This window comes from Schistocerca americana, chromosome 4, assembly GCF_021461395.2.
Source record: "Schistocerca americana isolate TAMUIC-IGC-003095 chromosome 4, iqSchAmer2.1, whole genome shotgun sequence".
NCBI lineage: Eukaryota > Metazoa > Arthropoda > Insecta > Orthoptera > Acrididae > Schistocerca > Schistocerca americana.
Window position 1 is genome coordinate 582451437 of NC_060122.1, and position 72089 is coordinate 582523525.

Below are 72089 nucleotides of genomic sequence, written 5' to 3' on the forward strand. Positions count from 1 at the left end.
GTTGAACAGTACCCCAAATAAGGGCTTTTGTGACAGTTTCACAAGGTCGTATGAACGCTCTGTGTAATTTACTCAAGTGAAGAGAGGGAGGGGGTTAGGAGACGATGTAGCCCACCTAAAGTATTACAACAAGCTTCTTAACTTTTCTCTATTTTTTTGTCATTGATCTACTCTCGGTAGTTTTTGAACTGAGGCGATAGATACGAGTGTTACCTTGGATTGTTTCAGCTCACCAGTAACATTAATGAAAAACACGATCTGCATCGCTATCTTTTTTTTATTAATGATGACCGCTTACGATCTGACCAGGGGATCATCTTCATCTCCAGCGATGCAAGGTGCAGCGACTTAATAGTGGTAAAGATGTAATGTAGTTTTAAGTTAAATACTTACCACTACTGACGAACTGCACCTTGCAACATTAGATGTGAGATGATCTGCTAATCATATCAAAACAAGTCATCATTAATAAAAAATTCTAATCTGGACAGTGTTTCTCATTCGTTATACCAACGGAGATCACAGATTCCTGAGACATTTAGCCGCCACTAAAACAGAGATTTATCTTAATAGATTTGTATTGAATAGTATAATGCTTTCATTTTTAGTAAAGATTGAAATTTTTCAAGGTAAAAGAGGCCAGGAGTGGTAATCTGCCAGGCTGAAATTAAAGGATACATTTTGACAAAGATTTTATTACACTTATTTTCAAAATTAAGAAAGACTTTATCAAAACCAATGACCTGATCGTTCACGTCATTATCTTTACAAAGCAGAACTTGACCATTTATTCTGAAGTAATTTAAGTTTTAAGAAAGTAAATTTAAAGAAAATATTATTGTGTCCAAACACATGGTGGAACTTAACGCCACAGCATGCAAAACTAATGAATCATCAATACTTCCTCAGATTCACTTAAATATGTTTCTATGAAGCCGATCATAATGAACTATAATTGTAGTCATGTAAGATATCTATATTCTTCTGCTTTTGACAAAAGTCTGAACTAGTAATAATACAAGAGATAGTTCAACTCTACAAAATAAAATTTTTCACACATGGCTTAAAACTCAGTAAGATATACTGAGAGCAGCTCACAGTAATTTATTAAGTTATAGACAAATGTAATGTATTGCGAATACATAAAAAGAAGGATCCTTTATTGAATGATTATCTGATAGCAGAACAAACACTGGTAGTAGTTACTTCTGTAAAATATCTGGGAGTATGCGTACGGGACGGTTTGAAGTGGAATGATCATATAAAATTAATTGTGGGTAAGGCGGGTGCCAGGTTGAGATTCATTGGGAGAGTCCTTTGAAAATGTAGTCCATCAACAAAAGAGGTTACTTACAAAACACTCAATCAACCTATACTTGAGAGTTGCTCATCAATGTGGGATCAGTACCAGGTCGCGTTGACAGAGGAGATAGAGAAGATCCAAAGAAGAGCGGTGCGTTTCGTCACGGGGTTATTTGGTAACCGTGATAGCGTTACGGAGATGTTTAGCAAACGCAAGTGGCAGGCTCTGCAAGAGAGGCGCTCTGCATCGCGGTGTAGTTGTCTAGCTTTCGAGGGGGTGCGTTTCTGGATGAAGTATCGAACATATTGCTTCCCCCTACTTATACCTCCCGAGGAGATCAAGAGTGTAAAATTAGAGAGATTCGAGCGCGCACGGAGGCTTTCTGGCAGTCGTTATTCCCGCGAACCATACGCGACTGGAACAGGAAAGGGAGGTAATGACAGTGGCACGTAAAGTACCCTCCACCACACACATTTGAGTGGCTTGCGGAGTATAAATGTAGATGTAGATGTAGATGTAGATGTAGATAAAGTCAGTAACAATCGTTTGCTTCTAGAAGCCTAATCTTAGTGCTTGAAGATACTATCAAGATTCGAGCTTGCAGCAAACTGAAAACAGTTGATGCTCAGAATTACATAATTACAGGTGAGGCAACTCGCGAGTAGCAAATAAAGTTAACAACAAATTCCACAACTTATGTAAATGGTGTCGATTCAGCCGTTAAGTGTACGGGTTTCACCCCCGTCAAAGTGGCCACCGTCATGCAAGTCTGCCACTTCCTATAGCTCATGCGGTATTTACAAAATTCTGAAGAAACGGAAAGAAGTATACAGCAAATTAATGGGATATAAAGATGTCACTTCAAGCAGCTAACCGTACACAAAAACACGCAAGGTATATCACTTAAAAGTTTAAAAACGGGATCATCAGTTATACTTACTTCTGTATCCATAACAGTTCAGTTTATCCAGAACAACAAATAACGCGGCAGCCAGGACACTAATGTTAAGCACTGCGAGCTGTTTAAGTACTTAATTAAACTTTCTGAGGTTTCACATAAATTAAAATTCCTTAACCAGGCCACTAACAATCAGTTTATTAATATAGAACAATTTGTTACAGCTTTTTGGTGTATCCGATTCCGCAATACGATTTGAATATCACAGTTTCCTCTGTGATGGCTCTCGATCTTCCACCATAACCGAGTCCATCAGCATGAGGTGGAAAATATGAGGTAGCCAAGGAGGTGGAAACATGGGTTCTACTTTGCCAAGACTGTTTGGTAGCTACAACAGGAAAACACAATTAATTAACAGGAGTACAAAATAAGAAAGTATTTGTTACCTAACTTTGATGTAGGCCATGATCAGTTGGTTGACAATTATAGAAGACGCGACTAGACTAAGCGTCTGTAGATTGACATAATTTACAAGTCACAAATTTTGCAGTGACCAATCTCTCGTAATCTTGAATGCGAATCCGGTGAATTTGAAGACTATCTTGGAACGGAGCTACAAAGACTAGATGGCAGCAATGACTGAGCTGCAGACGATGACCAACATCGGCACTGGCTGACCACTGAGCGCGGCTACGAACTGTAGACTTGCACAACTGCACTACTCTCCTGCTGCACATGAAGCGGCCTAGCGGCACCTCGCGGCGAGCATAAGTACTGCGACTGACTGTGTACTCTTTGGCTAACACAGCCTTTTCTCTGTTCCGCTTATGGAGAGAATCGCATCTGGCGGATCGATCTCTCAGGCGGCGGTGTGGTCGTATCACTGCCAACATCACACTCTGTAACTACACTGAAGCGCCAAAGAAACTGGTGTATATATATGCTATTCAAGTACAGAGATATGTAAACAGACAGATTACGCCGCTGGGGTCGCCAGCGCCCATATAAGACAACAAGTATCTGGCGCAGTTGTTTGATCGGTTACTGCTGCTACAATAGCTGGTTATCAAGGTTTAAGTGAGTTTGAACGTGATGCTGTAATAGGCCCACGAGGGAAGGACACAGAGTCTCCCAGATAGCGATGAATGGGGGATTTTCTCGTACGACCATTCCACGCGCGTACCGTGAATATCAAGAATCCGGTAAAACATCAAATCACCTACATTACTGCGGTCGGAAAGAGATCCTGCAAGAACGGGTCCAACGACGACTGAAGAGAATCGTTCAACGTGATAGAAGTGCAACTCTTCAGCAAAATGCTGCATATTTCAATGCTGGTCTATCAACAACTGTCAACGTGCGAACCATACAACGAAACATCATGGATATGGGCTTTCGGAGCTGAACGCCCATTCGTGTATCCATGATGACTGCACGACACAAAGATTTACGCCTCGTCTGGGGCAATCAACAGTGACATTGGACTGTTGATGACTGGAAACATGTTGCCTAGTCGGTCGAGTCTCGTTTCAAACTGTATCGAGTGGATGAACGTGAATCCATGGACCCTGAATTTCAGCAGGGGACTGTTCAAGCTGGTGGAGGCCCTGTAATGGTGTGGGGCGTGTGCAGTTGGAGCGATGTGGGACCCCTGGTACGTCTATATACGACTCTAACAGATGACATGTAAGCAAGCATCCTGTCTGATCACCTGCATCCACTCATGTCCATTGTACGTTCCGACGGACTTGGGCAATTCCAGACTGACAATGCGACACCCTACACGTCCAGAGCTGCTACAGGATGGTTCCAGGAACGTTCTCCTGAGTTTGAAAACTTCCGCTGGCCATCAAACTCTCTATACATGAACGTTATTGAGAATATCTGGTGTGTCTTGCAACGAGGTGTTCAGAAGAGATCTCCAACCCGTCATACTCTTACGGATTACGGATTAAAAGGTAGAAACAATAGGCGTTCTGGCAGCTGCATCACTACGCCATCAGAGTGTGCGGAGGACTTTGAAACCATTGTCAGTACATCCACTACACCCCAGTTGGCATATGCTGTCATCGGATCAAAAGCGATGTCTTTCGAGGCGTACTAATTTTTTTTCTCCACCGTGTATCTTCTGCCACGTTCATAGCAAAAACTACGTCCACGTACCCCACAGGTCCACTCTCACAGGAACGATGTAGCAAATCTGATGTTGACGCGGACACTGGGAGAGACTCTCGATAAAACAAATATCTGGAGCAGTTGCGCGGCTAGCGGAGCTTTACGGGAGTCGTAGCGGCCAGCTGCCCTGGAGCTTGCGTCGCGCTGTTTCCTCGCATTTTATATTATGGCCGCCGCCGATCCGGTTTACAGTCTGGCCCGCTAAACGAGCGCCCTGGCGTTCTGTTTATGGTGCCATAACAATTCCCGCCTGTATCTTTTTACAGTCGTTGGCGCGGGTGTGAAGGAGGGGCGGAGAATTGGCACTGCCCCGGCATTGTCTTCGAATTGTTCCCCTTTAGAGGGATTGCATCCACTAGCCAACCAAACAGCATTGCAGTCTACGAAGATTTTACCCTCTTGGATTGAAAAGTTCATTTCAGTATTTCGGATATACTATTGCTGGTAAGGTGAAAACAAGGTTATAAATAAAAAAATCAAATGAGGGTAATGCAGGAGTAGGTTTAATAATGAATAAAAAAAATAGGAATGCGGGTAAGCTACTATAAAGAGCATACTGAACGCATTATTGTGGCCAAGATAGATACGAAGCCCACGCCTACCACAGTAGTACAGGTTTATATGCCAACTAGCTCCGCAGATGACGAAGACATTGATGACATGTATGATGAGACAAAAGACATTATACTGATAGTGAAGGGAGAAGAAAATTTAATACTCATGGGTGATTGGAATTCGATAGTAGGACAAGGAAGAGAAGGAAACGTAGTAGGTGAATATAGAATGGAAGTAAGGAATGAAAGAGGAAGCAACCTGCTAGAAATTTGCACAGAGCATAACTTAGTCATAGCTAACATTTGGTTCAAGAATCATGAAAGAAGGTAGTATACATGGAAGAAGACTGGAGATACTGGACGGTTTCAGATTGATTATACAATGGTAAGACAGAGATTGAGGAACCAGGTTTTAAATTGTAAGACATTTCCAGGGGCAGATGTGGACTCTGACCACAATCTATTAGTTATAAACTGTGGATCAAATCTGAAGAAACTGCAAAAAGTTGGGAATTTAAGAAAATGGGACCTGGATAAACTGACAGAACCAGAGGTTGTGGAGAGTTTTAGGGAGAGCATTAGGGAACGTTTGACAAGAATGGGGGGAAAGAAATACAGTGGAAGAAGAATGGGTAGCTTTGAGAAATGAAATAGTGAAGGCAGCAGAGGACCAATTAGGTAAAAAGACGAGGGCTAATAGAAATCCTTGGGTAACAAAGAGATATTGAATTTAATTAATGAAAGGAGAAATTACAAAAATGCAGTAAATGAAGCAGGCAAAAAGGAATACAAACGTCTCAAAAATGAAATCGACAGGAAATGCAAAATGGCTAAGCAGGAATGGCTACAGGACAAATGTAGAGGCGTATATCACTAGGGGTAAGATAGATACTGCCTGCAGGAAAATTAAACAGCCCTTTCGAGAAAATAGAACCACATGCATCAATATCAAGAGCTCAGATCGAAAACCAATTCTAAGCAAAGAAGGGAACGCAGAAAGGTGCAAGGAGTATATAGAGGGTCTTTACAAGGACGATGTACTTGAGGACAATCTTATGGAAATGGAAGAGGATGTAGATGAAGATGAAATGCGAGATATTATACTGGGTGAAGAGATTGACAGAGAATTGAAAGACCTAAGTCGAAACAAGGCCCCGGGAGTAGACAACATTCAATTGGAACTACTGTTAGCCTTGGGAGAGGCAGCCCTGAACAAACTCTACCATCTGGTGAGCAAGATGTATGAGACAGGCGAAATACCCTCGGACTTCAAGTAGAATATAATAATTGCAATCCCAAAAAAAGCAGGTGCTTACATGTGTAAAAACTATCGAACTATCAGTTTAATAAGCCACGGATTCAAAACACTAACACGAATTCTTCACAGACGAATGACAAAACTGGTAGAAGAAGACCTAAGGGAAGATCAGTTTCGATTCCGTAGAAATGTTGGAACATGTGACGCAATACTGACCCTACGACTTATCTTGGAAAATAGATTAAGGAAAGACAAACCTACGTGTCTAGCATTTGTAGACTTAGAGAAAGCTTTTGACAATGTTACCTGGAACACTCTATTTCAAATTCTGCAAATGGGAGGGGTAATATACATGGAGCGAAAGTCTGTTTACAATTTGTACAGAAACCAGATGGCAGTCATAAGAGTCGAGGGGCATGAAAGGGAAGCAGTGTTTGGGAAGGGAGTGAGACAGGGTTGTAGCCTATTCCCGATGTTATTCAATCTGTATATTGAGCAAGCAGTAAAGGAAACAAAAGAAAAATTCGGAGTAGGAATTAAAATCCATGGAGAAGAAACGGCAAAGGACTTGGAAGAGCAGCTGTGCGGAATGGACAGTGCCTTGAAAGGAGGATATAAGATCAACATCAACAAAAGCAAAACGAGGATAATGGAATGTAGTCGATTTAAATAAGGTGATGCTGAGGGAATTAGATTAAGAAATGAGACGCTTTAAGCAGTACATGAGTTTTCCTATTTGGGAAGCAAAATAACTGATGATGATCAAAGTAGAGAGGATATAATATGTAGACTGGCAATGACAAGGAAAGCGTTTCTGAAGAAGAGAAATTTTGTTAACATCGAGTATAGATTTCAGTGTCAGGAAGTCGTTTCTGAAAGTATTTGTATGGAGTGTAGCCATGCATTGAAGTGAAACATGGACGATAAATAGTTAGCTAAGAAGAGAATAGAAGATTTCGAAATGTGGTGCGATAGAAGAACACTGAAGATTACGTGGGTAGATCACATAACTAATGAGGAGGTATTGAACAGAATTGGGGAGAAGAGAAATTTCTGACACACCTTGAGTAGAAGAAGGGATATTCTGAGGCATCAAGGGATCACCAATTTAGTATTAGAGGGCAGGTTGGAGGGTAAAAATAGTAGAGGGCAACCAAGAGATGAATACACTAAACAGATTCAGAAGGATGTAGGTTGCCGTTGGTACTGGGAGATGAAGAAGCTTGCACAGGATAGAGTAGCATGGAGAGCTGCATCAAACCAATCTCTGGACTGAAGACCACAATTACAAAAACATTGCTGAAACGCCTAAGGGTCCTATGAAAACCTTGCGGATTTAATTTGTGGCGTCTACAATATACAGACATCGCTTTAAAAAGATCAGGCAATAGTCAACAGCATCGTTTGGAGAAATGAATGATACACGCTGTACTGTGTTACAATATATTTATTCACTGCCAGATTCGATCGTGGACCATCTCCACAGTGCTAGCACAAAAATGGAAACAAAGTGAAAACTGTGAATCTCTACACAAATTAGATTTTAATGGCAATTATAGTCGGAGAAATGAAGTAAACTTACGAAAAATATCTGCTGTGCAACTTCATTTGATATACATGCATTGTAACAAGTGTATGGCATTGCTGACTTGGAAACGCTAGGAAAGTTATACTTAAAGCCGTAATACAGGCTTACTAAAACAGAAAACAACGTTGAAAACATGAGAACATGTAAGAACTGTAATTGTACAACACCATTGTCCAGGCACAACCAGACCCGCTAGGTTAACACACAGGAGTCGAACTAAGAAGCTGCAAACCAAAGTCAAACAAAATTGTCCAAAGAGCAAGTTACAAAACATATGTACCCTATAGTACAGTCACAGAGAGATTTCCATGCACTCAAATTACAATGAAGGAAAACAACAAAATAAGATACAATTGTGTAAGGCATTTATTTTTCAGTACAATATCTCTTCGTTTTTTTGCTTTAGTGCAATATTATGTAATATAATAATATAATAGTGATGTGATACTATTATAATGTCACATTATACTGGGTGTCCCAGCTATCTTGTCCACCCAAAATATCTCTGGAACAATAACAGCTATTGGGAAACGACTTTCATCGGTATCAATGTAGGGCTGGGGCTCATGAATGTACATATTTGGAAACATTCTAAAACGAAAGCATATGTGTTTTTTAACACAAACTTATGTTTTTTTTCTTCAGCAATCCATAGCATGACAAAGCACATACACAATGGCGTTGATTGCATCGCAATATTCCCATTACATCCCGAGATATTGAGACGCGAAGCTGACGCTTGAAACACCCGACATGCGCTGCTAGCGCACGTCCTGAGGCTCAGGCGTGAACCATATGCTGCCCGTAATCGCGATGTGATTGGCATGTGTAATCACACCTCCATACTTATCAAGAGGTCCGAAACGAATAATACGGTCTGCTGCCATCAACTCTCATAAGCACATAATGGTTTCCCTCTTAACCTTTTACGTATCTACGTACACAATATGAACCAGTACCGATCGGTGTACACCCGTCAGGTTGTCTTATTTATCCTGCACACCCAAAATAAGGTTTATCTAATGCGTTATATGACCCATTGTGCCTGTCGCGCAGGGCCTGGCTCTACCTAGTCAAGTGTCCAACGTAGTTCCCACTACTGCCACAGTTACCACTTCGCCTTGTTTATGATTTGTAACCCATGCAAACTCCTGTACTCCACCACCCTCCGAGCATCCCATTTGTTGTTGCTTTGGCGTGCAGTACACCGCTTGCCAGTGTAGTCGTGCATCAGAGTAATCTAGTGACGGCACGGAGGTAGTACACATTGCGAATAAACGTTGTGTTGTGGAACTTATACTGTACAGTATAATGTACACACATGAAGATATGGTAGAAATACTGCTGATCTGTGAAGATTGTACGTTGACGGGAAATACGTTATGAGATTGCTTGTTTGTTGATAGTACTGTAAGCGAACATTATGATTATTAAGTTAATATGTCTGTTTTCTACCCTACTCTACATACCTGTACTGTACCCTGTTGTAGGTGGACGAAACGCTGTTCAGGCAGAACGACTGTACAGAAGACGATTCCCTGATAAGCCATCGCCTTCGCGCCGGATGTTTTGTCGTCTCACATCTCGTCTACGCGAAACGGGAAGCTTAAATCCAAGACCTCGACATCGTCCTAGAACACGCACAGATGAACGTGCTGAAGTTGCTGTGCTCGCTACCATAGCTGTGAATCCTCAAATCAGCACACGTCAAATTGAACGTGAAGTTGGTGTGTCGAAATCAAGTGCACAGCGTATTCTTAAACGTCGTAAAGTTCATCCTTACCATGTTCATTTACACCAGTATCTTCATGGAAATGACTTCCGCAATAGGGTAACATTTTGTCGGTGGGCTCAGCAAAAACTTCTGACTAATCCAAATTTTTTTGCAGATGTTCTCTTTACCGACGAGGCATCATTCTCCAACAAAGGAATTGTCAATATGAGGAATATGCATTATTGGTCCGCAGGCAATCCAAAATGGCTCCGTCAGGTAGAGCATCAACGTCCGTGGAAAGTTGATGTTTGGTGTGGGATTATTGGAGATACCATTATCGGACCTTTCTTTATAAATGGCATCCAAAATGGCAGACAATACTGCAGATTTGTAAGACACAATCTTCCTGTTCTCTTGGACACCGTACCTCTCAACCGGAGAATGGTCATGTGGTATCAGCATCTACATCTACATCTACATTGATACTCCGCAAGCCACCCAACGGTGTGTGGCGGAGGGCACTTTACGTGCCACTGTCATTACCTCCCTTTCCTGTTCCAGTCGCGTATGGTTCGCGGGAAGAACGACTGTCTGAAAGCCTCCGTGCGCGCTCTAATCTCTCTAATTTTACATTCGTGATCTCCTCGGGAGGTATAAGTAGGGGGAAGCAATGTATTCGATACCTCATCCAGAAACGCACCCTCTCGAAACCTGGCGAGCAAGCTACACCGCGATGCAGAGCGCCTCTCTTGCAGAGTCTGCCACTTGAGTTTGTTAAACATCTCCGTAACGCTATCACGGTTACCAAATAACCCTGTGACGAAACGCGCCGCTCTTCTTTGGATCTTTTCTATCTCCTCCGTCAACCCGATCTGGTACGGGTCCCACACTGATGAGCAATACTCAAGTATAGGCCGAACGAGTGCTTTGTAAGCCACCTCCTTTGTAGATGGACTACATTTTCTAAGGACTCTCCCTATGAATCTCAATGTGGTACCCGCCTTACCAACAATTAATTTTATATGATCATTCCACTTCAAATCGTTCCGCACGCATACTCCCAGATATTTTACAGAGGTAACTGCTACCAGTGTTTGTTCCGCTATCATATAATCATACAATAAAGGATCCTTCTTTCTATGTATTCGCAATACATTACATTTGTCTATGTTAAGGGTCAGTTGCCACTCCCTCCACCAAGTGCCTATCCGCTGCAGATCTTCCTGCATTTCGCTACAATTTTCTAATGCTGCAACTTCTCTGTATACTACAGCATCATCCGCGAAAAGCTGCATGGAACTTCCGACACTATCTACTAGGTCATTTATATATATTGTGAAAAGCAATGGTCCCATAACACTCCCCTGTGGCACGCCAGAGGTTACTTTAACGTCTGTAGACGTCTCTCCATTGATAACAACATGCTGTGTTCTGTTTGCTAAAAACTCTTCAATCCAGCCACACAGCTGGTCTGATATTCCGTAGGCTCTTACTTTGTTTATCAGGCGACAGTGCGGAACTGTATCGAACGCCTTCCGGAAGTCAAGAAAGATAGCATCTACCTGGGAGCCTGTATCTAATATTTTCTGGGTCTCATGAACAAATAAGGCGAGCTGGGTCTCACACGATCGCTGTTTCCGGAATCCATGTTGATTCCTACATAGTAGATTCTGGGTTTCCAGAAATGACATGATACGCGAGCAAAAAACATGTTCTAAAATTCTACAAGAGATCGACGTAAGAGATATAGGTCTATAGTTTTGCGCATCTGCTCGACGACCCTTCTTGAAGACTGGGACTATCTGTGCTCTTTTCCAATCATTTGGAACCCTCCGTTCCTCTAGAGACTTGCAGTACACGGCTGTTAGAAGGGGGGCAAGTTCTTTCGCGTACTCTGTGTAGAATCGAATTGGTATCCCGTCAGCTCCAGTGGACTTTCCTCTATTGAGTGATTCCAGTTGCTTTTCTATTCCTTGGACACTTATTTCGATGTCAGCCATTTTTTCGTTTGTGCGAGGATTTAGAGAAGGAACTGCAGTGCGGTCTTCCTCTGTGAAACAGCTTTGGAAAAAGGTGTTTAGTATTTCAGCTTTACGCGTGTCATCCTCTGTTTCAATGCCATCATCATCCCGTAGTGTCTGGATATGCTGTTTCGAGCCACTTACTGATTTAACGTAAGACCAGAACTTCCTAGGATTTTCTGTCAAGTCGGTACATAGAATTTCACTTTCGAATTCAATGAACGCTTCACGCATAGCCCTCCTTACGCTAACTTTGACATCGTTTAGCTTCTGTTTGTCTGACAGGTTTTGGCTGCGTTTAAACTTGGAGTGGAGCTCTCTTTGCTTTCGCAGTAGTTTCCTAACTTTGTTGTTGTACCACGGTGGGTTTTTCCCGTCCCTCACAGTTTTACTCGGCACGTACCTGTCTAAAACACATTTTACGATTGCCTTGAACTTTTTCCATAAACACTCAACATTGTCAGTGTCGGAACAGAAATTTTCGTTTTGATCTGTTAGGTAGTCTGAAATCTGCCGTCTATTACTCTTGCTAAACAGATAAACCTTCCTCCCTTTTTTTATATTCCTATTAACTTCCATATTCAGGGATGCTGCAACGGCCTTATGATCACTGATTCCCTGCTCTGTACATACAGAGTCGAAAAGTTCGGGTCTGTTTGTTATCAATAGGTCCAAGATGTTATCTCCACGAGTCGGTTCTCTGTTTAATTGCTCGAGGTAATTTTCGGATAGCGCACTCAGTATAATGTCACTCGATGCTCTGTCCCTACCACCCGTCCTAAACATCTGAGTGTCCCAGTCTATATCTGGTAAATTGAAATCTCCACCTAAGACTATAACATGCTGAGAAAATGTATGTGAAATGTATTCCAAATTTTCTCTCAGTTGTTCTGCCACTAATGCTGCTGAGTCGGGAGGTCGGTAAAAGGAGCCAATTATTAACCTAGTTCGGTTGTTTAGTGTAACCTCCACCCATAATAATTCACAGGAACTATCCACTTCTACTTCACTACAGGATAAACTACTACTAACAGCGACGAACACTCCACCACCGGTTGCATGCAGTCTATCCTTTCTAAACACCATCTGTACCTTTGTAAAAATTTCGGCAGAATTTATCTCTGGCTTAAGCCAGCTTTCTGTACCTATAACGATTTCAGCTTCGGTGCTATCTATCAGCGCTTGAAGTTCCGGTACTTTACCAACGCAGCTTCGACAGTTGACAATTACAATACCGATTGCTGCTTGGTCCCCGCATGTCCTGACTTTGCCCCGCACCCGTTGAGGCTGTTGCCCTTTCTGTTCTTTCCCAAGGCCATCTAACCTAAAAAACCGCCCAGCCCACGCCACACAACCCCTGCTACCCGTGTAGCCGCATGTTGCGTGTAGTGGACTCCTGACCTATCCAGCGGAACCCGAAACCCCACCACCCTATGGCGCAAGTCGAGGAATCTGCAGCCCACACGGTCGCAGAACCGTCTCAGCCTCTGATTCAGACCCTCCACTCGGCTCTGTACCAAAGGTCCGCAGTAAGTCCTGTCGACGATGCTGCAGATGGTGAGCTCTGCTTTCATCCCGCTAGCGAGACTGGCAGTCTTCACCAAATCAGATAGCCGCCGGAAGCCAGAGAGGATTTCCTCCGATCCATAGCGACACACATCATTGGTGCCGACATGAGCGACCACCTGCAGATGGGTGCACCCTGTACCCTTCATGGCATCCGGAAGGACCCTTTCCACATCTGGAATGACTCCCCCCGGTATGCACACGGAGTGCACATTGGTTTTCTTCCCCCCTCTTGCTGCCATTTCCCTAAGGGGCCCCATTACGCGCCTGACGTTGGAGCTCCCAATTACCAGTAAGCCCACCCTCTGCAACTGCCCGGATCTTGCAGACTGAGGGGCAACCTCTGGAACAGGACAAGCAGCCATGTCAGGCCGAAGATCAGTATCAGCCTGAGACAGAGCCTGAAACCGGTTCGTCAGACAAACTGGAGAGGCTTTCCGTTCAGCCCTCCGGAATGTCTTTCGCCCCCTTCCACACCTTGAAACGACCTCCCACTCTACCACAGGTGAGGGATCAGCCTCAATGCGGGCAGTATCCCGGGCAACCACAGTCGTAGTCCGATCAGGGGATGCGTGGGACGAGCTGGCCGTCCCCGACAAACCCCCATCCGGACCCCCACAGTGATGCCCATTGGCAACAGCCTCAAGCTGTGTGACCGAAGCCAACACTGCCTGAAGCTGGGAGCGAAGGGATGCCAACTCAGCCTGCATCCGAACACAGCAGTTGCAGTCCCTATCCATGCTAAAAACTGTTTTGCAAAGAACGTCTGAACTAATCTACAGAGAGCGCAAACAAATCGACAAATGACGGATGCCCTGCACATAACGCCTTACGAGCACGACGACTTCTGAACCGTAAGTTCCCTGGTAGGTGCATTGGACGAGGTGGCCCAGTTAGGTGGCCTGCCCGATCTCCGGACCTTACACCGCTGGATTATTTTCTTTGGGGAGCAGTGAAGGATGCTGTTTACCAACATGAACCAACAACACCAGAGGACATGAGGCAACGCATTATTGACGCTTGTACAGCCATCAAAGAGGAAACAGTAGCACGAAGTAGGGCATCCTTCATCCGCAGAGTGACTCTATGTATGCAAGCCAATGGGCACCACTTTGAGCATGAGATGTGAACGCTATGTTTAGTATGTAGTGCTGGTATCACAGTGGAAGTTTCTACAAAGGGCCATTTTACCCAGTGATGTTAAGAAACATTTGTTTGCAACAATTTGTCATTTAACGCATTTGATAAACATAACATTGATAATTATGTGATAATAAAACTAATTGGTTAAACATGTTTACATTCCTCTTCTATGTCCTACCTGAACTTCCCAAATCAAAACATTTTTACCTAAACAACGGTAAAACTTTTAGTCCACTTGCTCGTTTCACTAAAACCATCAACATGAATTTTACTGTTACGAGTGAATGATTAACCGTCACTTGCGCTAGATCTACAGTAAAGTAAAGTTTTAACGTTGAAAGGCATTACCTTTTGAGTAACGGATTAACGATAAGCGAAGTTAACTTTGTGACTAACGTTGCGGTACACAGATATGTTACAGAACCGCATCACCCCTAGCCTATGGCATAAATACCTGCTGGAATGTACGACGTTAATGCAGGATGGCAGCAGACCGTATTATTCGTTTCGGACCTCTTGATAAGTATGGAGGTGTGATTACGCATCTCAGTCACATCGCGATTACGGGCAGCATGGGGTTCACGCCTGAGTCTCAGGACGTGCGCTAGCAGCGCATGTCGGGTGTTTCAAGCGTCAGCTTCGCGTCTCAATATCTCGGGATGTAATGGGAATATTGCGATGCAATCAACGCCACTGTGTATGTGCTTTGTCATGCTATGGATTGCTGAAGAAAAAATATGGGAGGTCCATTTAAAAAAACAAAAGTTTGTGTTAAGAAACACATATGCTTTCGTTTTAGAATGTTTCCAAATATGTACATTCATAGGCCCCAGCCCTACATTGATACCGGTGAAAGTCGTTTCCCAATAGCTGTTATTGTTCCAGAGATATTTTGGGTGGACAAGATAGCTGGGACACCCTGTGTTATAGTGTCATATAAAAACAAACTAATGATCTTTGGAAAACATGGGATATACTAATATACATAGACATGTACAACATTATGCAATACAACAGTCACATACTGCTATTGTAATGCCAGATGAGGTTATAACGTCATATAATAGAGACAAACTGAATATTTGATAAGACCTGCAACATACTAAAATAGATAGAGACATGTAATACTGAGCAATTAGATGAGACTGTCCAACTACCTTGAATCGTTTGTACTAGCAACAGCAAAACCATTTGAATGTCAAATCCATATTGGAGGTCTGAGGATACAAATAGTGTAACCAAATGAGGAACTGCATATAAAATAATCACATGATACTATTATAAAATTCAATGATATCACAGTGTATATGTAATGATGAAACACTGATTGAGGCAAACCCACTAAGAACAAAGAGCATAAAAATTAAACAACAGCCACAACAATCTAAACATCAAGTCTCTATCAGAAGGTTGAGGACATACATAGGGTAGATAAATTGAGATACCAATGCTATAATCACTTCTAATTGTGTTGTACAGAAACTGAAACCATTCATTTTGTTATAACGTGTGTGACTCTACTTTAAATCACTAACCAATTTTATTGATGTGCTTAACCAGTAACCTGAAAATAGTAAGTATATATAAGTAAATAGATGTTGTATCTAAGAAGGTGAAAGATTGCACTGAAAGCAGATGGTTCAAGGAAGAATCACAAATAATACACAAATCGGAGGTTACACTTACTAAGAAGGTGTATATTTCTCACTTCTTATTAGATAAAGTGATAATTGAGGCATACTGTCAGTCAGTGAATGAAGATGATGAGTATACTAAATTAGAGCGACAATTTGTGAGTGACAGACATAAAACTGAAACCGAAAATTTGTAAGGCAGTGCTCATATTCTGGTACTGAATCAGATTTGAATATTATGACACAGTAGTAAAACTTACAAGTTTTGCGTTCTCTGATGGAAGGAGCAAAATGTCAGAAAAGGGTTTAAAATGTGTCTTATGTCCATCATCAGTGATAAAAATATTAAAAGGCTAATTGCAGCTACAGAATTATCAGTTGATTATGCAAAAGAAACAGTGGCAAAGAAAAACTTCTTGTACTGCAGGGTATCTAACTTTGGAAATAATATGTCTATCAAGACAACAGAAATAAAGTCAATAAGTTTGAATTTCATACTGTTTAAAATATTGTCAAAGAGCTTGTTGAAGTGCAGGCCCTAGTTGTAAAAGCAGATAAAGGTGATTCATTAGTTGTTTTATATCTTTATGAATACATTAGCAAAACATTGGAATTCTTTGATTCCAATAACATTACTCCATTAGAGAATGAACCCACTAATTTTTTCCAAAATGCCCTGAAAGATAAACTATGTAAAGTTCAATATATATTTAATGATTTTCAAAGAATGAATTTAAATATAATGAACCCAAAACCATCTACACTAAGGCCCAATCAAATAAAGATAAAAGTGAAGTATCATTTAATTCAACTGCCAGGTTATTTACTGTGTCAAAAGCTCAATTACATCATTAACAACAACTATGTATTTCATGTGAAATGTACAATCGAGAATACAGGTGAATTCACTAGGTATTTGCATGAGATCTGTTTGCCTGAGAGAACTGCCTTATGTTTTTTTTGATGTTGTGGATCTTTATACTGATGTACCAGTAGATGACTCCTTTGAGCTAGTTAGGCAAAACATTCTGCAATATAAGAAATTAGATGTTCCCCAGATTATGGAATTCACTAAACTGTTGTATCTAGTTCTAGCCCGTAGCTACTTCACTTTTAATGGAAAATTCTTTAAACAGCCTCATAGCCTTACCATGGGATGTTATCTTGTCAGCACCTTCGCCAACACGTTCCTTGATAGTCAATGTACAATTTTAAATATCGGTTCTGAAGTCGTTAAAAATGATGTTTAAATAGGACCATCATTTTGATAGACAGTGACATCAATGATGTACATGCGTTACATCAATAATCTGACGTCATGCACCCCTCCCTAAAATTCACAATAGAAGCTGAATTAAATAGGGGAATAAATTACTTGGACCTTTGATTCTTCTCGCCATGGCTTTTCCTGTCTTGGTTTTGAATATCAGACCACAGACAAATAATACTAATTATTAATAACAGTATGTGATCAGTTTATATAAATTTTGCGCACTTCACAATGGCTTTTTGCGTAAGGGCCGTTCATTGTAAATTTAACTGTGTGTGATTCTTTATCGGACTTGCTACATTAAATTATTACAAAGCCTTGGTTCGAATTGGACTTTTGATATAATTTGTAACACAGAACCTTCAGCCTTGCCAAGACACCGTTTAAATGGAACATAGCTTGCAACATTAATGAAACATAAGATGAAGTAATCTCACTGGATTCACAAAATATTATACTAAACTAAACAACACAGACATTTACATTAATTCTGTTGCTGTGTGCAACTATGAGCAGGCCTAGTGAGATTTGCGTCTCAATAGATATAATAAGGGTGCTGTGCCAGATAATTATCTGCAGCAATGGCAGACATGCGTACGACCAGGACGGTTTCTCGGGAAGACAACCGAACTGCGTAATTATTCTAATGTTTCAGCAGTTGCACGCCACAATCGATACGACTGCTTATTCTAATTAACATCTTATGTAGTTCTTTATTTATATTCTGAACTTATATCTTCGTCTTTGCTGTATTTCCACGCCCATTCTACAAATGTGCCTTTAAATATCCCTCTGAATTGCGAGGCGAAAGGACTAACAGCAGGCGAGCAATTTTCCCTAAAGCGCATTCAGTACAATATTTACATACATATTCAAATACAATTCATGGTATACAATATTTGAATGACGCGCGTGCGCCCAGAAGATTTCAATGTTGGTATTGCGTCTGCCGCGCATGCGCAGTCGCGTGTATTTCAGTCTGGCAGTAGCCGTTAGTTAAACTCGCGACACGGTTATCAGTTTTTATATATAGTTCGTGTGCGCAAGACTTCACTGTGACAGAACATTGCAAGAAGTTTTTTTACAAAAAATATGCACTAATATCTAAAACAAGTACAATAATCTTAAAATTACTACATATATTGACGTATAATACATTTAATTATTGATCATCTACCCTCATGGAAAGTACAACATTTAAAATGTCCTTATGTTTCAGATTAGCTGTCCTTGTACGACGTGTCGTCCTTTGCAGTTAATAAACGCAATATATACAATAATAACGCAAAAGCGTGCATTGTTTTGGCAGTTATTCCAACCTTAATGTTACTGGATGTCGACGGCACTGTACACATATTTGACAACGGAGATGTGAGCATGTTCACTCGTCGCACTGATTATTTTCGCTGATAACACTGTGCTTCCTAGGTCGTGCGTCACGTGATTGAAGACCAGTGAATTTCCATTCCACAACGTAAGTTTCGTTAAGGCATGTACCTGTATGCAAGACTCCGGACGTCAAAATGCTAGCATCAATCCTCGATTTGTCCAGGTGAGAGTGGCCTTCGTATTCCAAGAACATTACAGTCCCTGAAGTCCCATCGAAAATTTCTTCACCCGTGGAGTTGTCTTCAATGCTTTTGTGCGTCTTGACCGTAGGTCCAGTTGTTTACCAATTCCTTATTTTCCACAGTTGCATGTCATTAGGCGATGCACTACAAATTTTGTTGCACTTCACAAGCACGATTCTATCACGCTCACAGCTTATCTGGTGATGTACAAAGAATGTTTGTTAACAAGTTTTTACGTGAATATTTCATCGCGTTCATTCTCATAGAGATATATGGAGAACAGTTTCAACAATTTTGCACATATTCTTCATCGCGATTACGGGCATTGTTATGTACGTAGAATGCCTTTAAAGCAGTGTCTTTCACATAAATCTCGGGGTTTTACACATTCTGATATATACTACAAATTCTGATCACATTTACGTACCAACGTATTACATTTTGCTTTTCATCAATACAGATAATTACACACAAATAGATAAATTACATTTTGGATTTATACGGATTACAAGTATTTACATAATTTTACAGACATTACAGATTCTTGAACAAAATTTTGCATTCACGCAATTATGTCACCTGACATTGGAAAGATTAGAAACAACATCTGTATACATCAGCAAACGAGCCCAAGCGCACATACAGGGTGTCCAGAAAAAGACTCCCTGATTTCAAAATTAAATATCTCAAAAACAAAGATCGATAGAGGAATGCAGTAAACGGTATGTTTATTGTGAAAGCTGTAAGAAGTTTATACAGCAGTTTGAAATAATAGTTACAAAAGCTGCTAACAGATGGCGCTGTACGCTGTACAGCTCATATCAGCATACATAAGTGAAATAATCGTATGAAAACAATCTTTGCAAACAATCACATCACAATGTTTTCAAAATGTTCACCATTGGCACTACAGAGGTAGCGCAAACGAAGAATGAAATTCGCCATCACATTTCTTAGTGTCTCAACCGAAATGGATTCACATGCCACAGAGATCGCCGATTCAAGCTCGTCCAGCGTGGCGGGATGCTTCGGGTAGACCATGTCTTTCACTCTGCCTCACAAAAAAAAGTCACAGGGGGTCAAATCCGGCGAATATGGAGGCCAATCCATGCCTGCATCAGTAAATTTGGGATATTCCAAAGCAATGACTCGATTCCCGAAGTATTCCTCAAGAAAGCGAAACACTTGTTCGGTCCGATGTAGTGGGGCTCCATCTTGCATAAAGCATTCAGTTCCTGGTCGATCCTCTAACGCTTGCTGCGTGGCGACAAATTGTTCCAAAATTGCAACGTAACGTGCACCAGTGACCGTTTCTCGAATGAAAAAAAGGGCCAATAATGCCTCTGCTGCATACTGGAGCCCCACTTTAGGAGAATACAGGGGTTTCACTTCACACCAACATGGCTTTTCGGAACCCCAAAGTCGCCAGTTCTGCTTATTCACGTATCCATTCAGGTGGAAGTGTGCTTCACCTGTAAACCAGATGCAGCCAACATCAAATCCTTCACTATCAATCATTGTGAGCATCTGATTAGCAAAGGCAACCCTTTGTTGCACAGCTCGTACGGGTATGGCCTGGTGCGTTTGAATTTTGAATGGAAACATGTGTAGGCTCTTTCTCAGTATTTTCTGCGTGCTGGAACGCTTCAAACCAGTCTCAGATGCAATTCTACGGATGGATGACATTGGATTTCGCTGAATAATTGCAGAAACTGTGGCGATGTTTTCAGGCGTAACTGCGGTTTGCTTGCGGCCAACACGCCCCACTAGATCATCAGTTACGCTGCCTGTTCGTTGAAATTGTGCGAAGAGCGTACGAATGGTTTTCGCATCGGGTCCTTTTGGAACATTAAATTGTGCTTGAAAACTTCGCCTTGTTGCCGTAGGACTCTCTTCTAACCTGTGGTACTCTAGCACCAGAAAAACGCGTTGTTCAATGGAGTACATGGTTTTAATCTCTTCCTTCGGTACGCTAACCTCGTTTTATATTTCAATAGTGGAACTGATCGCTCTGGGCTTCGGATCACTATTTATACTAGGCATTACGTATGGCGATTACGGCGTCATCTGTTAGCAGATTTTGTAACTATTATTTCAAACTGCTGTATAAACTTCTTACAGCTTTCACAATAAACATACCTTTACTGCATTCCTCTATCGATCTTTGTTTTCGAGATATTTAATTTTGAAATCAGGGAGTCCTTTTCTGGACACCCTCTATACTACATCTAAAGCAATACACTAGAATCAAACCTACAGAATTCTCGCGTTACGAGTGTGTGTAGAATGTGCATATGGCCTTGGCTTCACATAAACATGTGTTATGCAGTATGAAGTGCATCTAATCCGTTCCTAGGAGATAGTGTTTAGTTGTTGTGTGGTTTCGTGCATACGTTAATCAGTCATCAATAGCCCTTGACCGACGTTACAGTTAGTTATGTTGTCTCAAAAATATTTTCATAGCACTAGCATGAATGTCGTCGTAACATTTGCGTTAATATGTAGCCTGATGTTTATGTACGTTCAGCGAAGTCGAAAACTCTTATTTCTTCTTCTGCTGCTGGCTGGATCAGCTGAAATAAAATGTCTTATGCTACCTTATTTCCTTCCAGTAGTACTGAGATGTACGTGTGTTTTATAAATATTCAGTTTACTTAATCATTAGTAACAGATATACGTTTACTGCTTAGAATGAAACACTCTTAAGTCTGATGAGCGTAAAGCCCCATAATTCTATTTGTTTTTGTGTTCTGCAACAGGTATGCACCAGAATTCGGTATGTTGACAATTCCATATGGACCGTAGTACAGCAAACGCCACTTCACGTTCCGCAGTTTTAGTGCAGATGATTTATGGTGAGTACGCAATACCACTTGTACCCCTACCTTGAATTCCTGCTTTCGCTTAATAGTACTAGAGTAATTTATGTTTCTTGCATTAGCATGTTGCGTCAGCGTGTTCTACATGTACATCTACATGGATACGCTCAAGAGGGTTCATCGAACCACCTTCACAATTCTCTATTATTCCAGTCTTGTAAAGCACGCACAGAGAACGAACACGTATATCTTTCCGCACGAGCTCTGATTTCCCTTATTTTACCGTGGTGACCGTTTCACCCTATGTAGGTCGGTGTCAAAAAAATATTTTCGCATTCGGAAGAGAAAGTTGGTGATTGGAATTTCGTGAGAAGATTCCGTCCCAACGAAAAGGCCTTTCTTTTAATGATGTCCAGCTCAAATCCTGTATCATTTCAGTGACACTTTCTCCCATACTTCGCGATAATACAAAACGTGCTGCGCTTCTTTGAACTTTTTCGATGTACTCCGTTTGTCATATCCGGTAAGGATCCCACACAGCGCAGCAGTATTCTAAAAGAGGACGGACAAGCTTAGTGTACGCAGTCTCCTTAGTAGATCTGTTACATTTTCTAGGTGTCCTGCCGATAAAACGCAGTCTTTGGTTAGCCTTCCCCCCACAACATTTGCTATGTGTTCCTTCCAATTTCAGTTATTCGTAATTCGTAATTGTTCGTGTTTAGTACTTCTCTTAGCTTTCCATCGTGCGACTGCTGCTTAGGTGATAGCTTCGGCAGCGGAATGCTCGACTCGTTTGATTATTTGCAGCCGAACATAAGCTCGTTAGATGTATAGGTTGTGTCATATATATTCAGGTTGTTGTGAACTTCTTCAAATAGTGAAAAATAAATTACCCAATTAGAATGCTGTGTAGGTATACATGTCCTCATGAATTTGTTCAGTTCCTGAAAATTCGATTAGTAGGATTACATTGTGGGCTAAACATCGAGATAAAGATGCTCTCAACGCTATTATTCTTTAAGAATTTTCACCATTTGAACTCTGTATAGTACGTGGCGTTGTCAGATAAAATTGTCTTGGGTTTTTCCACGTGAGGAATGTAATCACGTGAGAATCGTCTGATGATTGCGTTAGCAGTTGCAGATTTTATGGCGTACAGCTTAATACGCATACAAAATATGTCATAAAATGTTAAAATATATTTCACACCACCACTACTCGCTGGATGTGGACCACTAATATTCGTACTTGCAGTCTCCAGATGTTTGCTGGATAGCATGGAATGTATATCTGTCTTTGAAGATAGGTTCTGTGGCTTAGATTTCTGACAAGATATGCACGTTTTAAGCACATTGTGAAGTTTTCATCTGATATTAGCGAAGTAACAATACGTGCTAAGTTTTTCAAGGCACTTCTACGTACCAAAATGTCCCCAAATTAAGTCTGTGTGCCAGACTGTGTTCCGAAGCTTGGGATTGCATACACACCAGTTAGAGCCATCAGGATGACGACGTAAAAATGACACCTCATTATATATAAGATATCGGACTGACAATGGATGGTCAAGTTGATCTATGACTAAAGTACTTATCTTGTTCAAGTGTGGATCAGATTTTTGTAAAGTTGCCATATTTCTACACAAATAAATGTAATACTGGCAATAATGTTTATCCTGCATTACGAGTATTCTGTAGTCGTTGACATTATCAAGATCAGTTTTACAGTCATCCATACCTTGTGGAAGACGGGACAAAGCATGAGCAATGATGTCTTTTCCTTTAATATATACGATCTCAAATGAGTAACTCTGGTTCAAATGACTCTGAGCACTATGAGACTTAACATCTGTGGTCATCAGTCCCCTAGAACTTAGAACTACTTAAACCTAACTAACCTAAGGACATTACGCACATTCATGCCCGAAGCAGGATTCGAACCTGCGACCGTAGCGGTCACGCGGTTCCAGACTAAAGCGCCTAGAAGCGCACGGTCACACCGGCCGGCTGAGTAATTCTGCAGAGATAAAGCCCAACCTGATAATCTAGGGTGAACTAAGTTACATGTTAACAAAAATGTTAGAGCTTGGTGATCTGTATAAATTTCGTGTGTTTACCATAAAAATAATAGTTGAGGTTTTTGAACACCCGGACAATGGAAAAAGTGTCAACTTCAGTGGTTGAATAAGTACGTTCACATTCACTTAAAGTACGGCTTGAAAATCCAATGATTTTTACCTGTTCCTCTTCTCCATCCTTAATTACTTGAAATAGGCAACAACCCAAGCCACTGCAGGACGTGTCAAACGTCATACAGAATCATCATCATCATTTAAGACTGATTATTCCTTTCAGCGTCATACAGAAATCTAAACTAAAATCTGGATGGTCTAAAATGTTTACATTCATCAATGCATGCTTAATGTTATCAAAATCTTACTAGCACTACTCAGACCAGATCCATACCTGATTATTCTTAAGTTAATCTAGGAGATGATTACTGTTCAATAGTTGTTGTGACAGGAAACGTCGATAGAAAGAACAGAGTCCTAGAAATGACTTTAGTTGTATTTTAGTGCGAGGACTAAAAAAAATTCCTAAAACCGTCCAACTTACCTGGATCAGGGCGTATACCTGGTGCATTAATTATGTTTCCAAGATACCTAAGCTCATTATAAGCAAATTTGACTTCTTTAGGTTAGCTGTTACACCAACTTGCGCAAATTTATCCACAATTTTATTAAGGGTGTCAAGTTGTTCATTCCAAGTCTTAGTAGCTATCAAAATATCATAGACATAATGTGTAACAGTCTCAACTAACTCGTCACCAAGCACAGTATCCAAACTTATTCTCAATCCGAAATGAAGAACACAGAATTGATATGCTCGCCCCCCGAATATGAAAGCAGTATATTTCTGGAATCATGCACGACTGTGACTTGTCAAAACGAATTTGTTAAGTCGATCTTGGAAAAGTAATTAGCATATAAAATTTTCTGTAATGGTTCCTCTAAGTTTTCTGGTTTAAGGCGTACAGGTAGTATAATTTTATTTATGGCACGTGCGTCCAACACCACTCTAATGCTTCCGGCAGGTTCTTTTAAAACAAGTAATGGATTACAGTAGGGAGATGTGAAAGGTTCAATGATTTTCCGCTCTAACATCTGTTTAAGTTTTTGCCACACGGCAGGTCGTTGAGATAATGGTATATTATAGGCTTTGTGATAGAAAATTTGGTGAAGCTTGACTTCAGTTATATAAACATATGTCTTAATGACATCTGGTCATTTGGTAAAGACCTGTATACTTAGACAGTTCTTGGTAAGGCTCATTGCGTTCATCACCAGCAATAGCAGTGGTTTCACTTAACTTATGGCTAATCAATGTTTTCAAGTCATCATATTCTTTATCAGGTGCGAGTGCCTGTATGTTTGTTTCGTCGCTCTCTTGCAAAAATTAAATTTTGTACCCTGTACAATACTTGTCATGTTTGAGAGTCCTGGTATCCAAGTCAATCGTAATTTAACTGCCCTTATGTCTAAGGAAAATTTACATTTCGAGAAGTCAATAATACTGTCCTTCTCACATAACGTATCTAAACCTATAAAACAATTAGTAACTATATTCTGGACCACGAGGAATGGCCATTGTACTGTTCCATTACCTATCTTAATGGTCACAAAAATCGGTTCCGTAACTCTACTAGACTTATTACCTACGGCAGTTAAAATCTTACACTTTAACAGGGAACTCTGGTACAGGTTCAAATTCAATCATTTTCTTACACAAATTATACGACAAAACACTCACAGCCGCTCCTGTGTCCAAACCAATACTGATTGGAGTTCCTCCTACTATACCATTTGTTGTATCTAAGACTATTTCGTGGCCAGATGAACGACATTGTGTATTTTCGTGCAGTAGTTCATCAGATAAGTTCTCATCATGATTGTAGCATATAAATAACAGTGGTTGTTGCTTAAAACTATTTGCCACATAATTATTGTGTTGTTCATCAGTGGGTGTATCAAACAATGATTTGATAATGAAGTCGCCCCCCCAAAAACCTTCTTCAGCCATGACCTGGGTCACAGTAATGACTGCCTTTAGTTGACGTCGTCGTAATTGGTGCAGGTGATGATACGGGCGGAGGTGGAGTTTCACTTGACGCTTCTATTATGTTTACATTAGGGTCCTATGTATTCCACTCTCCAATCTGTTCTGGCTTTTGCGGTTGAGCACCTTGGCTTACCCGCTGATTGGTGGGAAATGCCCAGTCTTGATTTCGCACAGGCTGTGGTGGTATTGGCGAGGGACCTGTGTTGATACTGTACTGACGTGGTGGACCAGCACTTTGGCACGCATTACCGTAGCTACTGTTCCACTTTTGCTGTTGATTTTGTACAGGCTCATAATTGTTTCTGTTTATGTTCGGGTTTTTGTTGTTTCCGTTTCTGCTATTTCCGTTATTATTGTCGCGGGGCCTCTTGTGTGGGTTATCGCTTGTTGTGTATGATGTGATTATTGTTCATAATGGGGTGTGTCTGCTGGTGTTGGTACTTGTGTTTGTTTGCGGAAGGTAGGTGTTAATTCTGCAGGCTACGTAACCGACAGTGGCCCGCGCGCTAGAATTAAGTTGGCTAGTCTGCGCGTTTTGCATCTCACTGATGTACTCATCGTAGCAGCTGTTTTGCCGTGCGGAACGTTGGTCCTCATATAACATATCAGCAGAATCAAGCACAGACAGAAAATATTCTGAATCATTGTCTGGAATGTGTAAAAAAATCTCTTAAATGTTAAAAGGCGATCGGGCTTTAGTGCGCGGAGTATAGCGCGCGTAGCTACAGGTTCATCAAGAAAGTGGCTCATATTCAAATATTTCTCAAAATACCGGCGCAAATGGCCATGTTTAGCATCGAAAGGCTTTTGTTCCACCATCTGTTTCTTTAGACGTTCTTGTAGCGACTGCGACCAAAATTTGGGCAAGAAAGCTCTTTCAAATTGCTCGTATGTCACACATATGTCGGCTTCACTATATGCCCAAACAGCTGCGTCACTCTGTGTGTAGCCTACAACGTAAGAAATTCTCTTTCGGACACTCCGTGCTCTTGGGAACGCATTTCTAAATGCTTTAAGAAAAACTACACAATGTACAGTACATTCTTCTGGGATGAAAGGTTGAAATTGCCGATGTTTAATCAGACTTTCTTCTTCTTTGACACTGTAATGTCGATTGCTTTCCCTATAATCATTGTAGTGATCGACTAGTGAATGGAAAGGAATGTACTGCCCATGAATGTCGCGATTGTAATTAGGTGTTATGTGTACAGGTGTGTACGTGAGGTGTGTGTTGTGTACGGAGAATACGTGTCGTACCTATATTTTTTTTCATTATCAAAGCTAACACTTTGAATATCAGTATTACTACACTCCGGTCGTATGTCATCGTTTAGTTGTTCCTGTCGTGCTGCGTTGGATTGAGCTGATTCAGCTATGACATGTTTGTTATTTTTAACAAATTCGGCTACGGTGTCGTGCCAGCCGTTGGTGATTTTTCTCCTATTCATTGGTCGAAATATTTATTTTTCTGATCATACCAGTCATGAAATTCTTTATTTATGTCGGCAAAATGGTTGTCGACGTGTAATTTCAGTTTGTTTGTAAGTTGTTTATCCATAGTGTTAACTTTGTGCTCAATTACAGTAATGCGTGTTTTTAATGAGTCATGAAATTGACGGATAAGTTTTCACTTGAATGGCAACAGCTTCGCATGCAGCGTTTAGATGTTTGACTTCAGTTTGAATACCTTTTACGTCTTTTGTGGGTTTTTCCTGCTCTAAGTTCAATTCGGAAAATTTTGAGTCACATTCGGACACTTGGCCGCTCAGTCTAGTCTAAATCTAGTCTGCTGTTTCACACAAAGTGTCGTTACAAGTTTTTAGAGCTCTTAATTCAGCCTTAATCTCGTCATGTCACGTTTTTAAAACTGTCATGTGTTCGACAATGTCTTTTTTGTTTTCAGTTATCTGACTATGTATTGATAACATATGCACGTCGGTGTCTTCCTTTTTCTAGTCATTTGATTATGTATTGATGTCAAGTGATTTTTGTTTTCAGTCATTTGCTTGATAATATTGTCAAACATGCTGGCAATATTTGTCAACTAAAACCCCTCTGCCCCGTCACGTCGTTTTTCCATGACGTCACAGACAAGAATGGGCTCTGAGCTGAATTAAGCTATTTGACTGGTGGTCGTTCTATTTACGAAATTTCCGTTACTGAGCATGTTAACTGCTGATTGATCGTTAATACTGTAGTCAACGCTGGAGTCATTGTCAATGTTTTGTCCAGTGACCAAGTTGGATCCAGTTTGCGTCTGTTGTCTGTCATGTTCCATTTTTGCTAACTGTTTACACGTTACCACCGTGCTACACGTAATATATGTTGCAAGAAAAATCTTTAAACACGCTTGAGAATGATTTCATGAAATTAATTTTGTATAGCAAGGATGTTGGCTTAAGTGAGCTAGATCTACCATTAATGGCGAAAAACTTACATTCATGGTTGCTTGCCATTTTCGTTGCACATGACTCAATTCGGCCATTTTATGGAATGATACGACGGTATTGTTGTAAGAAACTGTAAGATAAAAATAATTTGGAATACGCGATCTTGAGCAAAAAAGACTGCTACGGTTAAGGAAACAATTCACAGAGTTGGGAAGCAAGCTGCAATTACTAAAAGAGCTTGGACTAGCATGCTAATCTAAAAATTTAATGTCTCACCTTGGATCCAAGCATGCAGTGTAGATACCAGGTTTCATTATCAGTTCCAATGGTTCATCGTTTATTTTGTCTTTACAATTATTCAATGGCAATGGCTCGACAGATATGATGCCATTATCCATGCAACAAAGAAAAACAATATAGCAAATACAATAAAAGGTCCAGACACAAAGTCACCAGATTGATTCTTCTCGCCGTGGCTTTTCCTGTCTGGGTTTTGAATATCAGGCTACAGATAAATGATAATAATTATTAGTAATACTATGTGATCTGTTTATACAAACTTTTCACATTTCGCAATGGCTTTTTGCGTAAGGGCCGTTCATTGTAAATTTAACACTGTGTGAATCTTTATCGGACTTCATCCATTGAATTATTCCAAAGCTGTGGTTCATACTAGATGTTTGATATAATTTGTAACACAGAACCTTTAGCCATTCCAAGATGCCATTTAAATGGAACTATAGCTTGAAATATAAATGAAACATAAGATTAAATAATATCACTGTATTCATAAAATGTTATACTAAATAGAATAACACAGACACTTACATTAGCTCTGTTACTGTGTGCAACCATTAGTAGGCCTAGTGAGTTTGCCTTTCAATACACATAATAAGGTCGGTGTGCCACATAATTATCTGCAGCGACGGCAGACATGTGTCCGATCAGGACGGCTTCCAGAACAAAAAACGTGCTGTACTCTCGGCAAGACAACTGAACTACGTAATTATTCTAATGTTTCAGACGTTGCACGCCACAATCTACACAACCACTTATATTAATTAATATTTTATTTAATTCTTTACTTAAATTCTGAACTTATATCTACGTTTTTGCTATATTTCCACGCCCATCCTACAAATGTGCCTTTAAAGACCTTAGGGTGGAATAGTATGAGGGCAGACCTTACACCAGTCCACTACTACAAATACTGTTGATAAAGCTAAACCACAGAGTAGGTAAAGGTAGTAACATGAACCTGTTAGAGGAGATGGAAATTTATGGAAACTTGGTTGCAGATCCTGATAAACTTGTTAATGAATAGACCAACCTAAGAAATAAAATTTGTTTGAATAACTTTTTTGTCATATTCAAAGATTACTTATGACTTGCTAAGGCAGGAAAATAATAATATCATAGTTTTGTTTATAGTTTTTGTTCACTTCACCCCTCTTTCATCCACCACAAATCTTTCTGTTTAATGCAGTTTTCATGGTATATCTTTATGTAGATAGCAATTAAAGAGTGGAAGATGTACTGTATGTTGTATCTTATATTAATAATTTGTGTTTTATTATTATTATTTCTATGGTGTATCATTTCCTGTAATACAATGTATATAAGTTACTTAATACACTGAAACCATAGTGTCTTGATGTACCCTACATAATGTTGCAAAAAATTTACATTTACATGTAACATAAATGTTTACAAAGTGACCCCCCTGCCCTTGTCACATTATTGTTAGCTGCTGATAGCAGCTTCTACCTGTATACTAAATGGACATATAGCCACATTGCCACTTCTATTTTCATCAACATAGTGTGTTATGAGAAAATTTGTTTTCTACATCTTAACCAGCCTGAGATACTACAGTACAATAAAAATGTACCTTTTCTGTTACCAAGGACCTAATACAAGAACAGATCTGCACACCTATTGCAAATGATTAATAATATTTATGCCATTTGCTATGCCATGGAAACAGGAATTTTATATTACTAACACCTCTACCACGCCTCCTTTTTTAAACTTTTACATTTCCACAATGTAGCAATGTTGTAGCTGAATTTAATTTGTAACTTGCATTATTATTGTGGACCTAATATCAGATTGCATCAGTTAATGTGGTACAAATATTAAATAATTTATATCTCATGAGATAGGTCATTTAGACAGAGATCCTATATTACTCACATCATTGCCTCCAGTCCCTCATTTTAAAATATGACACTTCTTTGATGTGGGAATAATTTCACAGCTAGGATCATTTGGTTGTGATCACAGATGTGTACATATTTTCTGATAGTAAATTCAATGCTACATTTTTCGTATTGGTGCTGTTGCATAATGTAAACAGTATTGGGCATAGGCAAGGATCAGATTACCAGTAAGTTAATTCAATAAAACTGACAACTGATTGATAGTAGGGACACACATGTTATAACAACATGCACAATTATGGTTTCTTTATGACCCTATTAGAAGTGATTTTAGCATTCATGTCTTAATTGGTTACATTACATGTATTCTTCAATTCCTGATATGGACTTGACACAGGAATTGCTTTGGCTTAGTTTGGTTTTATACTCTTTGTTTTTAATCTTATAGCCTCTTATAATATTTTAAAATATATGTCTACATAGTTCTTATGATGTAGTTCTCACCAAATTGTTGGTTTGTTGTTATTATCTGACACTGTAATATCATTGGATTTCTTAATAGTACCATGTAATTATTGTAATACATAATATTGTATGCACTATACAGTTTCTCATTTGGTAAGAATATTTGTATGCTTGAATCCCTGATATGAATTTCACATTCAAGTCGTTTTTCTGCTCCAAGTCCAAACGATTGCCTCTCAGAATTGTCCCATATTACATTTCTGCATTGATTTTCCTATATTGTAGCTCTTACCAAATGATTGTTTTGTTCCTACCATGTAATATTGTAGTATCATGTGGCATTTGAATAGTATCAGATTACTAATGTATTACATCATATTGTACCTATCTATGTATATTTTCATATGTCATGGTTTTCAAAAACGGTTGGTTAATTTTCATGATGTGAAAATATATTTTCATGTGACATTATAAAGCTATAATATGACTTTATGTTACATAATATTGTTTTGAGGAAAAGAGGAAAACACTGTACATAAAAATACTTGAACTTCTGTATCTTCTTTAACTTCACTTTGCAGCATCTTTGAACAACTCTTGTGTGTTAGCTTACTGGGTCTTGCTGTGCATGAGCAATCATGCTGTACACTTACTACTCTTCCATGTTTTGCTGTTTCCTAGGTTGTTTTTTGTTTGAGTAATCCTGTATAAGGGTGTTAAGTACCAATTTTTTATGTTTTTAAGTCAGCAATGGCGCATACTTCCTGGTTAAATAGCATGTGTGCAATGTGAATCTGACCCAATAGACATTTTTCGATGTACACAAAATTTTTTTCAACTTATAATTGTCATGAAAAATGAGAGGCTACACTTTCCAAAATAGTGTACATATCTCACTTGTTGTTATGTAAAGTGATAAATGAGACATACTACCAGCCAGTGTAAGAAACAGCCGATGAATATGCTAATTAAGAGAGACAAGTTGTGTGTGAGGGATGTAAAAAGAAAACTGAACATTTGTTCGAAGCTGGCTCTCGTTTACTAATACTGAATCAGAATTTGAATTTTATGACAGAGTAGTAAACTTAATAAATATTGTGTTCTATGATGTAGAGGTCAAAATGTCAGAAAAGGTTTTCAAATATATCATATATCCATCAATGAATGATATAAGCATAAATATTAACTGATCAGGCTGGAGATACAGTGGCAATAAAAAGAAAAATTCTTGTCCTGTAAGGTAGTTGAGCTGTTCGGGCATCAATCCCATGAGAATACGAAAAATAAATTCAATAACTTTGTATACCATACTGTAAAAGATACCTAAAAACTTGTTAAAGCAGAGACCTTAGCTGTAAAAGCAGGTAAAGGTAATTGCTTAGTTGATTTATATGTTAATGAATACGTTAGTAGAATGTAGAAGTTTTTTGAGTCAAATAATATTACTCCATCACAGAGTGACCTCACTGAGACTTTCCGAAAAACTCTGAAAGATTATGTTTGTAGATTTCAATACACATTTAATGATTTTCTAAATAAATAATGAACTCGAAATCATCTAGTCTTAGAGCCCAACCAAAGATATATAAAAGTGGCATACTATTTAGTGTGTCTGTCATTTACATCAACAGCCCAGGTTATTAACTTTTCCAATTGCTCATCTACATCGATGATAACAATTACGTCTATTATGTCTGCCATGCGAAATATATAAGAGATATTACAGATGAGTTACGGTAGTTAGATATTTGAATGAGATTCATGTAGTTGACAATGCTACTTTATGTTCTTTTGATGTTGCGAATCTATATACTAAATCAGCAATAGATGGGTCCAGTGATGTAGTTAGGCCAAATCTTCTGCAATATAAGGAGATAGATGTTCCTCAGATTATGGAATTAATTGAACTGCTCTCCCTAGTTCTACCCCATAATTACTTTTCTTGTAATGGAAATTTCCTTCAACAGCGTAATGGCCTTGCCATCAGGTGCCTTGCCATTGGGTTGTCTTGCTGGCACCTTTGCCAGTATCTTCCTTGATAACACTGAACATAAAATTTTAAATAGCAATTCTGTAGTTGTCAAAAATGTAATTTACTGTAAAAGATTTGTAGACGACACATTAGTTTGATAGACTGTGACACCAATGATGCACATGCATTACATTAGTTGTTGCATGGCATTCACCCCTTCCTAAAATTAACTGTAGAAACGGAAAGAAATAGGGAAATAAATTTCTTGGACCTTAGGGTGGACAAATATGAGGGCAGACATCACTTCAATATACGAAAAAGCCCACTACTACCAATATTGTTATTAATTGTAACTCCTGATACCCCAAAATGTACAAATACGCTTTTCTCCATTCAGTGACTGACAAGATGATTAGGTGATCAGGTTATCACTATCAGACCACAACGTTGAAAGAATCTTACTGCATTGAAATACAGAGCAGACAAGACTGAATTTGACTCCCACATAGTACTGAGAATATATGGTAAGAAACTAAGAGAAATGAACTGACAGACAGCAAAGTGTGTATCATGTTTTACTCCAAGGCCGTCATTTTAGGTACACTACATGTATCAGGCTGCAATAGGTGATGGGATATCGAAGGGTAAACGTCAGTTATCCAGAAGAACATAAGTTGGATGAAAATAGAAAAATAGACATTCTGAAACTGAGTCGCACTTGCAGTGGATATAGTCCCATTCCAATAATGCATGTTTATTCTTCCTTCATTTTCTTAAACAACATCATGTGAAATCCCAAATGGTTCTTTTGGGCAGACCACGATTCTTATCCTTCTCAACCATTTTCACTATAACTAGTGGTCTGTCTCGGATTACCTCGATGTTGAGGCTACGTACATTGATCTCTATTATGCACAAAACTTGAGCTCTCAGAGCTATTATTATTATTAATTACATATTATCCAGATTCGGTGACTGCTTGGACTCGTGGTTGCTCAGCAAATTCAATATAACTGAAAATTTATGTAAATCTGAAGGAAAATGTTGCAATAAGATGAAGGTTTTAAAAGGGAATCTAGAAAGTGTAACAAATGTTGCTCAAAGACAGTTACTTATTCTAGTCAAAAGGGAAATTGATTCGTGTAATCCTGATCCATTTTCGCTGGGGACCATAGTCAAATATACTCAGTTACATTGTAACGATTATTCATTCCCATGAATGGCTGTCAGCAGTATAGTACTGCTAGGCTACAGGAAGGTACCTATACAAAAGGGGCGGTGGAGGGTGGGGGAGGGGCGGCAGCACAAACAGGGTACTTTGTCATAAGAAACTAATGATAGGAAATTAATATTTCAAGTGGATTGGGGGTGGCGGGGATGGGGGGAGGGGGGGAGAGCCACGCGAAACGTGGCAAGGCGCTTCAGACCGCGTTGGCTGCAAGTGCTACAGTGTTGCCACAGTGTGTGCGCGTGCCAGCACACACACACACACAAGTTTCCTATTAATGTTTCCTGGTCGTCTGCTTAATTTTGTATCTCTAAATTTACAACACTGGGTCACATTTGTAGGGATGATGTAGGCAATATAGGTATCTTCAATAAGCCTACATATACAAATATTACAAAAAAACCGTAAATCACTATACGATATTGCAGTGTTTGCGTTGTTCAAAACTACGAAGCAATGTTCCTTCGAATATGCATGCATGTCCAAAGGAACGGCCACTGCGGCAAATACAGCCGTTATTAAATACATGAAATGCATTCGCAGTTGCAAATATGGACAACCGGCAGGTGTATAATGGAGTGACGGGGAAGAAAATTTGTACCGGACATGGACTCGAACCCGAATTACCCTCTTATCAGGCGTGGTCGCCTTAACGGCTTTGGCTACCCGTGCAACAACACTCATGGCCAGACTCAGACAGCTTAATGATACTTTGTTCTTTTAATTTAAATACATTTCAAGCAAATATACAATACCGTTTCGACAACGAAATGTTCATTTTTATAACATACTTTAACCTGAGTTTTGTTTCCCCTGACGAAAATTCAGGGTTGTATTTCCGGAATTTGTGGGGTGAATAGAACTACTATTCGTCAGTGTTTCTTCAAAAGAAGACCAATATTATGACAGAAACTAAGAACCGCCTGGCTCTGTCCTCAACCGAGGAGATTTTCCTGAGAGTAAAGCATATGGAAAAAGTAAACAGACATTTAGATTGTACGCATGTAAAATTCCGTACATATAAGGCAAAAGTTATATTGATGTTTTTTCGTAAAAACTAGGCGGGGTAAATACGTTTATTTTAAGAGATGAGACATTATTAATTGGTTAGGGATGTGCTGATCGAAAGCTCTTCTTCAGGGGTACGACTTGTAGATTGAAAGACACCCTCTTCAAACATAATACCGATGACTTGGTGTATTAACAAACAAATCAAGCCCATCAGTTTAATGTTTCAACAAAGTAGCCGGAGATATAACATTTCTTAATTGAAAAAAAACGTTTATGCAATATTATTAGTTTTAGTTTTGATTAAAACTTCTTTCTTGCTCCCATAGATCCAAATTTCGTTTTGACATATGCCTATTTCCCAGAAGGACTATGTAAAGGAAAAATAACAAAATTAACATTGCTCTGCAGGCTTAATAGAAAGACGAAGTTTTTATTTTCTGTCGTAATAACAGGAAGTAGGTCTGAAATCTAACTGTAGGTTTAAAGTTAGGAACGATACCTATAATTCCATTTAGCTCTTATTTTCACATTTCCTTGTAAAATCGCCATTTTTTTCTATTAAAGCTGGAAACTGTTTCTATGTACCCTATCTACCGTACTTAAGAACCTTCACTGCGACGTCAAAACGCCTCTGTTCTGCTTGTCTGGCAAATATGCGCGCCCGTCCCGCACACAACACGCGGAGGTCCACTTCACTGCATCCAACAAGGCGGCTCAAGCTACCGCTATGTACTGCGGAAAAATTATATCTTCAAATGTGTGTCAATTCCTAAGGGACCAAACTGCTGAGGTCATTGGTCCCTATACTTACAAACTACGTAAACATGCCAAGAACAACACACACATTCATGCCCGAGGGAGGACACGACCTCCGGCGGGAGGGGTCTCAGAATCCATGACATGGCTACTCAAAACGTGCGGCCACTCAGCGCGGCATTATATCTTTCTCCAGGACCTTCTTGCATTGTTAGGAGGAATGTGCTTACCACTAGTCGACGAGTCAGGCTCCGACATCGTATTGTGGAGCTAACAGAAGAAGTCGTGTTGCTCACAGTGGTAGGAATTTCATCCTGTCGAAGGCAGCGGTACCGTAGATACAAGTCACCAGTCCCGATTTAATTTCTAATGAACACATTAATGTTCTGCTCGCTAGTACAGGTTATGGAAACCGAGGAAAACGTAAGAAACTGGGTTGAAATTCTACTAAAAACTAAACAATATTTAATGAAGAAGCTTAGCTACAAATAGGTTTCAGCGTAAGAAAAACAGTGCGAACAATGAGAACGAGATGGGGAGTTTGTAGCCAAGAACCGCCTATTACGGAAAGATTACTGTAACTCATTCAACATCGACATAATTGACGTTATGAAATTGCACCCCATTTCTTACAAACACAGGCACTGCAATATCATTATGCGTTGCATCGCATTTCACAGAAACACAGCACTGCAGAATCGCATTCATCTGCCTATACCAGGCTAGCGACTTTCGATTAAATGTCTCACCTGTAAGAGACTTACAGAAAGTGTACGAATGCAGGTGAATGACATACGAACGACGACATTCGAAAGTTTTGTTGTGATTTTGAAACGTTTGCGGATAGCCGAGATGGTTAATGTGACTGGCAGCGAGAAGCGGGGAATCCAGGTTTGAGTTAGCGGTCCGGCACAAATTTTCAATGTCGTTATTCGTTTATACAGTTCGAAGTGGCCATATTCGCTACTGAGAGTACATTGTATAGTTGACGTTTTCTTCCACGTGAATGGATTATGCCGCTGTAAACTGATTTTATTGCTGTGATTTATTAAGAATGAATTTTAATTCTGCAACGGAGAGTACGTTGATTTGTAACTTCCTGACAGATCTAAACCAAGTGCAAGGCCGGAACTCGAACATGGGACTTTTTCTTTTCGAAGGAAAATTCTCTATCGACTGAGTTATCCAAGCACGACTAATGAACCGTCCTCGCAGCTCCCGGTCCTGTACACGATTTTGATCTTCCAGGAAGTTTCGATGAGGTTTCTCATTTTACTCTACAGGGTGATTCCATGATGATGTTACAAACTTCCAGGTAATATGGAGAAGCGTAAATGTATCAATTTGGGTTAACGGACCAGGATCCGGAAACTACCGAGTCGAAATTTGAAGCGATAATCATTCTAATACCTCTGCAGTGAACTCCTTCTACTGCAAGGCTCTTTGCTTTACATAGTTATGGAACGGATAGTATGGATAAACCCAAAAAAGGTTGAATAGAGATGGGCTCCAAATTGCATACCTTAAGAACTACAAGTAATTGTTCATACTTGCTATAGTGAAACACATATCCTCTACTAAACCAGTGATTGTAGCTCTTAAGGTATGAATTTTAAAACCCATGTTTACTGCAGAATTTCTTCTAGTTTGGTTCATACTGCCTCCTCTAAAAATATGGAAAGCAAAGAGCTTGCAGTAAAAGAGGTTCCCTGTCAGGGACATCAGAACGAATTTCGCTTATAACTGTCTAATGCTCCTCCATCACCCTTGAAAGTTTGTAACATCATCGCAGAGTCTCCCTGTACACTGGGGGTTGCAAATGATCATCATAATGAGAAAAAGAGACGGGTATTTCATTTCACAATTATGAACTATAGGTGCTGATGCTATACAGTTAATGTTACTCGTGCCTCTAGTATACGGCTGCATAAAGAAAGCTTAGAGCTGGGTGCACAGTGGTCAGTTGCACCCGCTTTCGTCCTCGTGCATCTCCCTGTCTACTGCTGTCGGTTCCGCGCTCCTCACCTTTACAGTAGGCGCCGCCATACACACAACGTGACTGCTGTGCAGTGTCACGCAGTGCGCTAGACAAAGGCAGCTCGCTGGGGACAACGTGTGTTAATGAGTCACTTCCCCGAAGGCCCCTTGACACCAAAACGCACAGACACACACACATCCTTCAGCAACAGTACAACTCCCTTTACCACACAGCACACTTTTTCTCATTCAGCTACTCCCTTAAATTTAAATAAGGCTCTCATGCAACACAATGGATGAATTTGTGTTACCCCACCAACAATATCTGAAACGACCATAGCTAGGTAACAACTACTTCTGTTCTCGAGAACTATATCGCAACTTACTCAGCTTCATTATTTAAGGGCACCAGATGGATGCATCCATGGCCTGCTCGTTTTCAGTGGGTTCAAGGACATATCTGACCGCAATATTCTGTGGCTTGTAGATAGTGGGAATGACGAGTTTCAGACCGGCAAATGTTCTATTTACTTGATGCTTCCACCACTAGATGGTACCCCTCGTCAAACAAGAAAAAGTATTCTTGGTCAGTTATAAGGTTTTTCATTGTTTGTACAAACTGTGCTATCATCAGGCGAGACTGCTTTCGTCCAGCTACATCTGAGGGTCATTTGATTGCTCTGGGAGAAGACTCATCAAACCAACACTTGAATATTAATTCACTTTGTTACAACAATGAATAAATAATACACTTTGATACAGTTCTTTGCACTGGAGTACTGCATAATTTACAGCTGTCATGGACTAGCAAAACCTCACTTTATGCCGTAATTAACAAACAGTTCTCTTGAGGTCAACGTTCAACAGTAACAACACTACAAGTTCATCTGAAATTTAAGCTACTTGTTGGTCCTAGGTGGCAATGGTGACTGCTGTAGCTGAGGTTTCGCACGGGGACAGATTTCTTGCATGTTCTGCACTACGTTTTCCTCTGTTGCTGAGAGGGTGGTGTGGTCTTCCGGCGCGCCTTCCCTAGGTCGTTGCAGATTGCAGCGAGACCTCAGTAATGTCTGTGGTATCGATTCGCATTGTCAACTTTGATGTGGCATTGCAATCTCTTGACGATACAACAAATATTGTGGTGGAAATTACCTTAAAGATAAAATAGCGAACTGTTTTGGTGCTTGCTCACGATTTGCTCGACGACTGGTAAATAGTCCAGAGATGGCTGAACGGAAAGGAGTTCCATGACGTCACTAAAACTGATAAACTGGAGAAGGCTTACTTCATAATGGCGTATAGAGAGAAGCGGATGTTAATGAACTTGAAGGACAAGAGATATATCGAGATGGCCAGCACGTTACACGATGATACATTTCAAGAAATAAATTCAGATAATGTTATCATGTAAAAGCCAAGTGCTGTCGTGAATGACAAGAAGAACATGAGAGGCGTGAATAGGAGCAATTCACAGATGCAAAGCAACAATGTGGCCAGGAACAGATTCAAAAAATATTTTCACCTTTTATTGGACATTGCATACTTCAGTGCATACGCCGGGAACAAAAAAATTAATAGTAACAACAGCATATACGATTTCATTATTAGTCCAGTGAATCGTTGACCGTATCCTCTGCGCAATGAGGGCCGTCAAATTAAAAGAGATTCATTTTATAGCCACCCATATTTCACAATTTTTGCCAAGCACAGTGAAGAAAAGATGAACAACGAGGTGTGGGGTATGGACGAGAAGAGGCCTTGCAAAAGTGTCGTGTGATTGGTGTGCAGAATGTGCCGTTCTTTTTTTGTGAAGTACCACGTCTTAAAACACTTTGCACAGAAAAGAGCTGTAATTATACGAAAATAAAGTATCAGTTTGTTCTTTAAAGCGTTATACTTGATCCTAATCCACTTCATCTTTGATGTATAAACCAAAATTCAAGACGAAAATAATTTAATGTGTGAGCGCTACACAGGACGCGACTGCGCCAGTCAATGCTAGGGCAAATTACCCATACAGGTAGAGAAATGTGCATAATAAGTATCCACTTAACAGGTTAGTACATTACTCCTCCACATACAAATTTTTTTAATTTTTAAAATTTTTTACGTAAGGTATTGTTTGAATAGGCATTTTTAATGTGAATTGTAGATGATGATGAAGTCTCATACACCGTAACAGAGAGTAGGTGACGATGCGGGAGACCCGCACCGCCGTTCTAGGCAAGGTCCTAGTGGAGGTGGTTTGCCATTACTATCCTACGACCGTGATGGCGAAGAATGATGGTGATGCAGACGACGCAACAACAACCAATCATCTGGAGGCAGGTGAAAATCTCTGGCCCAGCCGGGAATCGAACCCAGGACCCCGTGCTCGGGCAACGAGAACGCTACCGCGAGAACTCGAGCTGCGGGCAAAATAAAGAACACCAAAAACACAACACATTGCCATGCCTAACACCGTTAAAAAAACCGTTGACGTTCTAAACAGCACCCAGTCTTCACGGAGTGTTTAAATACAGGTTGTGCTTGGTTTTCAAGGGAATCTCGCACTATCAAATAAAAAACACCGTCCGAACAGACGTTGAAGGCTCCACGGTACCGATCGGCTGCACTGGCAGCGTCATCGGCTGCGGATACGGAGGTTCATGTGGTCAGCACATCGCTCTCCCAGCCATTGTCAGTTTTCGTGACCGGTGCTGCTACTTCTGAATCAAGTAGCTTCTCAATTCGATTCACAAGGGCTGAGTGCACCCTGCTTGCCAACAGCACACGTTAGACCCTGATGGTGACCCATCCACATGTTAAACAAGCCTGACAGCGCTTAACTTCGTCGATCTGACGGGAACCTGTATTAACACTGCGGCAAGGCCTTCGGCATCTCACACCATTATTCCTGCAAAACAGCGGCAACTTCAGGAATCGATGATGTAGGCTGATAGCGATCACGCACCTTTCTCTCCAAAGTAGACCACAAAGGCTCTGTAATAATGAGATCTGGTGACTGTGGTGGCTAGGGCAGGTGTGATAACTCATCCTCGTGATCACAAAACCATTCCTGGACCATTCAACCTGTGTGAAAAAGGGTCCTCTCGTCTTGGAACACAGTATCACCAGTTGGCGAACAAACATTTTACATGTGATGGACCTGATAAACCAAAATCGTCACATAGACCTTACCATCTTTAGGAGTAACCACGGGCCTGTGGAAAACCATGATGTGGTTACCAAAATCATCACTGAATCAACACCATGTTTCACTCTTGCGATGTACATTCGGCCAGTAGTTGGAAAGATTGTGAAATAAACTCATCCGAGCAGATGGCATTATTTGTCCCACAGTCCAGGTTTTATGGCTTTGGTACAACTTTCCTTGTTACAGGTATTTCCATAACTGATGAGTGGCACTGGAATTCCGTACGCCCTGCAATTCCCTGCTTCTGGAGCTCCCTTCGTGTCGTTTTGGTGCTCGCTAGTACGACATTCAATAGTGCAGTCATTTTTGTAGCTTTCATTTTGTCTTTCGACGCATTCCCTTTCAATAACCGTCGCGATCACGTCACACGATCACTTAATACACACTTTCGTCCTCGTCCTAACTTAGCGAATGATGTTTTTCCGCTTTCCCTGTATGCGTTATAAACCTTCGATACGGTGCCTCTTGAAACACCAAACACTTCGGCTTGCTTGGTTACGGGAGCACTCACCATACGACCACGAACAATTCGTCAGTGTTCGATTTCACTTAGCTTCGGCATAATGTACTCACAACTACACAGAACACTGCTCTCAACAGGACTGACACTTGCAACATATTTAGCGTACTTCACTGCCACCGTTCGCGGTCAATTGCAACACCCCAACCTGCAGGCTTGGCTAGCATGTACACTTCATACATTTCTAGAGCTCTTTCCATAATTTGTTTACTCCTTTATTGGTTGCTCGTGTACAAAATTATAATTATATTAAATCTCACTTGTCTGCCTGCTTTTCCCATTTGACCTCCTCCTTTTCGATATCCAACTGTACGCCTAAATGGGGCTGTAATAACTGGGAGCACCATGCACTCATTATTTATGAATTTGCGGGATGAATTCGACAATGAGTTGCGTCGACGTCTATATAAAGACAAGTAAATAAGAAAAGCAGGAGACATCTTTTCAGTTCAACCTTTTCTTACGTCCGGTAACTAGGGGTCCATTTCAGATACCTTTCTATAATAAACTCTTAAACTTACTAACTTACGCAGTTAACTCAACATCTTACGTTGGAAATGATTTTGTACTTCACCAGGTTTTTCGTTTCATAGAAAAGGGAATGCCTAGTGCAATTTATCGGGACCAAGCTCTAATCATTTTAGCCGCCGTCGTCGAGAGTTAAATTCAGGTCAGCTGCAATAGTAGATAGGAGATTAGATCTGGAATGAATGGGATTACTATAAGCTTCAAGTTACATGCTACTGGTATCGAGCGCCGCAAGCATGCAAGAAAAAAGAGCCCCTTACTTCTAGTCATCGAAACTTTCACATAGAGTTCGTCACCAGGAAATTCATGTACACGTTTATTGGATGGGATTCAAGAGAACGTTGTTGGACGAGGAACCAGGGAGAGATACCACCAGGCAATATAACAAGGAGTGGATGCAAAAGTCTTAGTCAGGATATTGTTTGGGCCGTTTTAATATTAGTCCAAATAACTTTGTGAGCCGCTTCTCAACTGTGGATGAAAGTCAGTCCACGACTTCACTTCACTAACGAAACATAGCTTTGACACAGGTGGTCTTACACCGAAAACGTGAACACAATTTCACGAAAAGTAATTTCCAAGGATTTCTGAGATGGAAGAGGATTGCACCTCATCGATTGCATTGGATTGAGAGGTAACTGGGAAACACTACAAAAGTTTTCAGGACCGATGGAATAAGTGTGACCGCAAGCCTGGTTTACGAACTGAAAATGATATCATCCATCAGAAAAATGCAGCTGTCCGGAAAAGTTGTTTTTTGGAAAATTAGCCTACTGACATTCTACCACATCCAAACTATTTTGAGGCTGGAAAATTCTTTTTGTCTATCGTTAAGTTCATAGCAGCAACAGATAGTTAGTCTGCAGACTTTACGTAATAGCTGTTTAAGGATGGAAACGATAGATGGTCTTTACCAGAAAACGATGCCTGACTGATAAAGTGACTTATTTTCTCCTTTCATGCAACTAACTTGACAAACATTGTACGAGACAGTGACTACTAACTATACTTAGATTATAACCGGATTCATTGTAACTGCCATTCTGTAACATTGGTTTAGTGGCCTGAGATATACAGTGTGTTACCTAAATAGTAGCAAAAACTGACAGTGAAAGTACACAACAATAGGAGCAAAAATGCACTGTTAAACATGGGCATGCTGACGAGCTGTAAAATGCACACAGACTGCAGTAAGTCAGGCATTATTAAAGTGGGCTTTCTCATCTGTACTGAACTAGTAACTTTAATAATTTCGCACTCACGAATGATTAAGCTGTTATTATCTGCTTTACTTAAGTCAGTGTTCTCTCAAATGGCTGCAGAGCGTTCTGTTTCCGTACAGCGCGAGGCCAGAGTTCAAAGGTCAGCTGCGGTAAATATTTGTATCCGTGTACGGCTACATAATAAAGACAGCAAACACGGCTTTTGTCATCGGTGGCGCACCATTCGTTATATGCCCCACCATTACAATCGTCGACTGATGTCCGTTTAATAACACCGTTACCGAGGACAAACCTAATTATTCCTTTGAAACGTACGTTCATAAAACCAGACTTTAAGTGGCTTCGGATCCGCGCCAGTGCTAGTCGTATGTGGCGACCTATTCCCCGCGAGATTAATTTGAACTAATGACCACCTCTGCTGAAACTGGCGCATGCGCTGGACAACAGTGTTCCAGACTTCCACTGAACGCAGACCCACTGCTCAATATATGGACTGCAAACGGCACAGTGGAGTGTCACAGCGGACAGATGACGTCCGATGGTCAACAATGTTCATCAAAGCAAACTGATCAGTTTAATTTACAAAAACAGATCAATACTGTATGATGTTTAGTATTATTCTTTAACAAACAAGTCTGTTGTAACTTTGTAACATATACATTAATAACAGTAATAAAATCCTCTAAAGTATCTGTTGAGTTTATTAAGAGACCTAACAACGACAAATGGTGGCAGCAGCCTAATTTAAGAAATAATTCTGACATATAGTTGTAAACACTTCTAAGAAAAACAGAAAACCAAAGTGGACTGTTGTACCTTATAAAATTTCTATAATCGTTGCAAAAACATTACCTACATTACGAACATATTATGAAGTTAAAGAAGAATTGTTGTAGGTAAATTGACCTTAAATATCCTCTTAGGGGTAGGGAAGTATAACAAGGGTAAACCCGTTAACTGGGGCTGAAAAATCAATATAAAAATATATGACAAAGCTTACTTTCTGGTTGATGAACATGCGCTTTTCTCTGTCTTGTATTCACTAACAAGGGAAAATTTACAACTGTCAACAAACTATCTTGCTGGAACTTGGTGGATGTCTAGTGGAATCATCTAGTGTAATAGATATTATTTTGTTTGCGCCCAATTTCACTTTTAAGGAGTAAAACGCACTCTGAAAAGTAATTTGGCAGTTTAGGTTCAGAGGGAATACCTTCAAAATGATGAAACATGAAAATGTTTTTCATATAAAAGTTGATATTTAACTAACGTTCTGGCAAATTGTATAATCAACTTTTGTAATAATTTCAAACTTTAGAAAATACTCACCCACCCTTAAATAATTTTGAAAAATGAAAACTTTCGTTCATAAATAAAAAACTTTCAAGCCACATGCATCGCTGCGTAATAAAGCTGGTTTCTAAAAAACCATTTTTGGAAAATAAGCTATACACCGTGTGTTGTTGGAGTAGCTTCAATATACCTAATTAAATTAGCGAATTGTATATTTTAATTATAATTGCTTTATTATTATTATTTTCGATTATTCCCATTTAAAGAGGGCGTTTGAACTTGAATTCCTTTATGATGATTGTTTATGTTTTCTCTGAGCCCAAATTTTCTTCATGTGTTCGCTGTATTGTTTCTTTCGCTCCGCTGTCCATTTGCATCCAGGTCTCTTCTGTGTTGTGGTGTCAAATTTATGTTTTTTTGATGATATTCTTGAATTCAGTTCTATTTTCTGCATCGTTTACTGTTATGTGTGCTTGTCTGAGGTCCTCTTCGACTTCTTTTATTCATTTTTTGCCCTGCCTGAGTTGATGACTAAGAATTCGCTTTGAAATTCTGTTTTCATTCATCCTGTCGATATGTCCGTAGAACTGCATTCTTCTTTTCCTTATTGTATCCGTAATCTTGTCTGTGTATTTAAATAATTCAGATGTTGGTTTGATTTCAGATTCCTTGCTCTTGTATCGGGCCAAAAATTTTCCTGAGGATTTTCCTTTCTTGGTTCTCTATTTCTTTAATTTTAGTTTGTCTACCTATTTGTATTGTTTCAGATGCATACAGTGTCTCCGGAAGTACGACAGTGTTGTAGAGCCTCAATTTTGGTTAATGGATATGGACTTTTTGTTATAATAGTTCCACGTGAGTTTATATGCTTTCTGTAGTTTTTTTATTCTTTCCTCACTGGCGTTTAGGTTGATCCATGATGGCTGGATGTTTTCTTCCAGGTACGTACAATGTGGTACTTGTATGATTTTCCCATGGGTTGTCACAATAGGCAATTTGTCTTGTGGCACTCTTTCTACACTCCTGGAAATGAAAAAAAGAACACATTGACACCTGTGTGTCAGACCCACCATACTTGCTACTCACACTGCGAGAGGGCTGTACAAGCAATGATCACACGCACGGCACAGCGGACACACCAGGAACCGCGGTGTTGGCCGTCGAATGGCGCTAGCTGCGCATCATTTGTGCACCGTCGCCGTCAGTGTCAGCCAGTTTGCCGTGGCATACGGAGCTCCATCGCAGTCTTTAACACTGGTACCATGCAGCGACAGCGTGGACGTGAACTGTATGTGCAGTTGACGGACTTTGAGCGAGGGCGTATAGTGGGCATGCGGGAGGCCGGGTGGACGTACCGCCGAATTGCTCAACACGTGGGGCGTGAGGTCTCCACAGTACATCGATGCTGTCGCCAGTGGTCGGCGGAAGGTGCACGTGCCTGTCGACCTGGGACCGGACCGCAGCGACGCACGGATGCACGCCAAGACCGTAGGATCCTACGCAGTGCCGTAGGGGACCGCACCGCCACTTCCCAGCAAATTAGGGACACTGTTGCTCCTGGGGTATCGGCGAGGACTATTCGCAACCGTCTCCATGAAGCTGGGCTACGGTCCCGCACACCGTTGGGCCGTCTGCCGCTCACGCCCCAACATCGTGCAGCCCGCTTCCAGTGGTGTCGCGACAGGCGTGAATGGAGGGACGAATGGAGACGTGTCGTCTTCAGCGATGAGAGTCGCTTCTGCCTTAGTGCCAATGATGGTCGTATGCGTGTTTGGCGCCGTGCAGGTGAGCGCCACAATCAGGACTGCATACGACCGAGGCACACAGGGCCAACACCCGGCATCGTGGTGTGGGGAGCGATCTCCTACACTGGCTGTACACCACTGGTGATCGTCGAGGGGACACTGAATAGTGCACGGTACATCCAAACCGTCATCGAACCCATCGTTCTACCATTCCTAGACCGGCAAGGGAACTTGCTGTTCCAACAGGACAATGCACGTCCGCATGTATCCCGTGCCACCCAACGTGCTCTAGAAGGTGTAAATCAACCACCCTGGCCAGCAAGATCTCCTGATATGTCCCCCATTGAGCATGTTTGGGACTGGATGAAGGCTAGTCTCACGCGGTCTGCACGTCGAGCACGAACGCTGGTCCAACTGAGGCGCCAGGTGGAAATGGCATGGCAAGCCGTTCCACAGGACTACATCCAGCATCTCTACGATCGTCTCCATGGGAGAATAGCAGCCTGCATTGCTGCGATAGGTGGATATACACTGTACTAGTGCCGACATTGTGCATGCTCTGTTGCCTGTGTCTATGTGCCTGTGGTTCTGTCAGTGTGATCATGTGATGTATCTGACCCCAGGAATGTGTCAATAAAGTTTCCCCTTCCTGGGACAATGAATTCTCGGTGTTCTTATTTCAATTTCCAGGAGTGTATGTACTGGGTTTTCTCTTGCGAAATCTGCAGGCCAGTTCTTTGTGCAATTTTGTGTACCTTCGCTATGGCTTTAGTGGCTTCTTTTCTATTATTTGTGAGGATAGCAAGGTCATCTGCAAAAGCTAAACACTTCACACTGAATCTATTATCTTTTCTAATGCCAATTTGGATTCCTTTGACTTCTTTTTCCCATGTCCTGATATTTTTTTCAAGAATGTTATTAAAGAGTAATGGTGAAAGTCCGTCACCTGTCGTACTCCAGTTTGGATTTCAAATGGTTCAGAGATATCCCCCATAAATATAACCTTGGAGACTATGTCAGTTAATGTTTGCCAAATGATCGCTCTTGTCTTTCTGTTAATGCTGAATTCTTCTAGCGTGTTGCAGAGCGCTACTCTGCCTACTGAGTCGTAGGCCTCCTTAAAATCTACAAAAGTGACCATTGTGTTTCGGGTGTTTCTCATCTGGAGAATCATTTTCAGATTCCAGATCTGTTCTATGCATGATCGTCCCTTGCGAAAACCAACCTGGTATTCTCTTATTTGTGGGTCGGCTTCTTCTTCTACTCTATTCATGACAACTTTTGATAGAATTTTATACGTGACCGACACGAGTGAGATACCCCTGTAATTATTTGGTTCAGTTTTGTCTCCTTTTTTGTGAGTGGATGGATGAGTGCGCATTTCCATTCAGAAGGGATCTGTTCTGTTTCCGAAATGTTTAATATGATTTTGTGGATTTTTCCTGTTAATCTTCCATCATTTAGTTTCCATAGTGCTGCAATAATTCCATCTTCTCCTGGGGCTCTATTGTTTTTCAGTGTCTTGATAATTTCTACTATTTCGTTGATGGTTGGTGGTTTAGCGTCGGGATTTGTTGAAGACGTCTGGTAGTGAATATCCTCTGCAGGTCTTTCGCAGTTGAGAAGTTTGTTGAAATAGTCTGCGAGGATCTGTCAGTTATTCTTCGTATTAGTTTCTAGTGAACCATCCGGTTTCTTGAAGCTGGTATCCTGCAGTACGTACTTTAACGTCTTGTAAAAGTTCCTGGTGATGTTCTTCTTAAAGTCTTGTTCTATCTCATCTAATCGCCATTTGTCATAATTTCTTTTTTCCCTCCGAATATTTTTCGATGTTTGTTTTCGGATTACTAGAAATTGTTTCCATTTTTTGATTTTTGTGACTACTGAAGTTTTTCCAGGCATTGGTCTTTTCTTCTGTTGCTTGGTCACATATTATATTCCACCACCTGTGTTTTCTCCTTCTCGGGGGTTGACCCAATTTCAACGCGGATTTGAGGACGTCCACAAGTTCTGTCCAGTTTGTGGTGTTTGTCTGACTAATTTCTAGTAAAATGTTTTCCTTGTTGAGTTTAATGTATTCGGGGTCTGGTCTCAGCACTTTGTTTAGTTTTCCCTTTTTTCTATTGGGTTGTAATCTGTTCTTTATCTGTAGAAGATGGTGGTCTGATTCAAAAAATCCTCTTCTCGCTTTCATATTTAGAATTTCTGCTGTGTTACTCCTGAAGATGGCCACATGGTCTATTTGGAATTCACCCAACATTGTGTTGGACGACTTCCAAGTTATACAGTTTCTTGTTGGGTTTTTTGAATTGTGTTGACGTAATTACGAGGCCGAAATTTTCGCAAAAGCTTATCAATCTTTCCCCATTCTTGTTAGTTCTCTTGTGAGCTGCATGGATTCCGGTGATTTTCCTGTATTTTTTCTCTTTGCCTATGTTGTGGCGTAACAAGCTAGCTACGCCACACTGAGAAGGGAGCCGAAAGGCACGCGTACACACACGCCGACTGGCGTCAAGTCTGGAACAGGATAAGTATTGAATTCTAATACGAAAAGTATGCAGCTCCTCGAATACTTAACTTTATTCCATGAGAATACAGCATTCTTGATGAGACATTTTATACGATAGCTATCAAACTATGTAAGGCTAATGGCGCCTTGCTAGGTCGTAGCCATGGACTTAGCTGAAGGCTATTCTAACAGTCTCTCGGCAAATGAGAGAAAGGCTTCGTAAGTGTAGTCGCTAGCAAAGTCGTCGTACAACTGGGGTCGAGTGCTATATCGTATCTCGAGACCTGCCTTGTGGTGGCGCTCGGTCTGCGATCACACAGTGGCGACACGCGGGTCCGACATGTATTAAATAGACCGCGGCCGATTTAAGCTACCACCTAGCAAGTGTGGTGTCTGGCGGTGACACCACAGCCTAATTGTGCTCTAAAGTCGCCTAACAAGATTATTACTTAGTGTTTGGCAATTATGTTTGTCGTCTCTTCAAGGTTGTTTGATCTTGCCCAGTTTGAAGAGAGTATTAGTATTAAGAGTACCGATGAAGTGTCTTTGTTTTGTGTGTAATACTTTGGACGTCGTCTGGTTCTCAACCTTAGGCGTAACAAGATGCTCCTGGTCCCCCGGAATCCGGAATGACCAGGTAAAACCAGCTTTGCGACTGGTGCCCCGGGTAGTGGATTCATTACTTGTGCTATCATCATGTTTGGTTTTCAAGTTGAAAACTAACTTGGTGGTGGTCCTTCCGAGGAAAGATCACGAGGAATGCGACTGGGTTGTTGAGATCAAGAAGGTTGCTGCAGCCGCACCATCTAGGCGAACAGACGCTGACCTCTAACCACTGGATACCAGGCAGACGTTAGTGGATTTCGGTTGATAGTTTTGGTACACCCCGAGTATTTTATTTCCCCAGTACCCTCCATATCTGGAGTGCATTCCCCTATCCGCCACCTGGGGAGGCGCCCGATCAGAGACTATCAACTCGACACGGGATTATACTTGCTTTAAGTATTAAATTGTTATTTTATGTTCCACATCCATTTCTTTGCCGTTTTACATATTGTATTTCATTAATTTAAAATAATAAGTAACTCATTATTATGACAGAAAGAAATTACAATAATGGTAATCTGTAAATAAATGCTTAAAACAATTGAGCCGTGGTAAAAATTGCTGTTTTGAAGAGCGCGCCGCAGCGCGTTGTGTGAAGCAGTGGCCCTCCGTTTCTGGCGGTGGCACCCCCGTGGCAATCGCAGCTTTGGTGTCTCCTGGTGGGAAAGTTGAAAGGTAGCCTGTTCACGTGCATTTAAGGGGCGCTATGAGCTTGCTAAGCGGCGATTCTGGGCGGGTGGTCAGTCGGAGTGAGGCTAGGTCAGTCTCGCGTCACCAGTTGCTGGTCTGTCTCTCGTTCGCATTTGTGCGGCAGTTAGTGTCTGTCTGTCGTTTGGATCAAACTTTAAGCCAGAAAATGAGAGTCTTGCCATTCCGCCAGTAATAGAACTCAGCTATTGGTCGCCCGGTCGGGGGTGAGTTCCTGCATCTGAGTCTGCGCGTTAGGCCGCCAGTCTGCTCGAGTTTCTGGGGTAACGGTCATTGGCTGTTGGATCGGTCGGTTGGTTGGTCGCGCACTGAGACACGAGATGACTTGTCCACCTTGAGCGTCGGCGCATGTGAGGTCCCCACGTGAGTCCAGTGGGCAGCGCCGTATAGAAAGGGGTAGTGGTTTCGCGGTTGACACGAGAGCAACACGAGTGAAACCACGACATCAGGCTGGCCCGGGCGAGCTGCGACGCCGTGAGACGGGAGATCGTCGCGCCTTCCTGCGTCCGCTGAAGCGGCTGGCAGCGGACGGTTCGGGAGAGCGTTGGGGATGCTGCGCCATGTATTCGCCAGAAATCGCAGTTTATTAGAAGTTAAGTGGTTGGAGATATGTTGTTTCATTTACTTGTTAAATTCTACTTGTTTTCTTGGTGAGGTCACCAGCCGCTTTGTTTTGGGTCGTCCCACCATTCTTCTCCGTTTGCCCACCAGCTGGAAGGTGGTTATTTGTGAATTGGGTGGTCCGTTTTTCCCTTGTGAAGTTGGGGAGGGTTAGAGCAGTCTGCGGTTCGGGTTGTTCAGTAATCCCCCCGCCAAACTGCCATACGTTAATAGCTGCCTCTGTCATGTTTGTCGAATTCGGTGTTAACGAATTTATAGAATTAAGGTGTGAAGGCCGAATTCCTGAAATACGTTTTTATCTTCCCTATCAGCTTGCGAGGCGGTATATGCGTAATGTAGAGCATGTTGTACATTTTACGTAAGTCTGAATTTCATAGGTTTTATTTAAATAGTCATTTTTATAAAGTTGCTACCCTTCTACGGTAAGACTCCTTTTAAAAACAAATTGCACTTTCGGTGGCAAATAATTTCTTAGTGTGAGTGTTTGTACCTTTTCCATCCCTCTTACGGGGTACATAGTTAATCTGTTTGTGTGAGTTGTTAAAATTTTTAGTTTAAAGTAATCTGGTATGTTGTAGATTTGCACCAGTGTAGTCTTTCAGAGGTTGTTGTGAGCGGTCGTGACTACGGCCATGTTGAAAGGGAGCGGCAAGCTTCTCAGCCCGAAGGCTCATACTACCAATATTGTTCTTTCTGCCTCTAAATAAAATTATAACTTGATATTTCGAGGGTGCTTTACTGCTTATAAATTTTAAATCTGGTTTTGAAAAGGCTTTTATGAAAAAAATTCCCATTTTTAAAGGTAATTTCAGTTTCATCAGTTACTCCCTGACAACTACTTCCACGCTCACCTAGTGTGGTTAAATGTGTTAATGTTCTTGACGAATAGCTAGTAAATAAAGTAAATTCTTTAAGAAAAGATTTTGAAAGTAAATTCACGGTTCAACAATGTTTTTACACCACGCTCATTAAATGAATGAAATTCGTTCACGTAATATACATAGAGTCAGTATGAAATAAAATTCAGCAGGATTTCAAATTGTCATGGGTGATCCTGTAAATATGGTGATTGGTATCAGGTATATTTCAGTACATTGGTATGTATTGACGGGGAGAATTCATTGTGTACAGATGACTACAGCTTGATTATATTGTTTCTCAAGTGGAGATTGACATTACAGTCATTCAACAGAACTAGATCTGGAAGTCTTCTCACACTTTCGAAAGCTGTATACGCCACATACATCTCTGTGTAATAAAGCTCGTTTCTGAAATACCATTTTCGGATAATAAGTTGTACCCAATGTGCTGCCAGAGTATTTTCAACATAACTTATTAAAATGTCTAAACATTCATTAATATTAATATTCTAGTTATTTACCTTACATTCGTTGCATGTTTTAAATTGTTATTTTATGTTATAAATTCATGTTTTTTTTTTGTTTTTTAGTTTACCACTTCACCTAAATATATTTTTTAATTGTAAGTAATAAGTATCTCATGTAGTGATAGAAAATAATTACAGTAATGATAATATGCTGGGAAATGTTTAAAACATTAGATTTTTTTAAAATATCATGCATATAAAACGAGCAACATTTCTTCACATATTGTACACGACGGAGAAGACGATAACAAACCAAATTCGTCAGGATTTCAAATTATTACAGGAAAGCATTGGTGAAGAGTATTATGTAATAGTGACTGCAGCTTCATTGTATTGTTTCTCAAACAGAAATCGGCTTCACAATCACTCAACAAAATCGTAGAATGTTCTTTCAACGTCGACAGCAGCACGCTTTCCGTGGCTGTACCTATGCCATCGAGCCCTTTGAGATCGGTAGACGTTTCTTGTCCTTGAGTATGATGATCAAACCGTTTTTATTTCCCACACTGAACACCCGTCTTCTCTTAGTTTTAAAAGAAACTAGTGACGAGTTTTGACCGAGAATCCGAGAATCTCATTTTGAAGCCCCAGGAGTCCTTGCGGCAGCGTATAAATCTGGTAAACGAATGTGTATCCAGGTCTAAAGGTATTTGAAAGAGGTTTTCTTTCTCAATGGAGAAGAAATATGTGTATTATTATTAAATTCTTGCAGTGGTCGGTGTGAAAGATTTGCTCAGAGCATCGTATCGGAGGGCAAAGAACATGTTCATCTGGTGACCCAAAAATTCAGAGAGCCCAGATACCAGCCATGGAGCGTATACAGCTTTCGAAGGAGTAAGACGATTTCCAGATATCTCTCTCTCTCTCTGTCTGTGTGAATGTGGAGGGGAGGGGGGGGGGGGGGGGTATCAAGCTGTTTTTTTTTTTTTTTTTTTTTTTTTTTTTGTAAACTTCCTTTATTGCATAAAAAGGCGGAACCTATATCAAATAATTATAACTCTAAAAACGGAAAAAATACAAGAGCTGCAAATCCAGAAGATCAATGACACGTCTCACACTTTAAAATAATATCTGAATGGCGTAAAATGATGAAAATGTTAATCCCGTTTGTGCTACTGACTTCTAAACATCATTTATGGCCTGGCTCTCACGTTATACTGACAGACTTCATGTATTAGTTGCTATGCAGCATTTTAACGAGTATATAATATACTGTCCAAAATATTTAAAGACCAACATTTGAGTATAAAATGTAATATGTAGTTACTGAAGATGAGTTTTACTTGAAAATTGTGCAATACAGTTAAAAGCTGGTTTTTGTCACTGTTGCTTAGTCTAAAATGTCTGCAAAATCCATCGTGCATTAGCACTTTGTATTATAATTGTAAGTATAATTATTTGTCACTAAAATCCACCATATAAAAATCAAATGTGTTCCCGAAAGTATTTTTTATTTATTTACGAAAAGAAACCCTTCGAGCTTATATAATCCTGCATTGGAGGCGCTCTACGTTGAAGAGAGGCAGAATGAAATGTGGACGATTCAAAGAACACTTGAGGTTAACAGTACCAAACATTCAACGGAAAGAGAAAAATTTTAGAGCCTGTTATTGAATCCAAAGGAAACAACAGAGGTTCCCTAACTTCAGTTTCTTCCAAATATTGAATAATTATTTCTGTGGACCACTCGCAAGTCGTCTTCGTTTACACGCATGCGACAAACAAAGCAGATGACACGAAAATGCGAATGCGTCAGTCACCCAACTGGTTCAAATGGCTGTGAGCACTATGGGACTGAACATCTGAGCTATCAGTCCCCTAGACTTAGAACTACTTCACACACATCGATGCCCGAGGCAGGATTCGAACCTGCGACCGAGGCAGCAGCGCGGTGCCGGACGGAGGCGCCCAAAACTGCCCGGTCACAGCGGTCGGCAATCACCCAACTCTGCCACCTTTTCGCTCACTGACCGTAAACTAAAAACTAGAGACGAAACTTCCCTCAAATCGTTTTTCAAACTCGCGATTTGAAACGTCTCTTGAAAACAGTTGTGAACTAAGTCACGCTTCGGGCTAAAAACAGTTGTCAACCGAATTTGTTGGAGTTAGTTTTTGGTGTGAAGGTACCTTCACACAAGACTGGTAAACATATTCCATTTTTCGTACCTTTTCGTATATTGTTCTGGAGAGTATCGTGCGCGTAAATTCTTTTCTCTCCAGGTCAATATTCCTGTGATCGATCATAAAGGAACTTTTTCACTTTAATAAAAAACATCAGCCGGAATGATTGCGTCTGAAATTTTTCGGCAGAGACTGAAAGTAATTTGCAATGACGCTTCTGTTCCAGTCGCGAATGGTTAGCGAGAAGAAAAATTATTGGTTAGCCCTTGTGTTGGCTCGACTCTTCCTAATTTTACCTACATGAATTTTTCGTGAGATATACGTAGGAGGAAGTTGACACTTCTAGTGACGCACGCCCTGGAAATTTTAGCAATAAACTACACCGTGATGCAGAACGCTCGTCCTGTAACGTCTACTATTGCAGTTGATCGGCCATCTCCGTGAGCATCTCCACCTGTAACCTGTAACCAGTAGCACTGCTACTCTTTGGATCTTCTCTATTTCCTCTGTCAGTTCCATCTATACGGATCCCATACTGATGAGCAGTATTAAAGTATTGGTCTAACGAGAGTTTTGTAAGCTACCTCCTATGCGGGTGGGCCACATTTTTCGAATGAATCAGTCTGGCCTATACCTTACCTGCAATTAATTTGATATGGTCGTTCCACTTTAAACTTTGCCGTATGCATAGTCCTGGATATGTGATGGATGTGACTGTGTCCAGTGCTCTTTCTGCAAACCGGTAATCACACAATAATGGGTCTTTCTTGATGCCTTTGTGGAATGTGTAACATTTGGTTATGTTGATGGTCAACTGGAAATCCGTGCACAATCGATCCTTTGCAGGACTTCCTGCATTTCATTACAGTTTTCTAGCGCGTTGCCTTCTCTGTGTACAACAGCGTACTCCACGTGGAATCTTACTGGCATTCTGCGCTGTCCAGTGGCCTTGGTTGAGATGTTTCGGCTGATTTTCTATCGCTTGTTTGTTTCGATGCCGGTTTTCTCACGTTAGTGCTACGATTTATAGAAGGTAGCGGGAGTACGCTCTTCGCCAATGGAATTTGGGAAAGACGACTTCCTCCCTGTTATCCTGTTTCGATGCCGTTGCGGTCTGAGAGTGTCTGAACCGATGGTTCTAGCCCGGTTATTGATTTAACCGAAACTTCTTATGATTTTGTGTCAGATCAATAGACAGAATTTTACTTTCCAGTTAGGCTAACGCTTCATGCATTCATTTGTTACGCAAATTACATCTTCGTTTTCTGTTGTCTACGGGGCTGTTGCTTCGTTGAAATCTGCAGTGAAGCTCCCTTTTCTTTCGGGGCAGCTTTCCAGCACGACTGTCGAAGCACTGTGAGTCTCTTCTATTCCTGTCAACTTGACATATTTGTCTAAGGCGTACTACACAACACGCTTTAACCTTATCCATTTAAGCTTTACGTATCCATTGCTGGAGATGAATGCTTCATTCTGACCGCTCGGGTAAGCTGAAATCTGTTTTTTGACGCACTGTCTATGCGTAAAACGCTCTTAGTCTTCTGTACAATTCTCTATACAGCCAGTTCAGTGTTGATGTAGCGGCCTTATGGTCACTGCCTCTCTCTTATACGTTAACTGAGTCGAAATGATCAGGCTTATTGGTAACCAGCATATCTAACCTATCACTTTCGCGAGTTGGTTTTCTGATTAACTATTTAAGATAATTTTCAGATATGGTAGTTATAATAAAGCATGTGTCTGTATTCAATAGCACAAAGAGTGTTCAAATGGAAAGGTACGAAACGTCTTAACAGCAAGACCGGTTGAAATTAGGATATGCTGCTTTGGGATAATCTATTGAGACATCAAAGGAGGGGAAGCATGCATCGTCCTCCCCCAATAAAAATTAAAAGCTTTGCCCTCAGGAGGTACAGTAATTCTCATCGTCTTTTTCGATGTCCGAGGTCTGATACTCATAGAATTCGACGAATACAGAGAAACCATTAACAGAGACGTGTACCGCCTGACACTCCGTAGCCTACCCAAGCCCATGAAGAGCAAGAGGCCTGGGATGCTCACGGAGGGGATGAATCTGCTCTACTACAATGCACGTCCACATGCCTCCAAGACAACACAGTGGAGTACTGGGTCCTGTCACGGCCACGGGGAGCAGAGAGTCCTTTGGCTCGTCATACAGTGGGATAATTGTGCTCAGGCAACAGGTAATTACTTCTGAATTATGACTTCAGATGTAGCCAAAGTGTTTTTTCGTACCTTTTGTTTCGAACACCCTTTATAGTTGGTGGAAAGAGGCAAAACAGCTTCCTCGGCATCGAAGCATTGTTATCTCCACAAGTCATGTTAATGACGAAGCGACACTACATATTCCCAAAAGTAAACTTTCTTGCTGATGGCTCCACAACTTACGCAAAGACTGTCGTGCAGCAGGCTTGTTGGACACACTACATGTTAGAAGCAACAAGGTACAAGTAGCACCGCTTAGCAGGTGCAGCTGTACCGACTACAGAACCTCCGTTGAGACGTTGGGGAGCAGGTCAGCTCTTTACGACTGCTGGGTGGCGCGCGTTGACAGGTTACATCTAAACCACTTTGGCTGCGCTGCGTCGCACTGCGCCGCGGGCGGCGGATACTAAAAACTTTTATGACGGTGCAGGGCGGCAATGGAGGCGGGATGGGGGCGGACCCTTTGTGCTTGATTTACGCCTTCCGCGCGGCGAAACCGACTCTTATTAGGCGCGCCGCGCCTGAGTCACCGCGGCGTGGAAGCGGCGAGCAGCGTCTAATAGGCCTGTCGCCGCCAACGGCAGACCCACGCCTACAATTACAGACTCGCTCACTGCCACGGCGTGCAGACCCTTGTAGCACTAAACGCCTGTCGCTTCAGTCCTGAACCGCGCTGCTGTTGCGGTCACAGGTTCGAATCCTGCCTCGGGCATGGATGTGTGTGATGTCCTCAGGTAAGTTAGGTTTAAGTAGTTCTAAGTCTAGGGGACTGATGGCCTTAGCAGTTAAGTCCCATAGTGCTCAGAACCATTTTTGATGTATGGAGCAACTTGCAAGAACTCCGATCCAGCGCTTGACAGCCGGCTACCCAGAAATGAATGCACATAAAGCAATCTCTTCAACTATACAAAAGAGGATATTACATAATAATAAAGACAGCATTCAGAAAAAAGATATTTTTTTCTCTGCTAACACGTTTAAATTTCACATTCCAATCATAAAATGCCTTATACTGGACTGCAATTGTGGCCATTAGAGTCTCTTTGGGGTGGAAATTCAAGCGTTCTCGTACTGCGAAAACAATCCACATGAGGTCACGTAACTGCACTACTGGCTATTAAAATTGCTACACCAAGAAGAAATCCAGATGATAAACGGGTATTCATTGGACAAATATATCATACTAGAACTCACTTGTCATTACATTTTCACGCAATTTGGGTGCATAGATCCTGAGAAATCAGTACCCAGAACAACCACCTCTGGCCGTAATAACGGCCTCGATGCGCCTGGGCCTTGAGTCAAACAGAGCTTGGATGGCGTGTACAGATAAACCTATGCAGCTTCAGCACGATACCAGAGTTTATCAAGAGTAGTGACTGGCGTGTTGCGACCAGCCAGTTGCTCGGCCACCATTGACCAGACGTTTTCAATTGGCGAGAGATCTGGAGATTGTGCTGGCCAGGGCAGCAGTCGAACATTCTCTGTATCCAGAAAGGCTCGTACAGGACCCGCAGCATGCGGTCGTGCATTATCCTCCTGAAATGTAGGGTTTCGCAGGGATCGAATGAAGGATAGAGCCACGGGTCGTTACACACCTGAAACGTAACGTCCACTATTCACAGTGCCGTCAATGCGAACAAGAGGTGACCGAGACGTGTAACCAACGGCACCCCATACCATCACGCCGGGTGATACGCCAGTATGGCGATGACGAATACACGCTTCCAATGTGCGTTCACCGCGATGTCGCCAAACAGGGATGCGACCATCATGATGCTGTAAACAGAACCTGGATTCATCCGAAAAACTGACGTTTTGTCAATCGTGCACCCAGGTTCGTTGTTGCGTACACCATCGCAGGCGCTCCTGTCTGTGATGCAGCGTCAAGGGTAACCGCAACCATGGTCTCTGAGCTGACAGTCCATGCTGCTGCAAACGTCGTAGAACTATTCGTGCAGATGGTTTTTGTCTTGCAAACGTCCCCATCTGTTGACTCAGGGATCGAAACCTGGCTGCACGATCCGTTACAGCCATGCGGATAAGATGCCTGTCATCTCGACTGCTAGCGATACGAAGCCGTTGGGATCCAGCACGGCGTTCCGTACTACCCTCTTGAACCCACCAATTCCATATTCTGCTAACAGTCATTGGATCTCGATCAACGCGAGCAGCAATGTCGCCATACGATAAACCGCAATCGCGTTAGGCTACAATCCGACCTTTATCAAAGTCGGAAACGTGATGGTACGCATTTCTCCTCCTTACACGCGGCATCACAACAACGTTTCAACAGGCAACGCCGGTCAACTCCTGTTTGTGTATGAGAAAATGGTTGGAAAGTTTCCTCATGTCAGCACGTTGTAGGTGTCACCACCGGCGCCAACCTTGTGTGAATGCTCTTGAAAGCTAATCATTTGCATATCACAGCTTCTTGTTCCTGTCGGTTAAATTTCACGTCTGTAGCACGTCATCTTCATGGTGTAGTAATGTTAATGGTCAGTGCTGTAAATTGTACTCGCAAAAGGCAGCAGTGTCATAGGTACAAGGCTTGATAAGAACAGGAATTCCGTAAAGTATGCGCGCTCGTGAAATGATCTGACATTTGGACATAACAGTTCCGTAAGTCATCTGTTATGATGAGCAGGATAAATTATTCAATGAATGCTTTGATCAAGCTGAACAGCTACGTGGAAGTGCTGAAAAGTAATGCCTCTGAATTAAAGCTTTTTAAATAAAACGAACATTATTAACAGTCTACAACCTTATTCTTCGTGTCTACATATTTATTTTTGAACATCGTCACCCTCGCGAGAAACACATTTCCTCTAACGACGGACCACCGAGCGAGGTGGCGCAGTGGTTAGACACTGGACTCGCATTCGGGAGGACGACGGTTCAATCCCGCGTCCGGCCATCCTGATTTAGGTTTTCCGTGATTTCCCGAAATCACTCCACGCAAATGCCGGGATGGTTCCTCTGAAAGGGCACGGCCGACTTCCTTCCGCATCCTTCCCTAATTCGATGAGACCGATGACCACGCTGTCTGGTCTCCTTCCCCAAACAACCAACCAACCAACCTAACGACGGACCAGTTTTTTGATACCGTCACAGTGGAATGTATGACTTTTAAAATTCTCTGCAAGGCTGGAGCAGCAACCGTAGGATGAAATCTTGGTGAAGAAATAATAATCAGCCAACTAGCTGCAAAATGGACGGTTTATTTAAGTCCCTTGGCCTTCAAAGTTTATAAAAACGTCGTCTTGGAAGGATATCAGTAACAACCTAAGAAGTTTAACAGTAGACGCGTGTTATATCTGTAGGAAAGAATACATAAAATATTCAAACTTATTGCGTTACATGTTACAGCTGAGGTACATTAAAAATTGCCGAAAAGCATCAGTAACATATATTTTTAATAATATGGAGGCGAAATTTTATATTTTACTGACACCTTTCGGCTGGTTTCTAACGTACCTCCGCTACAATATGTAACCTAATATTTTTGAATAATTTTTGTTCAAAAAAATGGCTGTGAGTACTATGGGACTTAACATCTGAGGTCATCAGTCCCGTATAACTTAGAACTACTTAAACCTAACTAACCTAAGGGCATCACACGCATCCATGCCCAAGGCAGGATTCGAACCTGCGACCGTAGCGGTCGCGCGGTGCCAGACTGAAGCGCCTAAATCCGCTCTGCCACACCGGCCGATGAATAATTTATGTGTCCGTGATGAGTTTCTATTGTTCCTGTATGAACATATTTATATATATAGCTTCACATGTGTCCACAGTTAAGCTGTATAGGTTGTCACTAATATTCTTCGGAAGAGGTCGTTTTTATAAATATTGAAAATATGGGCAAGGGGTTTTAATAAACCTTCAATTTTACAACTGGGTGGCTGATTATTATTACTTTTCCACGAAATGTGTTTGACTTCGTTGTAGGAGCCGCAATCTCAAACCCGCTTGAAAGTTTCACCATTTTCAGAGTGAAATCCTCGAAGGTGTTCTTATGAAAACAGATAAAAATCGAATGGGGCCAAGTCGGGACTGTATGGAGGATGATCGATGCCAGTGAACCGAAGACGTCTGTTGCAGATGTCGCAGCATCCGTGTGTTGTTCGGAACTGTAATGCTGGAGGAGAAGGTGCTCCGTGTGTGGACGAACTCTTCAATTTCGAAACTCAGTTACAGCACGCTGTTCCCCACTCACCGATACAGTTACATTACAGATCGCCAAGTTACACGCTGCAATTGGACGCCTCTAACGGCAAAAGGCTGCCAATACTTAAACATGAAGAAGGAAGAAGTATAATGTTAACATTTGTGTTATTTAACACGGTTTAAGAGTTTCAACATGAAAAATTCGAAGGCATTACTTTTCAGTAAGCCTTCGTAGTTACTGAGAAGTGATAATATTTGTTTCCTAATTAGATGTCTTATTTCTTAAAGCTTGTTAATAAGAGTGAATTGCATCTAGCTTTATAATCAGCAGTTGATGAGTGTGCATGCAGTACTGGAATTAAGTGTGAATAAAGTATTTAAATAAGAGTGTAGCGAGACACTAACAAAAAATTTCAAAACAATTATTTCTAATTACAAATATAATATTTTATAACGATGAGAATATACGAAAAGTTCTACCTTTTTGTTCATTCCAGTACAGATGGGTTACACAAAATACCCCCGGAGGAAGAGGTGGCGTCGGAAAGGGCTAGCGGCCACCAACTGTCACTAAAATTGCCAAAAGGAGTGTAGCGGCGTCGACCCTGCAGACAAACGGCAAAAGGCATTGCAAAAGAAGAATATAGAGATGGAAATGAGTGACAAGCGTTTCTACACGTTTTAAAGAGTATGCTATGAACAGTGGGCTTAGGAAATGTCACACAATTCAGATTGCATATTTATCTGAGCAGTCAACATCAAACTTTCACCTCTGGAACGAATCTTTGGAGGACCATTGAATAAAATTCAAAATCGTTGCATACTTTAGACCGTGGTCGTCAAACTTTTTTGCGACAGCTCGGGCCGCATTGGAAGTTGGTGGGCTGTAGCGGGGGAGTGTGTATGTGTGTTGCGGGGCGGCGGGAGGGGGGAGGGCGCGGGAGGGATGCTGGTTATTAAGGTTATCATTATTAAGGTTATGATTTAAACATTTTGAGCCTACGTATTATAAGGTATAACATTGAATGTTGTAAGCGAAAAAGTACGTAATACTTGAACTATAGGCGTTTTTCTGAAGGCTGACATACTGACCAATTTCCCTACCTAAGCAGGTACCGGAACCAGTGCCAACGCAACAGGATCCCATGTTTGTTTTCCTGATTTCCGGACGCATGTTCTAGGCTTCTTCACGGGCTAGTATCTCGAAGGATACCAAGCGGCTGCAGCAGACTTATCAATAGGAGTTTTGTGTTAGGCCAAATACAACAGAAAAGAGACAGTTTTCGATAACGTAATAAATTCAAACCTGTCACAGAGGGATAGAATGGTAGATAATAACTTCGTAAATAAAAGGGTTTATAATACAGTTTTATCTGTTGTATCATTCGTTTATTTTGAAAGTAACTAATTCTTATTGGGGTGAACATCTTGCCCACCTTTCCCGACCAGAAGTATGGCTACATTTCCACGTCGGACGCCACGTTGGCATTAGTGATCCACTATCAGACCGAAACAAATACCATGGAACTACGTTTGTAAGCTAAAATACATTGTTTAAATATTGACATTGCACAAATTGTTACTCTTTATACAAATGAGGGAACAAGAGTAATATAAACGACTTCCATACGTCAGCCTACTCAAAAACGAGATAGATATTACTAAAAAATAACGAAACAAACATTCTCTGTAAGTCTCACTGACAGCAATGGCGATGTATGTTAGAACTCCCACGACCGGCAAGCAACGGCCCTTTTCAGATCAAAAAATATCCAAAATGCCCACTTTTTCCCTCCTATCCACTTTACTGTACCTTCCCCTACTGTTCTTACTGTTTATTGGTAACATACAAAAATTAGTTCGTTGTATTCATTAACAACAGTAACTGCGATATGAAACACGATCGCAGATATGTAATAAATGTTTTGAATGTCATTTTTCTTTCATTCATTTCATCGTACAATAACAGCCTTAATTTTATTTCGTATTACTTGGTATAAACGTGTACCACATTTGAAGATGTCCATCTCTGTAATGCGCATTCACGAATCCATGTTATGTCCTTCTGACGTTTGTATCGTTGCAGCTGATCGGTGCTACTTTCGCACGCTCGTGAGTTGTCAGCACTGGAAGACCAACAATAAAATATTTCTCCCTCTCATTTCTATTAAACCTGCTCTGACCGCGTTACATACTAGTCTGCCTCTGACGTAAGCTCACGGCAGAGTTCACCATCTGAATTACCACAACTTAAAATATTACTGTTTCCATAAGTAATTTAATTTTTCCTGATAAAGAAAATTACACACTAAAGAATCTATTAACGTTAGTTGTCGTTTTTGGAATCTGCTATTAGTTGCTAGAAGCGTATTGTTACAAATTACGGCTGAGGACGGCTGTTCGCAAACACCTGATTCGGGCAACATACGGCCCGCAGGCTGCTTTAACCACATGCGAGCCAAGCAAGGTATTGGAAGGACGCGCCACGGTTCAGTAGGTGTCTTATCAAGCTGCTTCAAAAGCCTACTGTTACATTCTGCGTGGTGTCTGTCTGCTCTAAGTCGTGTCTCCCTACCACTTTCGCGCAACGATGCTCTGAGCGTGTTTTTTAGGGAATTGACTAGTCTGAACCTGGGACCTGTTGCTGGTAAGGAGACGCCAGACCACACATGACATGTAGAGTTCAGAACAGTTCAGTGAGACTAGCGATGATATAATCAAATACTTAATGATTTCAGCGTCAGCTCCACTGCACTCCCTGTAAAAGAATCTTAATACTAACTAAACTTAGTGGAAGGGGTTCAAGGCTTTCCTATTTTTAGTTAGCTGGTAAAATAACGTCGAGAAAGCAGTTAAGTTTACCACTGGAATTTTTATTCTACTCACAAAACATTGTTTATAAATTGCACTATTGATAAAAGGAAATATTTTAATACAGGATGCTAAAAACCAACTGCGTTCAACAGAAATGTGAACGAATATTCCCTGAATGGGTTTCCAAGTTCTACAATGGATCGAAGGATGACCTATGCCATATCACATATATAATCTAGGTTTAAGTTAAGTTTCATAAAGGAGAAAACTATCAAAATCGTAAATTACTGTGGATGATGTGGCTTCTCAATAATTATATATCAGAAAAATCATCGCGTTTCAGATTTTAACTTCCAGTGGGAAATGCAAATAACACTAAGTTTAATTGACGCTCGACACGAGTATTACGTAAAAAGGGGATGTAACATATGAGACTTCTGCAGTTCTGTGTGAAGCCTTATGCACTCTTATGCGGCATCGCGTACGTTCATCACCTTGTCGGTGGTTAGGCAGCGTCAGGGAGCAGCGGGTGGCGCAGCTCCACACACCTCGCCATCTCGGAAGCAACTCTCTCCAACTTCTCTTTACTACAATTTACTGAAGTGTGTTTAAGAAAAATATATCTGGCTGTGTTTTCAACTGACCAATCAGAGTCTCAATGTTTTCCTTAAGCTCCGCCTACAAAATTCTGTCTATCCAATGAGAAACGTTACACTTTTCGTGATGGGGCAATGTTTTTAATGTTTGTAACGTAACAGAGACGCGTATAGTCACACGCTAAAACTTGCAGCTGGTGTGGCCCTTTTAGTGTTATCGTAAGATCTATACTGTTCTTCTGGAGGACTCTATCTTTTAACATGGGCGGGCGGTGGTCTTAGCGGTCCACAGGCGATGTGGGTGTCCCTTCTCGTAGGGCCTTCTAGCTTACACAACTCTGCTCTCGGCTTCTGTTCTCGTTTCTCCCCTCGGAACTGCGTCTGTTTCACGGTGGAAAGGTATGACACGCATTTAGGTGTTCTTGTGTTAGCCTGTGGTATTCCATTTGCTCACTCGTTTGATCGTATTACTTTGGTAAATTTAATGTCAGGATTTATTCGGAGATATGTGAAGTACTGCCGGATTTGCTATCATGTCAGGGTTTTCATTGAAGGTGTTGGATTTGCCTGACACCTTACAAGCGTTGTTATAAGTACACTTCTGGCCATTATTACTGCTACATCACGAAAACGGTGCAACAAAAATCAAGCTGGTCAAACACTACTTGGCTGGATATGCCATCAGTTAGCATTTCAGAGCATCCGCATCAAATAGGTAGGACAAAAAACCATCTACTTTTTTTCTGGATGGTCTGGTACACTCCGAAAAGCTTGTGAGGTTGTTGCAAGGGAGGTTGGGCTGAAAAATAATTAAGAAATTCGATACTTCACGCCGTTTCCGAGGTATCTAGTAATGAAGTTAGCCAATCAAGACGTCGCTCGACCAAATTCAAGCAACCTGCCAGAGACATCGGCGCCAAATGTGTTCATCGTTTGGTTCCTTCAAACACGGATTAAATTTGTCACTTCCGAAAATAACCTATTTTAATTGGTAATGAGCATTTGAACAAGTGGTGATTCACGGACCCACAGATGCCAGCGCATTATGGCGTTCTAGCGCTTACAAGTACTTGACTTCGCGCCCAGTGACCTGATTGGTTACCTTCAATGCAACATAACTTTGTAAACGACGCAAGTCATCGACTTTTCTTATTAATAATTATTTTTCAGCACATACTACCCTACAACACCCTTACAAGCTTCTTAGAGTCTTTCTGATTACCGTGTATATAAGCGGCGATCAAAAAGTTTTCATTCGAAGGCTGTACCGTCCAGAATTTTTCTCACCATGATCAAAGAGGCAATGATTCCAGCGACACACCGGGTCGAATATACCCTTTTGGTAAAACACAGGGTTTCGTTGCATGAATAAGTCCGAAGATGGCCTGGCCTCTGCACATACTCGTCCGATAGATATCGCCGACCCTTCTAGTTTTTAAACAACCGAAGGCGTGATAATCGCATAGGGAGAGATCAGGACTAAAGGGTGGGTGTTCGAGTAACCCCCACTTAAGTTGGCAAATTGTGTGTATTGTGTATTGAACGTGGGATCTACAAACGACGGAGAGGCTTCACCCCGCTGTAGCCCACAGTGTTTCACAACCCCACAACAGGCCACAGCAGTCCACCCACCCCACCGCCGCCCCACACCGAACCCAGGGCCATTGTGCGGTTCCGCCCCGAGTAGCCCCTCCCCCCGCCCCTGGGAACGTCTCATACCAGACGAGTGTAGCCCCAAATGTTTGCGTGGTAGAGTAATTATGGTGTACGCGTACGAGGAGACAGTGTTTGCGCAGTGATAGCCGACATAGTGTAACTGAGGCGGAATAAGGGGGAACCAGCCCGCATTCGCCGAGTCGGATGGAAAACCGCCTTAAAAGCCATCCACAGGCTGGCCGGCACATCGGACCTCGACACCAATCCGCCGGTGCGGATTCGTGCCGGGGACCGGCACGCCTTCCCGCTCGGGAAGCAGCGCGTTAGACCTCGCAGCGGGCTGAGATGGCCTAACTTCTACTTTACGACTTCCGCGTGTCTCAAATCACGACACGAATACAACTTGGTGCACCATTCCGCAACGGTGGTTTTCGAATTACGTTCTGCCCGATACACGTTCTTCATTCTCCAATGGATGTCTACCGATATTTGTCCTTCGGCAGGCAACAAAAGAAGAGCAGCACGTTGGTCGGTTTTGGACGAATTTGGTTCCAACGTCGCCACAATTCACTTTTTCGCATTTACCACATGCAGGTCGCACGAATGCCACACTAAGACATTGCCAATATGCCAGTGATTATATAACCGCATCTGCGTCGTACCATGTTGCATATACGCTGCAGCAACGCCCTCAAACGGAAACTTTTTGACCGCCCCTTATAATATAATAAATATGTACGCAGAGGATTTCTCATTCAGAAATCTTGTCTCAATGTTCTTTGTGACTAGATCATGTTAGACTTCGAGTAAGACGGAGGGCGGGTAAAATTCGACGTAAGTTATCGTCCCACGATATTGCTGCCCACCATAGAGCCAGGCGAGAATGGCATCAGAGGGAACAGACATTTTATTCCTAGGGTCGTGCAGGTTCGTGCAACTACGTTACGTGCCGTCAGTCGAGATACGGACTTATCTGCAGCAGCATAAGTATCGAAACGAACAGTACAACGAAGTCTACAGTACCGTGGGCTGTTGTAGTCCGATCCACGAACGATAGCGGTTCGTGCAACCTGAGACAAGGACCGGGATTGCGTTGTTGCTGGTTCCAAGGGCTGCTGGTAAACGCATGCACGTTTTCTGCGCTTGAAGAAAACATGTATACTGCACATTACGTCTCTCGCTTGATTGCGCAGAATTGGCGCCCATCGCCACCATCAGCTTTGGCGCCTCGCAACAAATGCAATAAAAAGTCACTAAATAACTTGCTATGATAACGTTTAATGCTCGCTTTGGCTGTGACGTTGATAGCAGAGTGCTGGGAACACTCATTTCAACTTGGTTGTCGTAGAATGAGTGACGTAGATGCGCAAAGCAAGCCTAAACTCGACCGACATAGTTTGTGACTTCATCTACTTCATCTTCGACATTTGTTGCGGCATCTCTAGACACGGCAGCGGCAGCGGGAGGCGCCCAACAACATCGAGGGATACAGCAGTGGTCTTCTTTTTAAACGAGTGCCGTTTCCGCAAACAGCACCAAGAAGGATTCATTCGTGCGTGGAGGTTCCCAGGGGAAAGAACGTTGCCACATTTTACTCATCATCATACAGCGTCAATACCTAACTTGATGGCTTGGGATGCCGTTGTATACACTACACTATCACCTGTGGTTCGCTTATGCTTAGCTGGTAATGTGGGCGGCATCCGTTACATTTCAGACGTATTTACACCCATGTGGCAAACCATTATCGCCGATTTCTGGAGCGGTATCTGTGCCTAGCTGTGCAGGACAAATGTCCACGATCATTGCGAGACAATCATTGTATTAGGCTGCATGACAAGACATGTCGTGGCGCAAACAATGTCAAGCTCTTTGTGCAACAGTGGCATTGAGAGGTCTTGGAACACCCTCCATACTCAACGTGCATGCCCTACTTTCGAAGTCTCCGTGTCGCTATCTTTAAACAACGTAGCACAATACACGTCGCCCGTGCTCCCACAAGCCAATACGATACTAAGGGAGTTCCATTGTTGACCTGGCCAGGACAACCTCCAGATCTCTCACCCTTCAAAATCATTTGGTTTTGGTTTGCCAAGTGACGCACTATGCACCTCCCCAGCCGGTGTGATTGATGAACTCTGGCATAATGTTGAAGCAGCATGGAATCACGTCATCGTATGTGGCACTGAAGCTCAGTTCAACTCGATTCCAAGTCAAACACACCTCTTGTAGCCAGTGGTGGCAACTCAGTGTAGGGTAGGGCGATGTACCTAGAAAATAGTGCACCTGGGAACACATGATAATTTTCGGCCGTTACTTCAGTCCAGTGACTGCCTTTCAAATCTAGTGAAGGAATACGCACTAGGTACCGACATGTAGTTTCCGCCATTTCCTACAGTTTTGTTTGTTCAAATGGTTCAAATGGCTCTGAGCACTATGGGACTTAACATCTATGGTCATCAGTCCCCTAGAACTTAGAACTACTTAAATCTAACTAACCTAAGGACATCACACACATCCATGCCCGAGGCAGGATTCGAACCTGCGACCACGCGTCCCTGCGACCACGCGGTTCCAGACTGAAGCGCCTAGAACCGCACGGCCACAGTGGCCGGCTTTGTTTGTTAGACACGAGACTGTGTTCCGCGATGCATTCGTATATATACCGGGTGATCAGAAAGTCAGTATAAATTTGAAAATTTAATAAACCACAGAATAATGTAGATAGAGAGGTAAAAATTGACACACATGCTTGGAATGACATGGGGTTTTATTAGAACCACCCCATATTGCTAGAGGCGTGAAAGATCTCTTGCGCGCGTCGTTTGGTGATGATCGTGTGCTCAGCCGCCACTTTCGTCATGCTTGGCCTCCCAGGTCCCCAGACCTCAGTCCGTACGATTATTGGCTTTGGGGTTACTTGAAGTCGCAAGTGTTCGTGATGGACCTACATCTCTAGGGATGCTGAAAGACAACATCCGACGTCAATGCCTCACCATAACTTCGGACATGCTTTACAGTGCTGTTCATAACATTATTCCTCGACTACAGCTGTTGTTGAGGAATGATGGTGGACATATTGAGCATTTCCTGTAAAGAACGTCGTCTTTGCTTTGTCTTACTTTGTTATGCTAATTATTGCTATTCTGATCAGATGAAGCGCCATCTGTCGGACTTTTTTGAACTTTTGTATTTTTTTGGTTCTACTAAAACCCCATGTCATTCCAAGTATGAGTGTCAATTTGTACCTTTCTATCTACATTATTCCGTGATTTATTCAGTTTTCAAATTTATACAGTCTTTTTTATCACCCGGTATATCGCATTCTACACATTTAAGTGCTGTATAATTATATTAAAACTATCTGGAATATACTATTAATTCTACAGGTACAGAATTTTATGATTAGTAGACTGCTATACATTTTTAGAATTATTTATGTGAGATGTGGATAATAAGCGATATTTTGTCGGTAGTGCACCATCCTATACTTAGAAACAATAAAATCTTTTACGATAGAACACGTCATGTTTGCAAATGAACTTACTTCCTGTAATACCTTAACAATTTTGCCTGTCTGTAAAATGGAAATTTGTGTTAGTTTCCAGTAGCTTCTATTTCAAAATGTATTTAACTTCCAACTGGTTTTTGGTAATACTTCTGCTTAATTTGATATCACTTGCTGATTATTGGTGTATAGTAGAGGGAGAATTTAATAGATAGGTGATTAAATACAGTATTGACAAATTTCCTCGGCAGCAACACCGTTAAATTTCAAGTCGAATATTTGTTCCTAGGTATACGACCTCGTTCTGCTTTGGAGCATGTTATTACGTTTGGAAAAAGCATAGTTTCCGGAGTCATTGTTTTGGTTTCACGAAATTACTGCACACTTAAAAAATGAATGCCATCATTTCAAAATGGATGAAGAAAATATATCTAACATCTATTACAGGGCTGGCTGTAGCCGAAAGTCTGAATAGCATACCAAGATACAACACCCTCTCCTACAATATTTCGCACACCTGAACACCTGTAAACCACCTACAGATATCAATATATATTCTTTCTGTTATACTGTGCATGCTCAATGAGTAAAATTTACTTTTAAATGATATTTTAGTATATGTTTTTCTGTTATCTCCACTATCTCGATTGCGGCCTTTTACTCATTACCAAGTGCATCTGGAAAACTATCAGTACATCTTAGACATGTCAGCATAAGATTTTATCGTTATTACACTGCAGTATATATATATATATATATATATATATATATATATATATATATATATATATATTTTGAGTTTTTCGATTCCCACCCCACCCCAAGGGGGACGGGCTGGCAGCAGCTTAGTACGCCACTCTTCAGCCTATAGAATAACTGAAAACATAATAAGAAAATAAACAATAAAAACAAGCAATAAAAACGGTGTCTTTTTAAAACTGTAAAATGGCGAAAAGTTATGGAAGTTAAAATATAAAATCAAAGGATTGGTGATGCTAATTAAGACATGCAGTAAGTAGACAGGTACACTAGCAGACAGACAATTAAAGAAAACAGCGACAGTCTGGTTTCTGATAAAAAATTACACCTAGCAACAGTATGGTTTCTGTTCCCAACACTTAAAAAAAAAGTCACACAAAACTTAGTACTCACTGAATCACTGCACTGAAAAGTAGGCACAAAGCTGACACACCACAGCCTAAGGCGCATGGGAGGGGGAGGAGGATCCGGACAGATGAAGGGGGAAAAAAGGGGGGAGGAGAGGAAAAAGCAAAGGGGCCAGGAGCTGATGGAGGGAGAGAAGACACATAAAAGGGTGGCTGGGCGGACGAGAGGGGGAGTGGAGAAGGCAAAGGAGGGGAATGTAAAAGGACTCGAGGGAGAGAAGTGAGTCAAAGAGAGGGTAGGCAGGAAAAAACTGGATGGAAGGGGGGGGGGGAAGAGAGAGCCTGGGAAAAGGACAGAGGTAGGGAGGAGCAGGTGAGGAAAAATGGAGGGAGAGACAGCATCATACAGGAGGGGGAGTTTACAGAAGCCACCTTGGGAAATGAGATGAAGCATGTAGAGGTGGAGCCTAAGTGTGACACAGCAGTGCAGGCACAGCAGTGGGTGGGAGGGGGGGGGGGTTGGAGAGGAGAGGAGCAACCAAGGGATGGGGAGGGGATCAAATCAGTGGGAGGTGTAGAGGACTCAGATATACTCGAGGAAGAGGAGCAGATAGGGGAAAGGAATCAGGTCATAGAGGAATTGCACAGAGCTCGAGGATTTGGAAGAACTTATAGAATTTGGGGGTTGGGGTGGGGGTGGAGATCCAGGCGGGACTGGCATAGCAGGCGATGGCATGGATCAAGGATTTGTAGGTGTGGAGGGTGGCAGAGGGGTTCACCCCCGTGTCTGGAAAGAGAGGAGTTTAGGGAGACAGAGGGGATTGTGGGCTTTGGGTTGGACACAGCAGAGATGTGGGATCTAGGTGAGGTGATGCTCAATGGTGAGTCCAAGGTAGGTGAGGGTAGGGAAGAGGTGGACGGGACAGGCAGAGATGGTAAAGGAAAGATCAAGGAGCCGGAAGGAGCGAGTGCTTTGACCTACGATGAATGCCTGGATCTTGGAAGGATTGATTCTTTGGAGCCGGCCGGTGTGGCTGTGCGGTTCTAGGCGCTTCAGTCTGGAAGCGCGTGACCGCTACGGTCGCAGGTTCGAATCCTGCCTCGGGTATGGATGTGTGTAATGTCCTTATGTTAGTTAGGTTTAAGTAGTTCTAAGTTCTAGGGGACTGATGAACACAGATGTTAAGTCCCATAGTGCTCAGGGTCATTTTGATTCTTAGGAGCCACTGGTTACACCATGTGGCAAAAACATCAAGGTGATTCTGGAGAAGGCGTTGGGACCATTGAAGGGTAGGAGCGACGGCAAGGAAGGTGGTGTCATCGGCATACTGCAGAAGGTGGACTGGAGGGGGTTTGCGGCATATCTACTGTGTACGGCAGGTAGAGGAGAGGGGAGAGGACACCCCCACAGAGGGGTAGACGGTGCGGAAATCGGTGTTGTGGATGGCAACGTAGGTGGGGCGGGGGGAAAGGAAGGAGTCAATCAGATGGACATAGTTGATAGAGCGCAGGTCTGGAGTTTAAACAGGAGACTGCGATGCCATACACGGTCGTAGGCTTTTCGAGGTCTGGGGGTACAAAAATGGCGGAGAGACGGGTGTTAAGCCAGAGAAAGAGGAGATATGTAGGAGTTGGTCGTCGGCTGAGAAGGAAGGCCGAAAGGGGAGGAGGCGGTGTTGGTGGAGGTGGTGATGGATGCGCCGCGTAAAGATGGATTCTAAGAGCTTGCTAAACACCGAGTAGAGACCTAATAGAGCGATAAGAAGAGGCACCAGATGGATGCAAATGCTAGTACTTAAGGTGACGTTTACGTTCGACGCAGCGATCGGCAACCGTCGATGTGGCCTGACCCACGTAACCCTTGCCACAATGTCAAGGAATGCTTTGAATTCCCGGCACTCTCAGGCCGAGGCTATCTTTAACGGGTGGCAACATTTCTTTAATTTTTCTGGGTGGCCGGAAGACT